This window comes from Gadus chalcogrammus, chromosome 13 (assembly GCF_026213295.1).
Source record: "Gadus chalcogrammus isolate NIFS_2021 chromosome 13, NIFS_Gcha_1.0, whole genome shotgun sequence".
Lineage (NCBI taxonomy): Eukaryota > Metazoa > Chordata > Actinopteri > Gadiformes > Gadidae > Gadus > Gadus chalcogrammus.
In genome coordinates this window covers 24753506-24825594 of record NC_079424.1, presented here as the reverse complement: position 1 = coordinate 24825594, position 72089 = coordinate 24753506, and the positions used below count along the sequence as shown (strand labels likewise).

The 72089-nt window shown below is 43.7% G+C and overlaps 4 long non-coding RNA genes across 5 annotated transcripts; 2 read left to right on the top strand and 2 right to left on the bottom strand.

Moving 5' to 3' along the window:
* Nucleotides 1-38783: 38783 nt before the first annotated feature.
* On the bottom strand, nt 38784-41085 carry LOC130401708 (uncharacterized). The gene is made up of 3 exons (XR_008903868.1): nt 40831-41085; nt 40610-40706; nt 38784-40509 (listed from the first exon to the last, which is right to left on the bottom strand). It is a non-coding gene; the product is annotated as an uncharacterized LOC130401708 (long non-coding RNA).
* A 67-nt stretch (nt 41086-41152) lies between these two features.
* On the bottom strand, nt 41153-42720 carry LOC130401706 (uncharacterized). The gene is made up of 4 exons (XR_008903865.1): nt 42104-42720; nt 41705-41768; nt 41438-41595; nt 41153-41270 (listed from the first exon to the last, which is right to left on the bottom strand). It is a non-coding gene; the product is annotated as an uncharacterized LOC130401706 (long non-coding RNA).
* A 1822-nt stretch (nt 42721-44542) lies between these two features.
* LOC130401705 (uncharacterized) lies at nt 44543-48383 on the top strand. 2 transcript variants are annotated; one of them, XR_008903864.1, is made up of 4 exons: nt 44543-46435; nt 46604-46681; nt 46876-47012; nt 47255-48383. It is a non-coding gene; the product is annotated as an uncharacterized LOC130401705 (long non-coding RNA). The 2 variants fall into 2 exon arrangements; XR_008903863.1 differs by having other exon boundaries at nt 46604-47012.
* A 1703-nt stretch (nt 48384-50086) lies between these two features.
* On the top strand, nt 50087-51007 carry LOC130401707 (uncharacterized). The gene is made up of 3 exons (XR_008903866.1): nt 50087-50171; nt 50247-50430; nt 50511-51007. It is a non-coding gene; the product is annotated as an uncharacterized LOC130401707 (long non-coding RNA).
* The last annotated feature ends 21082 nt before the right edge of the window (nt 51008-72089 follow it).

The window sequence follows — 72089 nt, the reverse complement described above, 5'->3', positions numbered from 1 at the left end:
GCCGAAGGTTAAAAAGAAATCGGCTGGACAGAGAGCGTTTGCCTATCGAGCCCCCTTCCTATGGAATAGGCTGCCATCAGTGATCAGGGAAGCTGACTCTGTGGAGCTATTCAAAGGAAAGCTCAAAACGCACCTCTATAATCTTGCATTTGGAGTGTGAAAACGACAGATGCGAAGTGAAGACTACTCTGTTTGCTTGTGCTTTTCTTATTACATTATACATTCCCACTATGTACTTTTCCGTTCTAATTCACTATTCTGTCTGTTCTAGCGTGTTGCGGGTACTGGACTGGATGCCTGGACTCTCCTCATGGATAACCGGCCAGAACCCCATCACCATTTTAATATGATGTGCATGTATTTACCTGTATGTCAATTGTGGCACCCATTGCACTCCTTACCATCCCTGGTAGAAGGAATCCCCTACACTGCATTTTTCTCAAGATTTCTTCCTTGCTGATTCAAGGGAGTTTTTTCTTGCCCGTGTGGGGGGATGGGTAAAGGGGGGTGTCACAAATATTTGGTCTGTTAAGCCCTTTGAGACTGTAATGGTGATTAAGGGCTATACAAATACAATTGAATTGAATTGAATGTGAGTCCAAACGCACCACTTGGAGAGGAGTGGACTCCCGAGTGTGAAAAAGCATTTCGAACTCTTATCAACAAATTGACCTCTGCACCCATCCTTGCCTTTGCAGACCCACAACTACTGTATGTCTTACATAAGTATGCTTGTCGAAAAGGTCTAGGGGCAGCCCTCTATCAAGAGCAGGAAGGGAAGCTCAGAGCTGTGGCTTATGCTAGTCAAGGTTTTTCCAAGAGCGAACAAAACTACCCCACTCACAAACTTGAGTTCTTAGCTCTTAAGTGGGCTGTTTGTGAAAAGTTTAATGATTACCTTTATGGGACAAATTTTACTGTACTTACCGACAATAATCCCCTCACGTACGTGTTAACCTCTGCCAAGCTAGATGCAGCCGGACATCGCTGGTTAGCCGCTCTCTCTACTTACCAGTTCTCCATCAAGTATAGAGCAGGTCATGCCAACGGCGATGCAGATGGGTTATCTCGTCGGCCTCAAAGCCCACCTCTGAGGATGAGGATTTTGTCAAGGAAAGAGAAAGGATTGAGGATATGAAAAGAGGCCTCATGGATCCAAGAGGAAACATGGGTCAGCAAGTGTTCTCTGCCTTATGTCAACGTCACCTGGTGACATTTAGAGGTGAACACCAGCCAGAACAATCTGTTGTTGCTGAGTCTCTAGCCATCAACCCCTCATTGATATCTGACATCTTCAGTGAAGACACCTTGCCTTCTATGACAAACACTGACTGGCGCAACCTTCAAAAAGCAGATCCATGTATCTCACGTGTCATCAACTTTGTGGTGAGAGCGTTAAAGCCCAGCTTCAGGGAGACAAACCTTGAGCATTCAGATGTCAAACTCCTCCTCAGGGAATGGAAAAGGCTTGAACTCAGAGATGGTGTACTACACAGGAAGTGGATGGACAGAGAAAACCCTGTCTATCAATTGGTCTTACCTGAACAGTTAAGAGAAAGAGCACTTCATGGTTTACACAATGATGTTGGTCACCTTGGTTCAGAGCGTGCACTACACCTTGCCTGTGCCAGATCTTACTGGCCAGGAATGGCCAGAGCCATTGAGGAAAAATGCAAAAAGTGTGAACGATGTTTCAGGAGAAAAGCTATGCCTCAAAAAGCTGCACCTTTGCAAAACATCTCAGTTACTTACCCCCTTGAACTCATCTCTATAGACTATCTATCTCTTGAGCCAGACAACAGAGATACGAGAAACATACTAGTTATGACAGATCATTTCACAAAGTTTGCTGTTGCAGTGCCAACGAAAGATCAAAAAGCAAGAATCATTGCGAAAGCCCTGTGGGAAAATTTCATTGTCCATTATGGATTTCCCAGTGGCCTGCTCAGTGACCAGGGCAGAGCTTTTGAACCAAAAACCATCAAAGAACTGCACACCCCATATCACCCCCGTGGGAAGCCAGTGGAGCGATTTAACAGGACACTCTTAGGTATGCTAGGGACCCTTGAAGAGAAAGATAAGTACCATTGGAGGGACTTTGTTAAGCCCTTAGTCCACGCGTATAACGGCACGCGAAACGACACAACAGGCTTCTCGCCTTATGAGTTAATGTTTGGGAGGCAACCCAGACTGCCAATTGATCTAGTCCTTGGAATCCACCCTGATATGGGAGACCACAAGACCCACTCAGAGTGTGTTAAAGGCAGTGGCGGCTGGTGCTAAAAAAATCTGGGGGGGCGCACTGGCGGGCGGGGATTACAACACAACAATAAACTACTTGAACATAAATTTTGCTCTCCTCTCCTTCTGGCCAGCACATTTTTCAATGACTTTCTGATTGAAATCTGTCATTTCACAAACAAGTCTCTTTTCCATGGAGAGCATGGCCAGTGCATTCAGCCTCTCCTGGGTCATGGTGTTTCTGAGGAAGGTTTTCACTCTTTTCAAGGTTGAGAAGCACCTCTCTGCTTCAGCTGTAGTCATGGGTGTGGTGATGAGGATCTTTAAGAGAGTGACAGTTTCTGAAAAGACATCTTCAAGGTTTTCCATGAACAGCTGGAACAGGTCCACTGCACCACAACAGGCTCTGAACTCTACTTTGCTGTAGATGAGACTGAGCTCTGTCTTCAGTTTGCTTCCATTCAGCATTTTGTGGGCCTTCAGCGTGCTTTGTAGTGTCTCTTCAGGAAATGCCCCCTGATGGTCCTCAAACCTGTACCCCTGCAGCAAGGTTGCACAGACAAGATGGTCGGTGAAGGAGAAGCGCTCCCTGGTGTGTCCCAGAATGGTGTTGCAGATCTACAGAGAGAAGAATACAAAAATATAGAGAAAAAATAGATGTCTCTTTAACAATTTTTTTTTTTTGCATTTGCTCCTCAGACAGTACACTGTTGGCTATATTTTGTGTACATATAGTTATGGCTCCCCTGGACCTATTTATTGCATATTTCAGCTTTTTGTATTGCTATTACTTATGTATTGGTGATAGTACTACTTTAAACAAATAGTTTAATTGTGATTAGGTGATAGGCTACATCTCTGCAACATGAGGCTACATCTCTGCAACATGACAATGACATATTTTAAATTGTATTTCAAAACACATTTCTCCTCTAACAAACATTACAACCTCAAATGAAACATGGACTATGACAGATTTCTACAACATAAACTCACCTCTTCTGCAACATTTTGACGATCCTCTGAACTGAGTACCCAACGCCTCTTTGCTGTCAGAGAACCAGCACTCCTTGTTCATTGCCTCGGTACTGAGGGACAGCGCATTTTCAGAACCCTGGGACAGGCAAAAAAGTACAGAGAAGCTACAAAACTCCTTGAAGCACACTTTGCTGCTCCACAGACGGTAATTCTCCGCCGAATAATCTTCCGGCAGCGCAGGCAAAAAGCGGGTGAGTCAGTACAGCATTATATAGCCGACCTCCGCAGCTTAGCGGTTTTCTGTAAATTCGGTGAAATGGAGCAGGAGATGATAAGGGACCAGCTTGCAGAACACGCAGCCCACCCCAAAATTCGGGAAAAGTTGATTATGTCACCAGATGATTTGACTCTTAAAAAAGCACTGGAAATAGCCTTGCAAATAGAAAAAGCTACCGAGCTGACATCACAACTAGCTTCCCGCGCTTCCTCTCAGCCTGCATTGACGCAACATGTCGAAGATTCTGAGCGCTCACCTAGCCCTGCATCGTCAGACACAGACCCAGGGATTAACTACACATCCCACACACGTAGCCAGCCACGTCGCGGTTGTGGCAACTGTGGATCCTCTTCCCACATGAGCAGAGCCCCAACATGCCCGGCCAGGGGAAAAGTCTGCCAGTCCTGCGGGAGAGACAACCACTTCGCCAAAGTCTGTCGCTCTGCGCCGTCCGTGCTCGGCCCACGACAGGCTGTGGCTAGCTCATCAGCCCCAACACCCATACACTCTGTCAGCTCTGCACGTGTGTCCTTCAAGACGTGCACAGTGGAACTAGATGGGGTCTGTGTTCCTTTACTGCTGGATACTGGAGCGGCTCTATCCCTCCTCAACTGGCCCACAGTCAAGCGCTTCCTGCCCCACATCACGCTGCAGACGCCTTCGGCTGTTCTCCATGGATATGGCAATTCTAAGATCGACTTAGTGGCCTCCCTCAGCTGTCCGGTGCGCCATGGCAACACATCCTTGGCTACCTTCACTTTTCAAGTGGCACGCCATGGAGCTAACCTCATGGGGCTGGATCTCATCACCAGCTTGGGCTTCACGTTCATGGACAGCGGTGGAGCAACAATTCACCAGGTCAGCTCACCATGGGAACAGCGATGGCCAGCACTCTTTTCTGGCCTAGGCTGCATCTCAGCTTTCACCCATCAACCTCTGCTTCGCAAAGACATACACCCTGTCATACAGCCTCTCCGCCGCATTCCCCTGGCACTACGCGATGACGTCTCAGCAGAGCTGACAAAGCTGTTGGACTTAGGCATCATTGAGTCAGTCAACGCCTCGCCCTGGATCTCTAACCTGGTCATCGCGAAGAAGAAGTCAGGTGGTTTGCGTGTGTGTGTGGACCTGAGGGCGGTTAACAAAGCCGTGGTGCCCGACAAATACCCGCTGCCCACAGCAGAGGAACTGACCTCTCAATTTTACGGCTCCAAGATTTTTTTAAAGCTTGACCTCCGCCAAGGCTACCTGCAGGTACCCCTGCACCCAGACAGCCGTAACCTCACCTCTTTCGTCACACACGCAGGCGTTTTCCGCTACACCAGGGTGCCGTTTGGTCTTTGCTCCGCCCCTAGCTGCTTCCAGAAAATAATGTCCACCATCTTCGCTGGCATCCCAGGGGTGGTGATATTCCTGGACGACATAGTAGTACACGGATCAACGGCTGCCATCCACGACCAACGACTCACACAGGTACTCGACACGCTGGTTTCCCATGCCCTCACACTGAATGGGGAGAAGTGTATTTTCTCTGCGTCCGAGGTGGAGTTTGTGGGGTTTCGCCTTTCCCCAGAAGGCCTCAGCCCACTGCACTCTAACGTGGAGGCCATTCAACGGCTGCCCATGCCCTCCAGCCCTGCCCAAATTGCCTCCTTCCTGGGCATGACCGCCTATTACTTGCGTTTTCTTCCTCAGTATTCTTCCACCACTGCCCCTCTACGACTGCTCCTTAAAAAAGACGCCCATTGGGCATGGACCCCTGCCTGCGAAGATGCGGTCATGCAGCTGAAGGCCCAGCTCATCGCACCACCAGTACTCGCCCACTTCGACCCACCCAGCCCGACGCTGGTCACCTGTGATGCCTCCAACTACGCAGTGGGGGCTGTGCTGTCTCAGCTTCACAACGGCACAGAGCGGCCGATTGCTTTTGCCTCCCGAGCTCTTAATTCGGCAGAGCAGAAGTACTCCGTGGGGGAGAGAGAGGCCCTAGCCTGCGTCTGGGCCTGTGAGCGGTGGCATATGTACGTGTATGGCCGGTCATTCACATTACGTACGGACCACCAAGCGCTTACAGCCCTGCTGGCCAAATCTGGTTCTGGGCACAGGCCTCTGCGCATCCACCGCTGGTATGAGAGACTTCACCAGTACAATTTCACACTGCAGTTCACACCGGGAAGAGAGAATGTGGTGGCGGACTTACTGTCACGCTCCACCCCACCTCCAGCTGTGGAGCCGACTCCAGACAACAGTGACCTGGACCTAATTCAGCTCCTCTACTCCCCTCTCGAGGCAATAGTGTCACTTCAAGATCTCCAACAGGCCTCTGAACAGGACCCAGTGCTCTCACAGCTCCGCACTTTCATCCACTCCGGGTGGCCTCCAGCCTCTGGCCTACCAGACAGTCTAGCTCCTTTCCGCCGGTTTAAAGATGAACTCTTCTGCTGGAACGACCACTGCGTTGCAAGGGGCCATCGCACAGTCATACCCTCCGCTTTACAGCCACGTGTCTTGTCCATGGCCCATGAAGGCCACCTGGGCATTGTCAAAGTGAAACAGCGCTGCATGGAAGTGGTCTGGTGGCCAGGAATCGATGGCGATGTGGAGGCTATGGTGAGAGACTGCACAGCCTGCCTGGTGAGTGGAAAGACCGGCCCCCCACCAGCTCCTCCCCTTCAGCCACTGCAGTGGCCAGCTGGGCCTTGGGAGCACATCCAAATGGACATTTGTGGTGAGCTCCGTGGCGTCCCACATCACCAACGGTTCCTCATCGTGGCCTATGACCTGTACTCTAAGTGGCCTGAGGCAGTCTCTACAGTCTCTACAGGGGCAGTCTCTACAGGGTCAGTCATTGACTTTCTGATTGTTGTGGGCATGCCCACAACAATCACCACAGACAATGGGCCGCAATTCATCTCTGCAGAGTTCACGACTTTTCTGAGTGAGCGGGGGATCAGACACATACGCACAGCCTTCTATAACCCTCAGGCGAATGGGGGTGTGGAGCGCATGAACCAGACGCTGAAAAATGGTATCAGAGCTCACCTAGCAGAGGGGGTTCAATTCTCAGCAGCACTCCTGCGGACCCTACTGCACTACCGAGCTGCTAAACACACTACAACAGACAGCTCACCAGCACTTCTGATGTTGGGGCGGGAGTTATCACTACCCCTGGATCGCCTTCGTGTTCCTGCTCACCTGACATCACAGGGGGCCCAGCGGGAAACAACTGATCAGCTACGTGACCGAGTCTCAGCACGACAGCAGGCAACTAAACAGCGCTTTGACCGGTCCCACAGGGCCAAACACCCAGCTTTCACCATTCTGGACTGGGTCAGGGTCAGGAGGCCCACAAGGGGCCATTAGCTTTTGTCATTCTGGTCAGCGCCTTTCCAGGTGACTGAGCAACTGGGGCCTGCCACCTTTCGTCTCTCAGATGGAACGCGATGGCATGCACGCCGCCTCCGCAAAGTGGCCACACCTACCGCGGCAGACCTGGAGGCCAGCAGAGATCCTGATCTGGACTCTGGAGGCCCAGTCAATCCTGCAGCACGACCAGTCCGTGTCCGTGCCAAACCGGGCTACCTCAGGAATTACTATGTTTGAATTTATTGAATTACTATGCTTAAATGTATTGAAGTTATTGAATTACTATGTTTAAATGTATTGAATTTATTGAATTACTATGTTTAAATGTATTGAATTTATTGAATTACTATCTTTGAATGTATTGAAGGAATTGCATTTTATCTTGCAGGTTTTAACCTCATCAAGACTGTTCGAGTTACTTTAGTCTGGTGTTCTAAAGCACTTTACCTTTTAAATAGCCTTGTCATAATATGTTCGGGCCGGAATGAAGTCATTAACAATGTATTCTGATTATCTACTATAATTACTCTATTATTGTTATTATATACTATAATATTCGTGTTATATCTCATTCAGGGATGTGGGTTGGATCTCCCCTGGAGAGGGGGGAAAATGTTATGTATCCATGACAGTGTTTACGGCATGCCTGTATTTTGATAGCATGCCTGTAATTTAATGTAACGGATGACGTGTTTCCGGTGACGTGTGTCCGTTGGGATAAGTTGGAGTAAACAGTTTAACTCATGAGGCTCCCGTGTTTCGCGTAGTGTTTTACACACATAACAGTAATGTTGAAAAATGTGATGATCATATTACTGATAGGAATACTTATTACCTGATGTTTTGTATGTCCTGTTCAAACTGCTGGATGCTCCCTTTGATGTGGACTGCATCTATGTTCTTCTTCTGGAGCTTGGCATAGAGGAGGTCCACATGTGGCATGATGTGGTGAAAAAGTTCCAGAAAGAACTTAAAATCCTGATGTTCCAGCCGCATGGCCATGCCTCCTGCCTCTCTCATGGTTTTGGGGTCAAAGTCACCCGAGTCTCGTATGTTCTCAAAACACTGAATGAGATCCTGTCTGTGCTCAAACACAGTGTTGATGGCTCGGCTGTGAAAGTTCCATCTGACATTGCTGGATGTTGGCAGTCTATGGGCCACCATTTTACGAAGAACAGCTGTACGCTTGGGTGATCTGGAAAAAAAGCTGGCAAATCCACCCAGGTCAGAAAAAAAAATTCTCACCTTGGAAATGTGAGAGGTGGCCTGTTGCATGATCAGGTTGAGTTGGTGTGCATAGCAGTGGATATAGTGGGCATTTGGGTACTCATCTTTGATTTTCCTCTGAACACCTGCAGTGGCACCCCTCATCACACTGGCTCCATCATATGCCTGGCAGATTAGCTTGCTTTTCTGATCCTCAGGAATGATGGCAGCAAGACGCTCTTTTAATGCAGTAGCAATGGACTCAGAAGTAGATGACTGCAGAGGAATGAACTCAAAAAATCTTTCCTGCACACTGTGTTTGTCATCAATGTAGCGTCGTACAAGCACAAGTTGGGTCTGTGTTGAAATATCTGTTGTCTCATCTGCCTGGATTGATACAAAAACACTCTTTTGAGCTTCTTTAATTATTTGCTCCCTTGCAACAGACAACATACAATCCAGGAGCTCATTTTGGACAGTTTTTGAAGTACCCTTAAAAACAGTGGTACTTCAAATTTGGGTACTCATCTTTGATTTTCCTCTGAACACCTGCAGTGGCACCCCTCATCACACTGGCTCCATCATATGCCTGGCAGATTAGCTTGCTTTTCTGATCCTCAGGAATGATGGCAGCAAGACGCTCTTTTAATGCAGTAGCAATGGACTCAGAAGTAGATGACTGCAGAGGAATGAACTCAAAAAATCTTTCCTGCACACTGTGTTTGTCATCAATGTAGCGTCGTACAAGCACAAGTTGGGTCTGTGTTGAAATATCTGTTGTCTCATCTGCCTGGATTGATACAAAAACACTCTTTTGAGCTTCTTTAATTATTTGCTCCCTTGCAACAGACAACATACAATCCAGGAGCTCATTTTGGACAGTTTTTGAAGTACCCTTAAAAACAGTGGTACTTCAAATTTGGGTACTCATCTTTGATTTTCCTCTGAACACCTGCAGTGGCACCCCTCATCACACTGGCTCCATCATATGCCTGGCAGATTAGCTTGCTTTTCTGATCCTCAGGAATGATGGCAGCAAGACGCTCTTTTAATGCAGTAGCAATGGACTCAGAAGTAGATGACTGCAGAGGAATGAACTCAAAAAATCTTTCCTGCACACTGTGTTTGTCATCAATGTAGCGTCGTACAAGCACAAGTTGGGTCTGTGTTGAAATATCTGTTGTCTCATCTGCCTGGATTGATACAAAAACACTCTTTTGAGCTTCTTTAATTATTTGCTCCCTTGCAACAGACAACATACAATCCAGGAGCTCATTTTGGACAGTTTTTGAAGTACCCTTAAAAACAGTGGTACTTCAAATTTGGGTACTCATCTTTGATTTTCCTCTGAACACCTGCAGTGGCACCCCTCATCACACTGGCTCCATCATATGCCTGGCAGATTAGCTTGCTTTTCTGATCCTCAGGAATGATGGCAGCAAGACGCTCTTTTAATGCAGTAGCAATGGACTCAGAAGTAGATGACTGCAGAGGAATGAACTCAAAAAATCTTTCCTGCACACTGTGTTTGTCATCAATGTAGCGTCGTACAAGCACAAGTTGGGTCTGTGTTGAAATATCTGTTGTCTCATCTGCCTGGATTGATACAAAAACACTCTTTTGAGCTTCTTTAATTATTTGCTCCCTTGCAACAGACAACATACAATCCAGGAGCTCATTTTGGACAGTTTTTGAAGTACCCTTAAAAACAGTGGCAGTCTCAAGGTGCTCTTTCAAAGCTCCATCCAGAGAGGCAACAAAATCCACCAGCCCACGAAATATCCCGGGGTTGACAGAGCTCTCACTCTCATCATGGCCACGTAGAGCCAATTCAAAGGCCCCACAAAATTTCACACAGTCTATTATCCTGGACAGTATGTGACGATTTTTTGTCACCTCTTCATTGTGCCTTCTAATGCCAACTCTGTAGCCCTCATCTAATTGTTCAGCAATGCTAACTCGGCCAAAAAACTGTAGCTTCATGCTGTTGTCAAGGTGTCTACGGCTACTTTCATGCCGTTTTGCTGCTGGATTTGTATATCAGGCTGCTCCGGTCCAAGCTCCTTTATTCTTTTTTTTTCCTCCACCGAACGCCTCGAGAAAGGATTACTGCGTAACGAAACAACCGAATTTTCGTTTGCTGTCGCCATGTCTCCTCCTGTCTTCTCGTTGTTGTTTTTTTCTGTCTGCTCCGTGTGCGCGTCGGCGTGTCTGTCGCTCTTTGAGTGACAGGCACGGCTCCGTTGCCAGGGGAGTGACTTTGACTGACAGGTATCATGAATCAATCAGACTGGATGAAAAATGAGCCCAAGCACGCTGATTGGCCAGGGGCGCAGAGAGCTGCGCCCGGAGGAGAATCTTGAAGTGACCAATTAGAGACCAGCATGAAGTCGCATGGAAGCCAAAAGTTTAAGAGGCCACATACACACTCATTTGGCCGGCGCCCCTCGCTATGGAAATGCATGAAACAACCCAGGATAAACCCAATATTGAATGGAAAGGCATAAAAATGTAAAAGTAAAACCCATTGTATGAGTGAACACTGAACAGACGTGGTAATTACTTTTTATTATGTGATTTATGTTTACTGTGTCTATACTTTTTTCCTGAAATTTTGATGGGGGCGGCGCCCTAGCGCCCCCTATTGACCGGCCGCCACTGGTTAAAGGCCTTCGTCAACGCCTGCAAGAAAGCTACTCGCTAGCTACAAAAAACTCCCAGAAAATGGGTGAGAAGAACAAAGCTCGGTTTGACACGAAAGTAAGAGCAGCAGAGCTCTTTGAAGGAGATAGAGTCTTGGTGAAGAATGTGAGCATACGAGGGAAACACAAACTCGCAGACAGGTGGGAACAGAAAATCCATGTCGTTGTCAAAAAGATTGGAGAGAGCCCTGTATATGTGGTTAAACCTAAAACAGGAGAAGGACCACAGCGCACATTGCACCGAGATCTCCTCCTACCATGTGGGTTCCTTCCTGTAAAAGAAAAGAGGATAATCATTCACACAATGATCAACCAAGAAAAATGAAACTGAGAAAACAAGCAACAAAAGACATAGACGGAGATGATTGTCAAGAGGATGAGTTGTACAGTGATGAGGATGAACTCTATCTTGGCACACAAGTGTTATCACAAGAGGCCCTTTCTTGCAAACAGGTGGTGATCTCAGTGAACCTCAACCAGCCTCAGTAGTGTTAAACCCAAACATTCATCCCTTTGAGCCACAAAACTACTCACACTCTGATAACCTAAGACATGAGTTTCAATCAGAATGTCCAGAGAGTGAATAGCTCAGAGAGTGGCAGTGTAGTTACACATTCTACCTCACACTCTAGAGCCCCAGACTATGTTGTTATTGATGCGTTATTTCTTGAAGAAAGTGGTCCAATCCTTGGTCGCTTTTAACTCACTTTATTTGTTAAAGTAGGCATGTTTCGGTATGGTAACTATGAAGCTTAAGGGAGGGAATTGTATCTAACGCGTGGAGAGGAAAATACGTGATCTACTTCAAGCCCCCCGGTCCTAGGTGGCTCTCCGCCGTCTACCTATTGAACTCTGCCCTCTCCAACTGAATCACGCGCTATTGCCCGTCAAGTGGACGTGGTCTATGTGAAGTGGGCGTGGCCTATGTGACGTATTAGCCTCGGCTTCCTCACCTGTCTGAGGTGCTGCCTTCTGTGGATGGAGTAGCTATTACAGCCTTCAGTAAGGTCCTGCTCCCCTTGTGGCTATATACAGTATTTACGGCTTATATGTTCGGTCCTGCTTCCTAATGGCTATGTGGGGGCAGCTTATGTGCTTAAAATACGTAACAATCCCTCCTTGGCCATCTCAGATGGCCATAATATAAGAATTTTAAGTCATAAGCACCATTTACCACACCGAGAACATAGTCAAAGTACACTGGAAAAAGGGTTTTAAGCCGTACTTCATCTGATTATTATTTTGTAATTCAATTCAAATAAACATTTTTTGTTTTATTTTTAAAATAACTTTTTTTTATTTCAAAATACTGTGAAATATAGATATTTTTAATTAGGAGCTCAATTAAGAAATATCCATTTTGACAAATGTAAAATATGTAAAGTATTCAACTGATTAATACTTTTGTCATTCAATCCAAATATTTTTTTTTTGTTTTCTTCCTAAAACACTGTAATATTTGATTAGGAGCTCAATTTCGAAAAATATTTGTTCAGACAAATGTACAATTTCAAGGTTACGTACAAGCCTGCGCATGCGCATTAAATACAAAGACGCTTACGACTACTGGACCAAACCGCAGTGTTGCCAACTTAGCGATTTTGTCGCTATATTTAGCTACTTTTCAGACCCCTTTGGCAACTTTTTTTCAAAACAGCGACAAGCGATAAATCTAGCTTCTTTTTCAGCTGCTATTGGTGACTTTTGGCGACTTTTTGAGGTGAAAGCACTAGCCTTGACCAGAGTGACGATGACTCACTGGTTCTGTGAGCTAGGACAGTCTGTCTGTGTCTGGAGGGAGGTCTGGAGTAGGTCTAACTCTGCCATTTAGATTGATAATATATATTGTATATTGTGTGGCGGCAGTAGCTCAGGTGGTAGAGCCACCTGAGCTGTTGGTTCGATCCCCGGCTTCACCAAGCAGAGTATCGAGGTGTCTTTGACAAAGCACCTAACCCTGACTGATGTCGCGATGTGATGTCGTATCCAGACAGAAGCGCCCCAAGGCCATGAAGCGGCGAGAGCCGAGCGGGAAAAAATGATGATGATGATGTATACAAAAAAATGTTACGTTTAAAAATGTTCATGTTTAAATGAGAAACAATTGTTTGATTAAATTGTAATCTTTTTGATTGGATAAAACAAATTATTTCTGATAGATATTTCTTAAATGAGAAACAATTGTTGGAGTGAATCAATATTTTTTTGTTTAGGATTTAACATACGATTTAAATGTATTAACTTCATTCAAAGAATAGAATTATACTTGGTGCCAAGTTGTATTATTTTGTTTTTATGAACATAGGAAATATTGTTTGAGGCAAGCTATATATTTGTCATTGGCTCAAGTTATGTAATATAGATGTGAACCATTACCCTTGTTTTTTTTAATTGGTTCAACAGAAGGCTTTTTCCAGTGTAGGAAAATCATCAACACCACCGACCGAAGTGGAAGAACTCCATAGTGGAGATAAACCACAACGCGTCCCCCAAATACTGAGACGGCATTCACCTTGGTGGGTTTCATAGGAAATACAGGTCATTGTCAACAATACAACAATAAGCATATGGATAAAAGCATTCATAAAAATCCAAACTAATACTTCTGGTTATATGTGACAAAGTTATAACATTTTCGGCAAGTAAAAAATACAAAATCATTTGACATAATAAAAATTAAAAAATTCGAGATTATCTGTGGGTCGCATGGATTTGGATGGCTCAGGGGATCTTCATGTATTGGTGCGCTGGTGCATGTGGGTGGTTTTGGACATTGTTGACCTGTAATTCATGAACCCAAGGCTCGTCTCTCCTTGTCAAGGGCTCGGCTCAGAGGGGCCTTCCTTCCCATCATGGGAGCATCCTTCAGGCGTTCAATTGTCGTCGTGTCAGCAACAGGAAACCTGTAAACAACTGTCTCAAAGAAAATCAACAGTCCCATTATCAGTGCAGTGATACAGAAATAACTGGTTGCATTCGCAACCAAGCAACACTACACAATAACAAACATAACCTGGTATGGTTGTTTAAAAATGTGTTATTCAAGTAAATCCAGGATATTGATTATCTTAGATGAAGGCGCTACTACTAGAATAGTATAGGTGTTGACTATTCTACATATTACAGCTGGATAGGGTCGGGCCCCTCAGGTGATGTCTCGTCCACTTTCACCGGATCATATCTGATCCCCATGTAAGCCTGAATGGCACTTGGCGCTTCTGTAGCGCCCACTGCTGTGGTGATCAGCCGATGCAGTAGCCCTCGTGCACAGGGAATACAACGGCAGCCGGCTACAATTAACACGGTTACTGCCATTATTCCCGCGACAGGCACTGACTGGATCATGCCTTTCCACCTCCCAAACATATTCTCCATCCATCCAGTGAAAGGGTCATTAATGCCGGAGTTCTCTGCCTATTCGAACCTGAGGGATTGTAATGGTGCCAGCGCCCTGGCCATCAACCCATCCGGAGCTGTGTTATTGGGGATAAAAGTACAACATGTTGTGCCTATCATCCCATACACCCCTCCTTGCTCGGCCAATTATCCATATAAATATATTCTTTTGACCTTATTTGTAAAAAAAACTGTACAAACTGTTGCTGATTATGATACATCTAATTTATCCAAACAATATTTTTGCTAATGGTGGACAACCAAAACAACCGATTCAAATCCTGCCGTTATTTGATTTCCTCATGTGACTGTTACTCCTTGCTCGGCGGATGTAGTTTGTAGGCTCCGGGTGTGTCTGCATCTGGCTCTGGAACTTTGCGTTTCTATTGTAGAAATACAAACTCATGTACAGCAGTTAGTTGTTCAAAAACATATTTCCTTTAATTATATTTTTAATTGTTCGAATGGAAGTCCCTTATGGGACCCTTGAAATGTAAGTGTAAGCATGAATCTAACCGTAAGCATTACATGCAAAGTTAGCTGTGTCATTCTATTAGCTTGCATGTGGTAAGTCAGTATTGCTATAGATATTCATTGATATCTAATTGATATCTCTCAAGGTACTCATCTTGCTTCTGGAAACATTGGACCCGAAAATTTTATGCGTTTTAAAAATGATTGTATTATAATTGATAATGCCTCATTTGCATTCCTTCTTAAATGTTTTATGTGTGTGTATAGATGTGTGTGTGTGTGTATAGATGTGTGTGTGTTGTGGTAACCCGGTACTCGTTGGTGCGGGTTCCAGGTATGAATGAGTCGAATAGTCGGGGTTCAAGCCGTACTCGGCATTTATTAACAGGAAACCGGGGTATACAGGGTCCATATACAAGATAGACTTAGGGTCTCCGTGAGCCTCTAATGTGTCGTCGTCTCTTGGGCTTCCTAGCTCTCCATGGTTCCCGGTACCTTCTGTCTGTCCTCGTGGCCCTTTTAAGATGGCTCCTGCTCCATCCAACAGGTGTCCCCCAATCACGCTGATTGGGGAGAGAGCAGTGGTACTCTCTGCCGCCAGTCGGTAGGTGGCGGCGGTATATGCCTTCTACCACCTCACCTCAGACCATACTTGCCAACCTTGAGACTTCGAAAATAGGGAGAATTCCCAAACTAAAGCGCGGGGTCTGGGGGTCCTCCCCCAGGAAATTTCCAGCTTTAAAGACATTGTTTCCCGCATTCTGGTGACTTTAAAATAATAAAACCAACAAAAAAATAAGTAAATTGAAACCTCAATTTTATGTTGAATACTTTCATTTAATTTACATTTCATGTCATTACATTTCATTTCATATTATTATTACATATTATTACATTTCATATTATTACATATCAATAGATTTAATTTCCCTAACCCTAACCCTAAACAAAACTACAAAGTACTACATCATGTAAGTGCTACATTTAGGTTAACCATGCTTATTGTAGTTGAAAGTGCAATGCTTTGCAGCCTGTAACACCTTCCTTGAGGGAACGTAGGTGTGGGCCTGTCCTGGAAAATTTAGTTTGCAGGACAGGAGTGAGCAGAGGGTGGAGTTGTCCATCCTCATTCTGTTTTCTGTGACTATTTTTCTGACCATGCTGAACACCCTTTCTGGAGAGGCATTGCTGAACCTAGCATCTTTGCCCATGATGGCCCAAAACCTGTCAATTCTTGCTTCCTCAGGAAGTTCTGCCCTGTCAACCACCTGGTACTCTACAACTTCTTCCCTGAGGCTAGCCATGTCCAAGCTGAGCTGTGGCAGTCCTTTCCCTAACTCACTGCAATCACTGCAAATACAAACATTTTTACACAACTGAACTGGATATTTATTTTTCTGTAAAAAACCTCTGCAAGCAATTATGAATTTATTTGTTATTATTTATATGATTACCATGCCTGATTTTTGGGCAAACTGATGCCTTGACGCTGGGTCCAGCGCTGTCAGGTTCTGGAGCATGATGTTGTCCAGGGGAAATGCTGACATCATCTTGGTGGCAACAGCTACAAAGAAGTCTCTCACTGCCCTATGACACGAACAGATGCAATTACAACCAATTTATGATGGGATTTCAGCTTTTTCTTCATGGGGTTTACTTATTTGAATTACACATTGCTTACTTAAGAAGCTCTGGGACTGAAGAGGAAAGGTCATCAATGTTGTCCTCCAAGAACATTTGTGCTTCCTCTCAAAGACAGAGGTCATCGTTTTCCAACTGGAGGCTTGTGTCCTTGAAACTGATGTCCTTCAGTGGGACATCGGCGATAAGGTGAGCGGGGAGAAATCTTCCAAGCCACCTTCTTACCAGGTTGGTCATCTCCTTGTGAAGCTTGTGTATCATCACCCCTTCAGCCTACAAATACGTAATCAATTCCTCAGTTATTAACATGATTCTGAATATCACATCCTTTAAGTTATCTACAATTCTTACTAGCAATATGTAGATTAACTGGTGATAAGAGTCAACACGTATCTCATGATTAGAGCTGCCTACAATTAGTTATTTCCATGAAGAATACGTTTGTTAATTGTCTATACAATGTCAAAACATGCATCAGTGTTTCCCAAAGCCCCAAATGACTTGCACTGCTCACAAACCAAATATATTCAGTTAACACTCAGGAGTATAGAAACCATTTCCATTTCCATTACTTATACCAATACATTGGTTATCAGTAGCTCAGGAGGTAGAGCGGGTTGGCTGGTAACCTGAAGGTTGTTGGTTCAATCCTCGGCTCCTCCTAGCTGAGTGTCGAGGTGTCCTTGAGCAAGGCACCTAACCCTGACTGTTAGCTCCCGACGAGCTGGCTGTCGCCTTACATGGTTGACTCCGCCGTCGGTGCGTGAATGTGTGCGTGAATGGTGAATGTGAGGCAATATTGTAAAGCGCTTTGAGTGGCCAATGGTTAGAAAAGCGCTATATAAATGCAGTCCATCAAAATAGTTGGTGATTAACTGAATAATCAATTCTTATGATAGACTCACCTGAAATGCAACATTGAAATCAGCCAGTGGTTTCAACGCTTGGGAGAGGAAAAGGAAGAAGAACTTGGTCTTCTTGCTGGCTAAATGCCCTGCCAGCATCTTAACCTTGCCAGGCTTTTCCACTTCCTCATGACTCTCAAAATACGCTTGCAGCGCATTCCACTGATTCAGGACTCGCTTGATGCAGGTCAGCAGGCTGAGCCACCTTGTTGCACAGTACCTTAGCAGCTACACATTTTCTGAGTCCATGAACTCCACAAACTCTTTATATATTTTACATTGTTTGGCACTAAAGTTGAGGTCAAATAAAGGAAAAAAATAGGAGAATGGTCAAAAAGTCTTATCTAAGGAGACCAAAATGACATCCAATATCGGTCTAACTGTACCACAGAGACAACACAACACCCTCATTTGCAAGTGCAATGTGCTGATATGGATTTTCTTACCTGATGTCAAAATGAGCATATATGCTGCTCAGGACCTCTTCAATTGGCTGGCGGAGAGCTTTAACTCCACACCCTGTTGCCAGCTGCACCAGATGACAAATACAGCCAACGTCGATAAGGCCTGGTTGAACTGCCTTAATCCTGCTGGCCACAGAGTTGTGCCTCCCCTTCATGACACTGGCGTTGTCACTATTGAAAGCCACCACTTTTTGCCATTCAATGTTTCTCTCGCTAAAAATCAAAACACAACCTTACAAGTCAGTGGTCAACCTTTAAAGAGTATTGTCATTTATATGGACAGTAGTGATTTTTTATTTATTTACCTTAGCACTGTTTCCAGGGACCTGAACAGGTTCTCTGCAGTGCCTATATTACACACTGGCATGTGCAGGAACCTAGTAACTACCTCTCCAGTCTGTTCGTCGAAAACTCTGGCCAACATAACAAATTCCTTCTCAGCGCTCCTGGTTGTGCCCTCATCACACAGTAGACCAAAGGGGTTTTGGCACAGACGTGAGACTTCATTGTCTAGTTCTGGGGCAATGGCACCTATTAAGTAAAAATACGGTTTTTAAGTCAAACTCTTACCATCACTGCACATGGGCTGTGAAATTAGCCTATCCCATGTACGCATAGTAAATACAAAGCTTGGAACATTATCCTTACATGGATTGTTTTTATCATTTTCATTACGAAAAAATAAATGTTTATAATGTTTCTAAGGGTATGTTAATGGCTTACCTTTCACTATCTGTGTGGCTTTGGTCCTCCCACAGGCATACTTCTTTCTACATCCGAGTCAGGAAACATGTCCCTTACTGACTTATTTATTTTGTCAGTAAAGCTCAGAGGAATATTATTCTTCTTTGCCACCAACATTGCCATTTTTGTTTCGGCATATATGACTGCATCTGGTCTCCCTTTCCCCAGCAAACCAACGATGCTTGGCTGAGACTCTGAAGCAGCTACTGCCTTCTTATGTTTGTCTGTATTGGCATGGTGTTTTATATCCGTCCAACAGCCATGCTCCACGGAAAAATCTACCCGGCAAACTTTACAAAGGGCATAGCCAGTACCTTTAAAACTTGTAGTAAAAAAAGCAAACGCAGATTTCCATTCTTGATTGAATTTACAAGTGTATTTTTTTCTTTTCGGCTCAATTTTCTCGTCTTCTTTGTTGTCTTTTTAAATACTCAGTTTATACTACTATACCATACTATACTTTAAATACTCAGTTTACTACTACTAATACTCTGAGGTTTATTCACGAGTGCGGGTAGAATAACAGAAGAAATAATACCAGGAGTACTACGAGTAGTGTCAGAGCGACGTCTTTGATTGGTCGAGCCATCTGTTACCGCGGAGCGGTGGCAAACGTCTCCATGGTAACAGCGGGCTCGCTCAACCAATATCCTTTTCCGAACATTTTGTTGTTGTGATGATAACGAAAGTGGGGAGAAAGGGAGACATGAAATCTTGTCATAAATCAGGATAATTGCGGGAGATTTTTAACCGCGGGAGGAAAACGGGAGAGGATAGTGAATATCGGGAGTCTCACGGGAAAATCGGGAGGGTTGGCAAGTATAATAATAATAACACATAGGTTTTATATAGCGCTTTTCTCGGTACTCAAAGATGCTTTACAAAAACACAAAACAACAATACAGAGAAAGATAGGACAATAAGAAAGAGAGAGGGTGAAAAAAAGATTTGTCAGGTGTTGTAAGTGATGTTGAAGAGATGTGTTTTGAGATGACTTTTGAAAGACTGCAGTGAATCAGAGTTACGGATGGCCAGGGGGATGGAGTTCCAGAGGGTAGGGGCGGCAATGGCAAAGGCTCTGTCCCCTATGGTACGGTATTTGGTCCTGGTGATGGGGATGAGGGTGTTGGCAACAGTGGAGCGTGTTCGGTGTGGGTCAATGGGGCGTTGGAGGAGATCTGACAGGTATGAGGGGGCAAGGTAGGGCTTTGTAGGTGGTGAGGAGGATCTTGAAATGTATGCGTTGTTTTACTGGAAGCCAATGAAGTTGACGGAGGACGGGCGTGATGTGTTCTCTGGAGGGAGTGTGGGTGAGCAGTCTAGCAGCGGAGTTTTGAACATATTGCAGTTTTTGAAGAACAGTGGAGGGGAGACCATACAGGATGCTATTGCAGTAGTCGAGTCTGGAGGTGAGGAAGGCATGAATTAGTGTTTCAGCAGCTGAGAAGGAGAGAGTGGGTCGAAGGCGTGCTATGTTCCGGAGGTGGAAGAAGGATATTTTAGTGACGTGGTTTATGTGTGACTTGAAGGAGAGTGCAGGGTCCATGTAGATGCCAAGGTTTCTGACCAGGGCGGAGGGAGTGACAGAGTGACCATCAATGCAGAGTGAGTAGTTCTGGGAGGTGGGGAGTGTGGATTTTGGGCCAAAGATTATAATTTCAGTTTTATTGCTGTTGAGTTTGAGGAAGTTGTGGTTCATCCAGGTTTTTATGTCGGTGAGGAAGTCGGTGAGGGTGGAGAGAATAGCTGGAGTGATGGTTTTGGTGGTGATGAAGAGTTGAGTGTCGTCGGCATAGCAGTGAAAGTGAAGTCCATGGCGGCGGATGATGTGGCCAAGTGGGAGCATATAGAGGATGAAGAGGATGGGGCCAAGCACTGAGCCTTGGGGGACTCCGTGTGAGACAGGGGTTGTGTGGGATTTGTGGTTGTTTATGGCGATATAGTGAAATCTTTCTGACAGGTATGAGTTGAACCAGGAGAGGGCGGAGTCGGTGATGCCTAAGGATTTCAGGCGGCTGAGGAGGATGGAGTGGTTGACGGTGTCGAAGGCAGCACTGAGGTCCAGGAGGAGAAGAATGGTGAGGGAGCCGGAATCAGAGGAGAGTAGGAGATCGTTTGTGACTTTGATTAGTGCTGTTTCAGTGCTGTGGTGGGTTCTAAAGCCGGATTGGAATGTTTCATATAGGTTATTGGAGAGGAGGTAAGTCTTGAGTTGAGTTGCGATGGCTCTTTCCAGTAATTTTGAGATGAATGTGAGGTTGGAGATGGGTCTGAAATTGTTGGGGTCGTCAGAGTCAAGACCAGGTTTTTTAAGGAGAGGGGTGATGGCAGCAAGTTTAAGAGGTGGGGGGACAGTGCCAGAGGTAAGGGAGGAGTTGATGGTGTCAGTGATCAGTGGGGCGAGAGAGGTAAAACAGGCTTTGACGAGTTCAGAGGGCATGGGGTCCAGGGGGGAGGTGGATGATTTCATGGTGGAGAGTATTTTGGAGAGGTCAGCAGTGGTTATCGGTGAGAAGGTAGAGAGCCGGTGGTCTGAGGATGAAGGAGGTGTGGGTTCGGGGACCAGAGGAGGCAGAGGAGGTTGCAAGTTGGTTGTGGATGTTTTCTATTTTGGAGTTGAAAAATGAAATGAGGTTGTTGCATTTCTCCGGGGTGAATGAGGATGAAATGTTGTCGGGGGGCTTGAGGAGTTTATTTATGAAGGGAAAACAGGGTGCGTGGGTTGGAGGATCCAGAGTGATTGATGCCAGAGTAGTATACTGAACGGGCTTTGTTTAGTGCTGATTTGTAGAGGTTTGTGTGCTCTTTGTATGAGAGGGCGTGTACTGTGAGACCGGTTTTCTTGTGGAGTCGTTGTCGCAGTTGCAGTTGTTTTTTGAATTTGTGAAGTTCCGGGGTGAACCAGGAGGCCGGGTGAGTGAAGGTGACAGTTTTGGTTTTCAGGGGGGCCAGTTTGTTGAGGGATGAAGACAGTGTGCTGTTGTAGATGTTGACGAGGTCCATGGGGGTTGGACTTGCAGGAAAGGTGAGGCTGGAAAGAGTGTTTGATATGCAGGTGGAGAGAGAGACTGGGCAGATGGATTTAATGTTGCGGAAAGTGATTGTGCGGACCTGTTTGAGTTGGGGGGGCGAGAGATATTGTGGATGTGGAGGCCAATGGAGCAAACCAGGTCTAAGATGTGTCCACGGTTGTGGGTGGGAAAGTTGATGTGTTGTGTGAAGCCAAGGCAGTTTATAAGGTCCAGAAAGTGTGGTTGAAATCACCGAGAAGTAAAACAGATGGTGAGATTGAGGAGAGTGCGGTAATGAATTCAGAGAGTTCTGGTAGAAATTATGGATTGGGTTTGGGGGGGCGGTAGATGATTGCAATGATGAGAGGTTTTGGGCCGGGTAATTTAAAAGCCAGGTGTTCAAAAGATGGAGCAGCAGGGATGGTGAGAGGGCGAGGTTGGAGGTCTTGTTGGTAGATGGCAGCAATGCCACCTCCTCTGCCCTCAGAGCGTGGGTTGTCCAGGTAGGAATATCCAGCAGAGGTGGTTTGGTTTAGTGAAAAATAATCCAGGGTTTTTTGCCATGTTTCATTAAGGCACAGGAGGTCAAGTTGTTGGTCGATAATGATTTAATTGAGAATGAGACTTTTATTGTTGAGGGATCTTGTGTTGAAGAGGGCGATTTTTAGGTGCATTTGTTTTGAAATTGATGGGGCGGAAGTAGGAATTGGACGGAGGTTGAAGGTGTTCACTCTGGTTGCGTTCTGATGACGTGTGTTGTTGTGATGACGCGGAGAGGAAGCGCAGGAGCCGGTGGGTGAGCTGCGGTCAGACCACAGCGCTGGGATGAAGTTTTTAGCGGTGGAACTGTACATAAGAGTGGTGATGAGTTCGGTGGAAGGAGGAATTTGGGGAATGAGCTGGCGGAGCTGCAAGGATGAGTAGCGAAGTGCAATGGCTGAGGCTGAGGACAGGTGGACACCTGCCCCGGATCTCTACCCTCAGCTGAGCTGCGATGGAAGATGTCCACTGGATGGGAGCAGGATTTGTGTGATGGGAAGGCAGCGGTCTTGGCCACGGCAGAGGGCCGAAGCATCCGCACCGGTACAGGTGGAGATTCTTACGGGTTTACCTTCGACCAGGTTACGGGGATGGATCCTGTCGCGGAGAGTCCTTCGACACTGGCCGGTAGGTGTCCAAGCTAACGCACTGCACAGAACACTGAGAGGGGCTCTGGAGCAGTAGCCTAGCACCACCGTGGTTGTTAGTTCGAGGAAGATCTAGGTAGACAGGTAAATTAGCCGAGAAAGTAAAGAACGTGAACAAAGTTTTTCAGAGCGAGAAGCGGCAGCCAAGCCCACCAGCGTCCTCTCGTCCGAATCTCCGGTATTCTGATGAGACAGTAGTTACCCAGAGTCTTCGACCAGGTTACGACCAGGTTACGACCAGGTTACGGAGAATTCACTGGAGAATGGCAGCCGGTGTCAGTCTGGTAAAGTCACAACCTGGTGCAAGGAGGGATGCTGCTGGCCAGACAAGCGATAACTCCAGGTACTGGAAGGTGGTGGAAGGGAGGAAAGTTGTCCGGCAAGGCGATGTAGATGGTTGGAACCAGAGGGCTCTTTCCCGGTGGGGCAAAGATTGACAGTTGGCAGCAGCTAGGTGCCTAGCTACCCCGCTAACAACGCCGGTGAGTCTTAGGATCAATGTCCCGTAAAATGGGTAGGGCTCGTAACAATAGCTTGTTAAAAAATGTAAATACTAAAAGTGCAAAATCACAGGAAAAAATATTTTAACAGTCACAAAATTTAAAAAAGATCGTGGGCAGAGAAGCGGCGAACAAAACAACGCCAGCGTCCTCTCTGGTATGTATGTATGGTAAGTATGCCTCGGACCTGCCCGGGCCGAGGTTTATGGGGCGGGATGCCACAGTGTGTATAGATTTGTGTGTGTGTATTCCTGTGTCTTGAAAAAAGTTATAATAATAACTTCATCTAACCAATTCTATTTAGTGCTTGCACAGATTTTCAATTTTTGTTTTGAGTGTCCCATTCCATATTCTGAGCTGAGTTCAACCTTGGCATGACAGTTCTATTTTAAAATGTTTGATTTACAGTATCACCTTGACTTAATTTCACACTACATCCGTCCTTGTGCATTGCTTCAGCCATGTGCAGGGATGACAACAAAACCTAACAATGCTGTAGTGCAACCAAGTTGAAGTTCCTTTCCTTAATAATCTGTATATAAACCTATAAATCTACTATAATGCCTATAACCTATAATGTCTACAAAACCAAAGGTCGATATTGGTGGGCCTATGCAGCCGTCCTGAGACCACGCTGTTCTCAAATGCAGTAAACCGTAAACGATACATGAGTCAGTATACCTATGTGCCGCAACTTATCAGAGTTAAAAAATATCATACTATGAAACGCTGACGTTGTATCCAAGCGTTACAGCAGTAGCAGTGGCATTTGAAAGGGGAACCCACTACTTCTGAATCTAAATTGAGAACCTAGCATATAGGTTCCCTTCCCAGCAGATGTAGCGCTAATCCATCTCTTATCCTTAACCAAAAAGATGTAAAAGGGAAATCACAATGTTCAAATTTGCATGTTCAATATCACTTCTGTGTTAACCATATCTTATAATAACGGTTACCTTCATTAATCTACCCGATTGTCCTACACTAACTATTTAAATTGGATGACCTTATCTTCATTCATTCTATCCATTGCTCGCATTTGATGTTGTCCACACTTTGATTCACTCCTATGTACATTGCATACCACATCAACCGTGCATACGACTTATTCTCTGCACAACATCCTATTGCGCTACCTTTTGCATACCAAATCAAACGTGCATATGTCTTAGCAAAGTGAAGTAAAGTAAAACCCAGTTTTATCTTTACTTATTTATAGCTATGCATGTCCCGGACACGTCCATTACTATTTCCAAATCAGTTTTTTTAGCTACGCAGGTCCCAGACCTAACTATACCATTACATGAACAGTATTTATTATTATAATTATCTAGTTTTTTTGTTGGTCAACATCAAATCGATACATTAGTTTAACCTTGTAATCCTGACCTACTTGAGTTCTCCCCATATGAGCCCGTGATTGCCAACTCTCCCCGAGCCTCCCCATGAGCTCCACCGGCACCACTCCAGAACCCGCAGGAACGATTAGTCAGTCGACGTGTGGCTCGGAGGCTCCCAAGGAGTGCCACAATCCTACGTCTGACACCAAGTCTATGGGGGGAATTTTGAGCCAGGTCAATCAAAACTGTCTAAACTAGGTAGAATAAAGAGTCATCCAAACTCACAACAATTATGCACATCTGGGTATTAAGGTATAGTGATAAACAAACAAAGAAAAAACTGAACCTAAAGGAAAAATTCACAAGTTAGTTATTGGTTGACACAATATTATTGTAAGTCAATTATAATAAACTATTTCCTAATTATCTTATAGGTTTATATGTGGTATGCTTTCAATATCTCCTCGTGTATGTAACAGTCGAACACTTTTACTTATTTTTATTTTCATTTGATTTTTTATCTTTATATACACATTCGTTAGAAAAGTACGAACGAAGATGCATCATAACATGCATCAACAGACCATAAAACAGGCATATTATTCAATAATCGGAGGTCTCAGATGGGATTTCTCCCTGCGGGTCCCTTCATTCTGTAAAAGGTCTGCAGAGAAGTCCGCTGAGCGGCCAGGAGTTCTTAAACACTTAGAATGAGTTGTTGAGGGCAGCTGTCTCCCAACAAACCAAAAGCCTTTGTTAACCAGATGGTAATCTAAGTTCCTTAAGATGTCATAAATAAGGGATTGCGGCCGTTCCTTATCACATGCGTCACTGCGCTTCCCTGGGGATCAAGGATAACAGGCCCAAACCAACACAAGATAACAAAGGAACAGAGTGAGAACAGATTGCACCACTAACCTTAAAGATTTACATTTTAAACAACCCTGCAGAATAACAGGGTGACAAGACCATATGGGAAGATACAAACATACAAAACCTAAATTCGTAACATTAACAAAATATCATAATATAAAAATCTGCATTTTCAATATTAGGCAACCCACTTCTGTTGTCACCAGCACGTTGTCAGTTGGGGTCCAGTCGGGGTCAGTCGGGGTCATGTCATGGCTGTGTGTTATGGTTGTCCATTTAACTGGTTGTGATATATTGTAATAATCGAGTATCCACTGTCTACATAGCCCGTCGTGTAATGAAAAACGTAACAAGTACATTGACAATCACACTCAGGATGAATTATGGATAACATTTGATCCTACTTATTTAGTTTAATTGTAAGTATTGCCAATTATTAACCATAGATTACGTGATGACTTTTAATGAAATGTCTGTTTTTATCATAATCTGTAAGGAAATATATATACTTTTTTTTTTTTTTTTCATTTTGGTACTCGGACCTCGTCAGGTCTGTTGAACTATGCATTTCTACCGCTTGTCCTCAGGGTCCTCTATTGGGGGGGATTCTTCCACTCTCCTACGAGGCAGGTTATCCCAGAACTCTTCTAATAAGAATCCCCAGCGCCGGATATTCCCCGGACTTCTGTGGACGAGCGGTATGCATGCTATGGACAACTTTAAAGGCTAATCGTTCATGTTGTGGAGTCTAGATTATTATCCCTATATCCCAAGATCACCGTGTAACTCTTGTACAGGGATTTGCTTTGATGTAAGACCCCTGGGTCGGTCTCTTTTGGTAGGACCTCGATATTAATCGATATTTGCCGATATTAACTAGAGACTGGCTCCCCGTATTTCAGCACCCAGACACACACAGACCCTCAAATATACAAACAAATATACTGGTCCCAACACATGAATAGGTGTTTAAGGTGGAAGGGAGCAGGGGGAAGAGAGAACAATAAGAAAAAGCCTTAAATTTAACTAACAATAGAAAGGGGTATGGCCTCCTTCTTTTATCAATATGAATAAGGAAGTGAGGGGAAGAGAGTGTTTGAAGGTACAGCCTAGGTGTGTAGGGGTCGTGCTCTTTAAGTTGCAGGCCTGTGTGATCTGCAGGGAAACCAACAGGTCTCTGCCTAACAAGTTGATGGGGCATAGGGGGTGTATAGGAATATATGAGATCCCTCTGTTCCAGTATGAATGTTAAAGTCAAGAGGGGTTTTGAACGGCTGTTCAATGGGTTACCCTATTGTTGTAAGGCAAACTTGGGCTCGCCTGGTGGGGGCAGTCACTTAAGGGGATTCTTGAGCTGGATGGGGGGAAAACAGTAGTAGTTCGCTTCTTGGAAAGCAGGGGGTCACCCAGTTGGGGCTTATAATAGTTATATTCTTGTGGTACAGGGGGAGATGTTGAGATGGAATTGGGAATACTCTCGTGTGAACGAGTAGGGGGAAGCGTCGAGATAGAACTGGGAATAGTTCTGTTCTCAACCAGTGGTGGGAGGTGTTGAGATAGGACCTGGAATGTGTCTCTTCTCAACGAGTGGTGGGAGGCATTGAGATAGAACTGGGAATAGTTCTCTTCTCAACGCGCAGGGAGGTGTTATGTTTGGGGGGGGGGGGGTTGGCTACATAGACTACTAAGAACTACAAATATGGCGGCGGGGCAAACTACAAACGTATCAATCGATAACAGAAACTTCTCTGAGTTCTATCTGTCCGGCTGAAATCTGTGGTACCTTATGGCATAAGGCTACCACTTAACCGCTATTTGCGCTCTCAGTACACTGTCTCTGCGCTGTGTGTATATTTATATATACACAGATAGCCTTCTGAGATCCCTGGATGAAAAGGGGAACTAAAAACAGAAGTTATCATTGGTAAAAATAGCCACAGAGAGAGAGAGGTGTCGTGGGAGAGGTGGGGGTGCGGAGGGAGGTGTTGGATTCACGAGGAGGGTTTGGCGGGAGGAAGGGTGGTGGTGGGGGGGGTTTCACTGAGACAGTGGGAGAAGGGGGGGGAGGAGATTACGAGGGGGGTGCGGAGGGAGTGGGGAGAGGTGGGGTGGGCGGGGTTCTCGGGTGAAGGGGGCCTGGAGGGGGTTGGTGGGGACTTTACGAGCGTAGGGGGTCAGGGGGGACTTGTACCTTAATAATTCATCGTCTTTAATAACAAAATACTACTTGAATGTAAAATGTAAGCATAAAGTCCAGGGTGGTATCAGCGGATCGGCAGAAAAAGAAAGTATCCACTCCGAACGTCCGCTATGGAGCTACTTCTTAGGAACACAGACCGTGCCGGCCTCAGGAAAGGTCAGAAGAATGGGAGAAGTGAAAGATAGTAAGGATTGGAACTCTCGATAATATACTATAATATACTTTTGGCCCGATCTATACAGAGACCGATAGTGGAGGACTTCACCTCGCAACCAGTACCAAGAACAATTGTTAACGACGAGTACTCAAAACAACTCAAGAGTGGGGCATGAAAGACAAAACCACTCTGTGGGGGGGGGGACAAAGTGGAGGCTTTGAAACGCAGAGGGGAAGGTGTATTTATGAGGAAGGGGGGAGGGAGGGCCGGCCGGCCTATCTCCAGACAGACAGACAGACAGACAGACAGACAGAGAGACAGAGAGACAGAGAGAAAGAGAGAGTGCTTTTGTGAGTGAGTGAGAGTGTGTGTGAGTGTGTATGTGAGTATGTGAGAGTGATTGAATGAGAGGGTGGAGAGGGTGAGGAGAGAGGGTGAGAGAGTTACAAGATAATATAGCGTTAATTTTTCCAATATCCCATATTGAAACTGCGGCACAACATTCTCGTATGTTGCCCAAAAGATGTACGCATGTACATACACAAAGAGTATTCACAGATATCTCCATGTTTACATAAATATTATTCTCCCAAAGATGTCGAATGCTATACGTTACAACATTATAGCCAAAATATTATGTGCTCGGAAACTAGTGACATTACTGATGGTTTCCAACTTATTGCTATGGATTTAATGAGATTTAGAGGTTGAGGGCACTCAATGCGCGTGCGAAAACTGTAGTTATGATAATAATCAAAATATTGATATATAAAGCAAACTCAAACTAAATACTTCAAATATTGGAATGAAATATACAATATAATACCTCCAGCTATTGACTAGTGAAATGGGACAATTATACTTGCACCATTGGCTGAATAAGTAGCTGCCAACACATCACTATCATTTGAAACAGATGGATCTTTAAGGGAACATATCTATGGAGAGAGAGAGAGAACATATCTATAGAGAGAGAGAGAGAACATATCTATAGAGAGAGAGAGAGAGAGAGAGAGAACATATCTATAGAGAGAGAGAGAACATATCTATATATATATAGAGAGAGAGAGAGAGAGAGAGAGAGAGAGAACATATCTAGAGAGAGAGAGAGAGAAAGAGAACATATCTATAGAGAGAGAGAGAACATATCTATAGAGAGAGAGAGAACATATCTATATATATAGAGAGAGAGAGAGAGAGAGAGAGAACATATCTAGAGAGAGAGAGAGAGAGAGAGAGAGAGAGAACATATCTAGAGAGAGAGAGAACATATCTATAGAGAGAGAGAGAGAGAGAGAGAGAGAGAGAGAGAGAGAGAACCATTGGCGTCAGTTTGGTTTGAAATGTGGTGGGGACAGAGACGCAATCTGGAATGCATTTTCAGAAGTGCTGGGGATGCACCTTATTTTTCTTTAGCGCAGGTCATGAAAGGTTCTGAAAGACGGGACACCTGTGTAGCTTACTAACTAATAAGATTTATACAAAATAATGATGTCTGACACGTTTTATGAAGAAAGCGATTTCAAAAAGCATTGGACATGATGACCCACTATGTTCTGCTCCATGATGCACTCAATGTTGACGTGACATGACATGTCACGTCAACGTGACATGTCATGTCCAAATGGGAACCCCCCCCCCCCACACACACAATTATTCCATAATTCAAGCAAAGCGAATGACCAAAAGTCACTTTGAGTCAACAAGAGACTGACCCCACCAACTCCACTATCGTAATCTCCACTAGTCTATACCCAACACCGTAAGAACACAAACACTGGATAATTTAAGTTAGGCTACTTGGAGGCTATGGCTAGTAGTACTATTTCAAGTTAAAACAGCTGACCACATGAGGGCAAAAAACACAAAAGATCTCGCCACAGTACCAGCAAATCTTCAGCAATAAATATCGCATCTTACCTTCATTAATGTGCCAGTGGTCTGCAGATGTATCCCGCGGTGTAGCCTGCGTGCCTGCTGCCTAACCACATCCATTTAGTTCAACAGGTTTTTGCTCTGACACTGTCCATCCATGGTACTGGCGGTCTGGTGCTTTTTACCTATGTATTCAGGCTAAAATTAATTGACTGTCTGAGTATTGGTATTAATATCTCATTCATTGTCCAAGTCAGGCTGGAACCTCATACAAAAACAATCCACAACTACGGTGCCGCAGAGGGGACATCTAGTCACGACTGAAAAAAGACGAGATAGCGATACAACCAGAGCCCGACATTCTCTGATCCTACCTAGTTAATTATACAGCAAAATGTCAAAAAGGAGTGGACAGGACATCAGAGCTTTTTTTTAAAGCCAAGCAATTGAAGCTGACATGCACAGCAAGTGTGCTAGTGTCTTATGAGCTCAACTAAATTAATATTTATTCTAGAAATATATTGTAATTCTTGAGGTTTTTTTAGCTAGCTAGCCTCTAGCAGCGCGACACACTGTTGGCTAGCATGCCTAGTGCTACTGGAGTGTTTTGCCCTATGTGTTTTAACGTTTAGCTTTCCTATTTAAATTAATTTTGAATTTACAACAGTACAGATGATTTATTTTATTTTCACTTCGATGACGTTTCGTTAGCAGTTTTCAGACTCCACTAGATGGTCGTAAATCATCCATATTATTTGTACCAAGTAACAACCATGGTACCAGGCAACCGCACACTCCAAACCAATATTTTGTCAAAAACCAATTACAATATTGATAACATATACCACAACCAACATACCGTCATAGGCAAGGCAACTTTATTTATATAGCACTTTTCATACACAAGGCAGACTCAAAGTGCGTCACATATAAACAGTGTCATACAATAAAATAAAATAATAGTTAAGTAAAAGAAAAACAAATGCAAAAAATAGAAAGTTAAAAAGGCATTTTAGTATTAAAATAGAAAATAAAGGCAAAGTTATTTAGCAGAAAGCTATAGCAAACATAAAAGTCTTCAGTCTTGTTTTAAAAGGTGCTCAGAGTTGGGGCAAGTCTTAAATCCTCTGGGAGTTTATTCCAGCTATTTGTTGCGTAGTAACTAAATCCTGCTTTCCCATGTTTTGTGTTTACTCTGGGGATAATTAACAGATTGGTCTCGGAGCTTCTTAGTGGTCTAAAAGGCTGATGTAGGAAGCATATCAGTTAAATATTTTGGGCCTAAACCATGTAGGGATTTATAGGTAAGCAACATGATTTTAAAATCAATTCTCTTACAGGAAGCCAATGTAACGATTTCAGAATTGGTGTAATATGATCAAATCTTTTGGTCTTTTTTAGAACTCTAGCAGCAGCATTCTGAACAAGCTGAAGCTTCCTCAGAGTTTGTTTTGGGAGACCTGTAAGGAGACCATTGCAGTAATCAAGCTTACTAGTGATAAAGGCATGTACAAGTTTTTGTAAGTCTTCGGTGGACATGAGCCCTCTAAGTCTTGCTACATTTTTAAGGTGATAATATGCCGATTTTGTAACTGATTTGATGCGACTGTCAAAATGTAAATCTGAATCCATGATAACCCCTAGATTTCTGGCTTTGATTGAGGTTTTCAGGGACAGAGAGTGAAGGTGTTGGGTTACTTTAAGCCTTTCCGTTTTAGAACCAAATACAATTATCTCTGTTTTGTCCTAATTTAGTTGAAGGAAATTTCGGCACATCCATTCCTTCACTTGCTCAATGCACTGGCACAGCAGATCTATGGGCCGATAGTCATTTGGTGAAAGCGATACATAGATTTGCGTGTCATCAGCAGTGTTGGGGGTAACGCGTTAGAACTAACGCGTTAGAGTACTCTTATTCGTTTTTTTCCGTAACGAGTAACCTAACGCGTTAGTTTTGCGAATTCAGTAATCAGTAACTCGCTAATTTCCAAAATAACCACTCGTTACTCCGTTACTTTAAGATTTTCCCTCGATAAGGAAAGTAAAGTCCCGGGTTTTCTGCATTTAGTCAGATGCTGCTGCCCTGCTCCTTGCATCTCTCTCTCGCTCTGTGTGTGTGTGTGTGTGTGTGTGTGCGTGCGCACCTGTGTGTGTAAGCTACGTGTGTTACGGCGGCAAGATGGACGAGAAGATAGCCTTAGGCTGCATCCGAATACCTAGTACATACTATTTCTGTCTAGTGTCTACTAATTGACCATACTACACTTGACTGTGTAGTACGGTCTATAGACATGCGTAGAACGCCTCCGAACGCCACCGAAACTCCACCGGATGTTTGGAGATGACGTATCTCCCCCCAGATGGCGGCAAAATGTACCTGTTTTCCGTCTTGTTATCGTTGCTATTAAATAAAAAAATGTCTCTTTCTACGCGAATGTCTCTTGAAATGGATATCTCTGCTAGAAGGCGTCGTCGTCGGTCATCTCGTAGAGCGACTTACCGGCAGGTTATGTTGTATATATGTGGAAATTTGGTAAGTCATTTTTTTGGAATAATAATAATACATTTACAGTTATTTTTTACTCCGTGAAAAAGACGATTGAAGTTAATTTTTCCTTTTTTATTGAACACACACACACACACGAATAAAAAGCCGCTGTTGGTGGTGTCGGGTCAGCTCTTCTTCGTTTGTTACCAGACTCCGGTTGCATTGTGGGATAGCGTAGTGTGGTCCGTGGTTCACTTTGGCGGTAGTATGCATTCGGAAATGACTTCCGTACTACAGAATGCATACTACAGTATTCGGACGCGCTAGATTTTTCGCATACTACAAAATGCATACTATATAGTATGCAAGTACGAGTATTCGGATGCAGCCTTAGATTCCTGGAGGTACGCTCATTATTTTGAGTTACAGAGCGAAAAGGACAAGAAGAACATAGTGGTCGTTTTGAGCACCTTCTTCTCCTACGTTTCAACCATTACTTTGGTGATAAATAGGCTAAAGGTAGCATACGTGATTGTTATGAATGTAGGGCTATAGGGTCACATGAACATTTTCAGTTCTTCAATGTTTTTTTAGTGCCATGCACTGTTCTTTTGTGCAACGCATACGGTTAAATTGAGTTAAATTTCCAATTCTAAAAGGTTGCGTGCCTACCTGTTAAGCACTTTGTTAGGCGCCTGCACTTGTAAAGTGGATAAGCTATGTGTGACGCACTGTTCTTTTGTGCGCAGCCAATACGGTAAGCTACATTCTGTTAAAATAACTGCCTGTTACCGGAGTATGTTATTCATGGAAGCTGTTCAAATGATCAAAGGATGAATGCCTGTTAAATAAAACGTGCAATATGATGACTGTCTTTCCTGTCATTATGCTATAGGTTCATGATTGATTCATAAACACTCAGCACTGTTGGTGCATCTAAAGGAGGATGTGTGTTGTTGTTGCGCTAGGCGGACACGCACGCACCCCAAACGCATTTTAATTGTTGGTAACGCACGAGTACTCTAACGCGTTTCTTTTATTTATAGGTAACGTAGTAACGTAACGGATTACTTTTAATTGATAGTAACAAAGTAACCTAACGGATTACTTTCAAAAGTAACGATACCCAACACTGGTCATCAGCATAGCAATGATGGTCAATATTGTTATTTTGCATGATTTGCCCTAGTGGGAGCATGTAGATGTTGAATAAAGAGGGTCCTAAGATCAAACCTTGTGGGACTCCACATGTCACGTTGGTTGATTCTGATACAAAGTCGCCAATGGAAACAAAGTAGTTCCTATTTTGTAGGTAGGACCTGAACCAATTTAAGACAGTGCCTGAAAGCCCCACCCAGTTTTCTAACCTTTCCAGAAGTAATGTATGGTCTACAGCAGTCATACTCAAGTAGCGGCCCGCGGGCCTTTTGTGGCCCGCGGGGTGTCTATTAATGGCCCTCGAGCTGTTTTGAAAAGTTTTTTTAATTATTAAAAAAAATAATAAAAAAAAAAAAAAATCGTGCTGGGCGCTCTTATTTTGAAACCGCGCGCCGCGATCTCAATACGAGGCTGGGGGTTGCAACGATAAACAGATAGCACTCCAGCCCACAGACCGCTCCAGCCCTCCCAAACTCAAGGCAGACAGTCCATCTCAGCAGCAGTCAAGGCCGATTTAGGGTCGTTTTAGACGCAGAGACGTAAGCACGTAATTTACACAAGGGACTTGTTTTAGACAAGTTTTGATTCACGGTTCCTTTAAGGTTCTTTAAGGATTGCGCGTGTTGCAAGGGGATTCTCCGCCAGAACAGTAGGGGGAGCAACAAACGAATCTGTGGGCGTGGAAGTGGAAATCGCTGGCTTGTTTATATTTATAATTATCATAATTCGTTCTTGTGTTTTCTTCTTCTCCTTCTTCAAAATTCTTCATTCGCTTCTGTCACAGCCTTTTAAAAATGGCGCTATTATGCTGTAAAACCGGAAATGTGAGACTCCTGAAAGGATGTGGTTAGCTGGCCAATCACAGTCTTTGCGAGCTGCGTAGGGCCGTAGTGTTTTAGTCGCATAGTCAGGAATTTTGGCCGACGCACTTAAGCACGTAAGGGGGGATATTTTACCGCGCAAGGGGGGGTTATGTATCTTACGTGCTTACGCGTTACGTCTAAAACAGAGCATATATCGGCCTCAGTCACACGTATACCGACCGGCCCCTTGAGTCACTGAAAATTTTTTTTGTGGCCCCTCATCATTTCTACTTGAGTACCCCTGGTCTACAGTGTCGAATGCAGCACTGAGGTCAAGTAGCATTAGTATTGAGGTTTTGCCAGAGTCTGTGTTAAGACGGATGTCGTTTACAACTTTAATAAGGGCGGTCTCAGTGCTGTGTAGGGGTCGAAATCCTGATTGGAAGGTGTCATAGCAACCAGTTGATGCCAGGAAGTGATTTAGTTGCTGGAGGACAACTTTCTCAATGATTTTACTTATGAAGGGTAGATTCGATATTGGTAGTTGTTAATAATAGAGGCATCTAGGCTCCGCTTTTTTAAAAGGGGTTTAATAACTGCAGTTTTCAAAGCTTTTGGGAAATTGCCTGACTGGAGAGAGTTGTTAACTATCTGCAATATGTCTACTGCTAGGCAGTCGAAAACATTCTTAAAGAGGTTGGTAGGTATAGTATCAAGGCAACAGGTGGATGGCTTTGGTTGTGTCACAGTTTCCACAAGATTTTGAGAGTCTATAACATTAAAGTATGCCATCCTTGCCACGTAATTTTTGCCTGAACAGGGTGGTAGTCCAACATTTTTGTTTGAAGTGGAGACATTGATGGCGCGTCTGATACCTTAAATTTTATCAATATAAAAAGCTGCAAACTCATTGCATTTCTGCGTGGAATGGAGATCAGGTGGAATTTGTGTTGGGGGGTTGGTCAGTCTGTCAACAGTTGCAAATAGGGTTTTTGCATTATTAGTGTTGGTTTTAATGATATTGGAGAAAAATGTTTCTCTAGCATTTTTTAAGTCTAAATTGTAGGCACGGAGGCTCTCTTTATAGATATCATGGTGAATATGAAGTTTTGTTTTATGCCAGATGCGTTCAACCTTCCTGCATTCCTTTTTCTGTGCTGTTACAGAAGCAGCTTTTCTCCAGGGTGCCTTTTGCTTTCCAGAAATCGTTTTAACCTTATAAGGTGCAATGACATCTATGACTTTCAAAATTTTCAGATTAAAGTTTTCTACAAGATCATCAGGAGAACATGGGTTTAGAGGTGGTAGCAAGGAGATGGCCTTTTTAAAAAGTACATTAGAATCTTCATTGATATACCGTTTTTTGACAGTGTTTGATTTTGTCTGTATATCGGGAATAAAAGATATGTTAAAGAAAACACAAAAGTGGTCAGACAAGGAAGGATCAGTCACAGAGAGATCAGAAACATTGAGGCCCTTTCTGATAACCAGGTCTAGAGTGTGCCCCTTACAATGAGTAGCCTCTTTTTTTGCACACTTGTCATTCAAATCATCAGTATGAAAATTGAAGTCACCAGTTATAACTAGACAGTCAAATTCTGTGGAGATGCTAGACAATAATTCTGTGAAGTCATCGAAAAAATTTGCAGAATATGTGGGTGGCGTGTAAATAATTAATAGGAGAACTCTGGGGGAGCATTTCAATACAGCACTAAGGTATTCGAACGATGGAAAATCACCAAATAACATCTGTTTCCCCTGAAATACATTTTTAAATATAGCAGCAACCCCTCCACCTCTTTTTCCAGATCTACATGCATCAAAAAAGTTATAGTTGGGAGGAGCTGTCTCTATCAGAACGGTTGCACTGTTAATTTGTTCCAGCCATGTTTGAGTTAAAAACATAAAATCCAGTTTAGAAGTGGTAATAAAATCATTAACTAAAAATTATTTCTTATTAAGAGACCTCACATTAAGTAGAGCCATCCTGATGGTGTTGTTGATAGGCTTTAAGGTTGTTTTTGGTTTGGAGGCAATAGATATGAGATTTGTGAGGTTAGCAGTGTGTCTAAGTTTCCCTTTGTTTACTCTCTTAGTGGTTACAGCATGAATGCGAAAGTTGCCCTGCTTTGACGTAGGCAACCTTGGGTTCAGCAGATTATGTGAAACTTCCTTTATACTGTGTCTACGGCTGAACCCTTTTTCGTCTCAGTAATACTCATGACTACTATCAGTATAGTGGGGGGGCTGGGGCGCCATCCTCTTGGGTGTTATCAGCCTGTCGCCATGACATGGCGATGCTATCAATGACCCAGATATAAGTTTGCTGCCAACATATTCCAGTCTCTTATATTCGGCTGGAAAAACACAAAGGGAGGGGACATTGGGGCTGGAGAGATAGCTATGGGAGAGATGAGGTTGGAGGTCATCGTAGTAATGCAGAGGAGGGTGGTCGTTCCTCGCCAAGCCGGCCACCCCCCTCAGCACATTGTTGAGGGCGTCGGGCGCATGGGTGGCAGGCGCGTTCGTGGACTCTTGAAGTGGCAGGAACCGGTTCTTCAGTGGCAGGGTTAATTTCAGTGCCTTGCTAATCCGTCTGATACACGTCTTCTTCTCAACCTGTGCTCTGATTGTGGCCTGTGCGTCAGACCATGGCAAGGTCTGTGGGCTGTCTGCTATATGTGTGTCAGATAGTGGCAGAGTAGGAGGGGGGTGGCCGTTCCTCGCCAAGCCAGCATCAGCGATGGGGGAAGGCACAGTGTTGATGGCGTCGGGCGGGCTGTTGTCTCTCTTCAAGGTCTTCTTCTCAACCTGTGCTCTGATTGTGGCCTGTGCGTCAGACCATGGAAGGGGGTGGCTGTACCTCGCCAAGCCAGCGTCAGCGATGGGGGAAGGCACAGTGTCGATGGCGTCGGGCGGGCTGTTTTCTATCTTCAAGGTCTGTGGGCTGTCCGCTATCTGTGTGTCAGATAGTGGCAGAGTAGATGTGTGGTGGAGGCTGTAGTCTCGCTTCTTCTCAACCTGTGCTCTGACTGTGGCCTGTGCGTCAGACCATGGAGATTTGTGGGTAAGCGAGAAGAGAAGATTGTCCCTCAACAGTTTTGAGCTTAACCTGTTTGGGTGTAGGCCATCTGCTCTGAAAAGATATTTGCGCCCCCAGAATAAGTTGAAATTGTCAATAAAGCCCCTTCCTCTTTCATTGCAGACTCTGGAAAGCCATGTATTCAGTGCAAGTAGACGACTGAATCTGTTTATTCCCCTGTCAACTGCTGGTATGGGTCCACTGATGAATGACTTGATGTGTATTTTGTCCAGTGTATCCAATAGATCAGTGTAATCCCTCTTCAGAAGTTCTGACTGTTCTCTTTGAATGTCATTAAATCCTGCATGCACAATAATCAGTGAGATTTTGGGGTTTTCCAATATGATTTTGGCTAGTTTATGGTTGATATCACTAACCATTCCATATGGGAAGATGCATGTTTTGATCTTCTTACCGGTTATATCCTTGATGATTGAGTCTCCTATGTGTCTGGTTCATCTGCTTTCTCTGAGATGGGCCCTTGTTGGACGGTGGCAGACACATGCACAGCCCGCCTTCGTGGCGTCCATCTCTGTCCGTACCGTCTGTCCGGACACATTTCAGGGGCCAGGGGTGCACTGGTGGCCGAGGCATGCGCAGCTCGCCTCCATGGCGACTGGTTGTTCCGTCTCTGTCCGCACTGTCCGTCCGGACGCATCTCGGGGCTCAGGGGTGCATGGGTGGCAGGCGCGTTCGTGGACTCTTGAAGTGGCAGGAACCGGTTCTTCAGTGGCGTTGAGTAAACTTGTTGATTCACTTTGGTATGTTGTTTTGGCTTAGCGCCGACTCTGTGCCAGTGAGACGCAGCTGGAACTGTCTCTCTCTTGTCCAGTTTCGGGAAGGATACACTGTAGCTTTGATCATCATGCTGTATCTGAGTGAGCTCAGCAAACTCACCCATCGGCACTGTATCCTGGAGGAGTCCTTTGCATTTTTCTAATGCCGCTAGTCTCGTTTCAAATAAAGCCACTGTCTGTTGCAGTTTGGTGCAGTCTGTGCATTTCCCAGTCTCCGTGCCTGAGATATCCGAGTACAGAGGCATGTTGGCGATAGGAAAGTCCAAGGCTTTTTCTGCGGTCTGATCCGGGAGTCATGAAAAGTGCCAAAATGTATAGTGGTCATATCATTACAATAAAGGTTACAAGACTTTTGTTTGCACACCACATAAATCACATAAAATAGAGGGCATAATCAATTGAGTTAACGCATATTTATTTATAAGGAACAGGAACCAAGTGCATCAGAGCTTAATGAAAGGCAGGAACTGGTAGATGGCAATGAAGAGGTGAGTTGGTAGAAACAAGTCCCTAAAAGGAGAAAACACTGCATTTTAAAATAAATAAATAAGACAGAGCTAAATCAATTAAGTTATCAATCTTCTGTCTTTGTTTACATTTGATCAGGGAGAGGAACTAAGTCAATCAGAACTTAGTGAATGGCAGGAAATTGTGGATGAGGACAATGGAGAGGTGAGGTGAACACGTAACTGAAGAAAAAAAAAATATTTTTTGCTTGTAATGACATTTTGAGCATGTTAAGTGGCCAAGAGCATGGCTTAAAATATAGATTAGCATTGTGACTTGCCTGGATGGACTCGTCACAAGGACATTTTCCCATTATTGGCCGCTCACAGTACTCAGTCACCCTAGAAAAACAAACCTGTGTGTTAATTGACAGATTTCCATTAAACCGGATTAAACCGGACCCAGGTCCATCTGAGATAAACCAAGAGATGCAGGAACAGGCAGATGAGCATGACGAGGTGAGGCCCTCAAATGTCTTGAGAAAGACATGCAGCAACAATGATCTTAAAACAAGTCAACATTGAAATCTGCATTCTGTTTGCCAAATATGCAGTCCTCAATCCTACTGGACTACTCCACAAAAATGCAACTATTAACAACTATTTACACACTGAACTATTTACACTTACTCACATCCAATGAACTAACTACATTTCAGGAGCAGCCAGCTACTCAAACTGAGGGGATCTGCCTTGAACACCCATTGGATGGCCCGTACAGCCCAGTGCACGAGAAATTGAGCCACAAACTCTGCTGAATAGGACTCTTACCCGGGGATTCCACCGGACGCGTTACGGCAACGTTACGGCTGCGGCACGGAACGGCTGCGACTCTGCCCTGCTTGCATTTCCACCGGGCGCGTTACGGCAGCGCAGCGTTGCCTTGCGAGCCAGCCATATTCACGCGAGATTGCGAGATCACGCGATAATCCTAAACCTAATGTACTCACCTTCCACTCCCAAAACTACTGCAATTAAATGCCACGCTTTGTCCTTCCGGCCATTGCCCTTATAAAAAGGATGATTTGGTACATAAATGACGTTGTGATAGGCTACATGAGCTGAGTATTGTGTTTTATTTTGAAAATTGACCGGATGCTTTATGGCTTTTACTTTTTCACTGCCCTGCTCGATCTGCTCTGTTGAAATTGACGCGGTTCAGCAACGGCTTGCGGCAAAAATAGAAATGCTACGGAATGATAGCGCTGCGGCACGGCGAGCCGCTCCTGGGACGCTGCTGAGACGTTCCGCAGCCACGCCCGGTGGAAATGGTCTCATTGATTAGAGTGGAACCTATCTGCTGCGGTGACCGCGGCCAAGACGTGCCGCAGCCGTAACGTTGCCGTAACGCGTCCGGTGGAATCAGGCCTTTACGTTCCAAGATATTTGGTATGAAGCATTCCCTTGGCTGCACTACAGCCAGCAAGATAAGGGGGTTTTGTGTTTCCCCTGTATGACTGCTTTTGCAAACCAAAAATCAACATTGGCCAAAAGTGCTGAAAAAACATTAATCTCTGTAGGGTTCCGAAACTTGAAAAAAAAGTAGGGAATCATTCAGCAGACACCAAAACAGCAAGGCACATTTAATTGCCCTCAACACACAGGCGCACACAAAGGATTCCGTAAGAATTAAACTGTGCCGCCCTTCAGCAAGGGCCCAAGAGGCAGCCAGGTTGGCTCTTTTACAAATTGTAGGTGCGGTAAGGTACCTCTCCAAACAGGGCTTGGCTCTTAGAGGCCATGCCAATTTGGATGGAAACTTCCAAAATTATCTTTGAGATAAGGCGGAGGATGACCCCGACCTTGCAAGCTGGCTGAAGAGAGAGCATCCCTACACAAGCCCGGAAATACAAAATGAGTTACTGAGCATAATAGCTCATATTATAATTAGGGGGATAGCCGCAGAGATTTCTGCCTTACCTGTGCTGCAGTATTCCCTCATAATGGACGGAACACAACGTCAGTGGAACAGAGCAGATCTCCAACTGCCTCCGCTATGTGGACCAAGATCTGGAACCAAGGGAGGAGTTTGTAGGGTTGTACGAGGCCTCTTCCACAACTGGCGAGCATCTTTGGAAAATTGCCTCTGATGTGCTGCTCCGTCTCAATCTTCCAATCTCGGGTCTTCGTGGCCAAACCTATGATGGAGCACCAAACATGTCAGGGCACCTATCTGGGATGCAAGCTTTGGTCCGCAGAGAACAGCCGCTTGCCACTTTTGTCCACTGTGGTCCTCACTGTGTGAATCTGGTCACGCAAGCAGCCTGCTCATCCACACCAGTTGTGCGAGATGCCCTCCAATGGATCCATGACCTGGGATGTTTGTTTGGCCAGTCTGGGAAATTCAAAACAATCTTTAAAAAGATAGCCATGACTTAAAATGGCTCATTCACCACAATTAAGCCATTGTGTGCTACCAGATGGACTGTGTGAACACCAGCGATCAAGTCGGTCCTCACCCAATACGAGGTGATCTTGACTGCATTGAAGGAGTTGGCTTCCTCGAAAGGGGTCACAGCTCCTCGAGCAAGTGGCCTTCTTGACCATCTCCAGAAAGGCAACACGGTACTTGGCCTTATCCTTGGGCAGGATATTCTCCTGCAGCTTGAAGGTCTCAATAAAAGCTTGCAAGGGAGGGCAGTAACAATTGGCGGGATGTTAGAGGCTTTACTCAAGAGCTGTAGAACTCACCACATCTCTTGATCTTCAGCCAATAAATCTTCCACAAGTACGGAAACCAGCTAACCGATATGGTGGGCCTGCAAACAGCCACACCCCGTCTTCGGCAGAGGAATTTTTCAGGGTGCAATTTTTCTCTGCCATCGATACAGCAAGCATGCAGCTGGATGAGAGGTTCAACCAAGAGGGCCTTGGCCGTTTGGCCATGTTGGAGCAACACCTAGTGTCGGGAGAAATTAGCGAGGTAGTAGAGCTCTACCCAGAATTGGATGCACAGCTGCTGCAAATGCAACTAGCTATGCTGAAGGCAAATTACTAGTTCAATTCTAGTCAGGAAGTCACTAATGTCTTGAAGACCATGGTACCAGAAGTTAGGCGGCTGTTTACCCAGGTGGAGGCTCTTGTTAGGCTGTTGCTTGTGGTCCCAGTCTCTTCTTGTGAAGCGGAGCTTCAGTGCCCTGCGTCGTTTGAAGAATTGGCTCCGCTCCACGATGGAGCAGTCAAGACTCAACAGTGTGTCTATCTGCTATGTCCACAAGGAGAAGCTGGAGAAAATAACGAGACAGAAAATAGCCACTGCCTTCATTGGCACATCGGAGAGGGGTGAACATTTGTTTGGGGCATTTTAAAACACCGAATATGCAATAGGCTTACGTTTGTTTGTATTTAGTAGTTGTCCAGCGTGGCATAATTTACACACACCCCCCAGTTTTGTGTTCTGCAAGAATTTGCAGAAAGAAAAACTGTTTTTCAGGGTTCTTCTTGCAATAAATTGTGTTTAGTAGTTGCCCAGCAGTTTTTCTGGGTTATTATTGTATATATTGTGTAACACACACACACACACACACACACACACACACACACACACACACACACACACACACACACACACACACACACACACACACACACACACACACACACACACACACACACACACCCTTTGTGTTCTGCTAGAATTTCTGTGCAATCGCAAAGCTTTTCTGTTTTTTTTGCCAATCAATTAAAAAACAAAATGCTGAACGCACATCCATATCTGGTCACAGTTCTTACTTCGGTATTTTCACAACGTAATGCATATGCAACCACCTTTTTTCAGTCCACGCAAAGGCACTTGCAGCAGGTCTGGTCTGGAGAAGGATAATAAAATGGATTGCATCAGTGTCAGAAATATAACCACTAGGCCTACACACTTGGAATTGTGTTACACTAGCCCATCAATAACAAGCTTAGATAAGCTTAACTATGGTAAAATAAAATGTCACCACATGGGAAGACTGGCCGAGGGTAGCATAGCATTAATGTTACCTCATCTAAACTCTAACTGCATCTAAGATGATACAATTATGTAATGCTATCGCTAACAGCGGGCAGATCCAACTTGACTGTGGCAGCTAGGCCTACTTGGCTTCGAGAAGCTATTGTTGGCTATAGCTTCAACGTCAATGATAGAACTTAGAAACTATCAAGATAACTCGTTCGCTGCCCTCGGTCAAACTACGACAAAGGAGTTTGTACAGATTGTCATCATCATGAATAAATATAAATACGTTACCTCCTCCGGACCTCCTCTCCTCAAATGCAGGCTGCAACCGCAGCAGATTGTCCATGGAAGTGCGAAGCAAGCAGTCAGGTTCAGATTGCACAGAGAAGGAGCCGCCCACCGTACCACCCACCCCTCCCTCATTCTAGAACTACTCATCCAAATGTTACAATTGTTGCAAATTGTTGACGGCTGTGTGCCGTATCCAGATAGACTTTTTGTGGATTGGTTCGCATCTGTCTCGCGCTGGGGACAAAATTAGTCTTTACGAAAACTGGTGGGGACGCATCCCCGGCGTAATCGACGCCTATGGAGAGAACATATCGAGAGAGAGAGAGAGAACATATCGAGAGAGAGAGAGAGAACATATCGAGAGAGAGAGAGAGAGAGAGAGAGAGAGAGAGAGAGAGAGAGAGAGAGAGAGAGAGAGAGAGAGAGATGGCGACTATCGACCTACAGAACAGCGCCGCAAGCATGCTGTTTATGAAACGGCACTGTTGCTTTAAACAACGATCATACGCCATCGAAAATGGCGCCGTCCCTTCGAAAACAGAGACCACGGTGTTCCACTCAGTACCTGTAGACTTAAACAAAAGTACTCTGCAAATTGTCTGAGTTAACACTTAGACAAACACATCGTATTGGATTCTTGTAGGAAAGAAAAGCCTGTTAGTGCTTATGTCCATGGTGGTCAGTGAGGTGGTCTTCCACCTCACCTACGGAAACAAGATTACTTGGAAAAAGACGCTGCAATTCACGCACATTGGCGCACAGCTTCCGTGCTGGGAGCACCGATCACATTCGCACCCTTACCGCCGATGCAACCTATCATACGCACCCGTATCGACGATATAGCATGTCTAACCGCCTCCAATCCAACGGGAGAATATGCAACCGATTAACAAAGTAATAGACTATTCCAACCAGCTGCACCGCTCCGTAACGGTGATCAACCCAAATAGTCTGTTATAACAATACACATGTGAGTAATCCGTCTCCTCACTATCTAACCATGATCCAGCATTAATGTCTCCTAATGGTTATAAACAAACAAACAAATAACAAGTAAACCGCTGTAATACGTCTCCATACGGTACAAACATTAGGCCTGGCCAAGGCCTATATGGGATGGATACCGTCTATCAACATTCCCACTAACACAATTCCCGCCCTTAGCCTCCTCAATATTATTATTCCAATTAAATCTCCTTCAGAGTTCTCTGCGACCGTTCATATACACGTCTTGTTATGCTTTTTAATCCAAGGCCCAGGCCTCCGGAGCAGCACGACCGGACAGTGGCTAAAACAAACTTACCTAATACGTGTGTGGCCTGTGGAAGTTGTTTTAGCGTCACGCCCACCGGGAGTCTCCAAGCCACTTACCTCGGGACTTTCTTCCAAACGTCGGGGTCTCCAATTGTTGCGTTATTTCTTGAAGAAAGTGGTCCAATCCTTGGTCGCTTTTAACTCACTTTATTTGTTAAAGTAGGCATGTTTCGGTATGGTAACTATGAAGCTTAAGGGAGGGAATTGTATCTGACGCGTGGAGAGGAAAATGCCGTGATCTACTTCAAGTCCAGTCAAGTGGGCGTGGCCTATGTGCAGTGGGCGTGGCCGGGTGACGTAATGGCTCCGCCATCGTCACATGTCTAAAGGTGCTGCCATCTGTGGCTGGAGTAGTTATTGCAGCTTAAGTGTTCGATCCTGCTTCCTAGTGGCTATGTGAGGGTAATGCAGCTTGTGTGTTAGATCCTGCTTCCTAATGGCTATGTGGGGGCAGCTTATGTGCTTATACGTAACACTTAAAAAGAAGATTAAAAAGATCTCTGAGAGATGGAGGAAAGAAAAGAGAAATGGAGAAATAACAAATATCAAACAAAAGTGAAAACTGAGCCATTATCCCCGAAGGCTCAGTCACCACCATATAACACAGGATTGTATCCACTGATAACAGGCACTGTAGATATTAAAGGGGAGGTCGAACTGAATGCAGAAAATGAGGGAGAGAGTTTCTGTGTGGACCCAGGAACATATAGAAGGGGGGCAAAGTCCAGCAGCAGTAAATCATTACAAAGCCCCCCAGCACTCGAGTTACATGAGAGGCATGCATGGTAGATCATATGAGGAGAGAAGAGCACCCGACGCGTCATCAGGAAATTATCTTATTCTAGTTAAACGACAACAGGCATTCATTCTCTCCTCCAGTACAATGGCCTCAGAGCCAATTGTCACCGACTCCACCTGTCACACATGTATACATTGGGGAGAGCCGGGTCGATTGAAACACTTTTCAGTTAAACGTCTTTTTCAAAGATGACGTTACGTATACAAATAATTTTAACATGTGATCAACAACTCACAGGTGTGTTCTCTTAGTTACAAGTAAAATTGAATACATATGTTGGACGATCGAGCTGTTTTTTGACTTTGAATGTAAGTTGACATTTGTTTCAAACGCCCCGCCTAGTAGGGACGTTTGAAACACACATGCGGGACGATTGAAACAGCATGTTTTAAAAAGAATCTATTGCCCTTACTCTTGTTTTTATGCAACATACTAGACAACATACTAGTTTACTCTTCATTGCTAAAATTTCACATAATTCCGCATCATATAAATAGGTCAAAATATATTTTTGGCCCGTGCGTAATTATCAAGATGCACATTTCGATTAAAACTCACCTTTCTTCTTTTGGACGACTACATTTGCGTTAAATTTACTTATTTCCCTGTCCTAAGTCATGTTTAAGGATACACAGTTGAACATCCTTTTATTTATTTTAAACAAAAACGACCAGGTCAACAGGATATCACGAGACCTGTTACAGCGGAAATGTATCCAAGCGCCGCACAGGGTTAATTTCTTTTCGACACGCACAGCCCGGCGCACAGAAGCATCCGGAGTCTCTGTGGACAGGTAAGTGGCTAAACTTATTTTATCGGATAAATATTGTGTAATAGTCTGCACATTGACATGAACATTATGTTGAAATCATATAACAAGCAGAACTTTGATTAAGATTGCACTCTAGCTGATTGATGGTAATTGCTGGAGAAAAAGATAAATCGGCATGCCATGTGTCATGACCAAGAGCAAGGGTGTAGAAGGCTAGCCTATAGCTTATACCCAGCAGTTTTTAAGTGTGCATGTCCACTAAATTCAATTATTATTGTCATAATTTAATGTAGCCGTTGTTATTTTGGATGCGTTACAATCATGGACGAAAAGTAGGCCTACCCAGCGAAATATTTAATAGCCCAGCTCCCACTCATAGCCTAACCCAGGCCTAATAGTTAGTTAGTTAATCAGTCTAGAATGTTAAGTGAATTGTGCTGTAGGCCTACATTTACAGTATTTCCACTGCAAACTAGTGCAGACACATGGACAGTATAGTAGGCTGAATATTTTTATTCTTTGTCACACAGGTGACACAGGTAGTGTGCACTCCCGTCGGTGCAAGCCTCATGCGACCACTTGTAACAAAAGACACACTGGACCCACTCTTCCCCAGGCATCGAGGCGCTGAAGAGCTCGCAGCACACGAGGCAGCTGACGTCCTCGCTGGATAAGAAGTATCCAGAAGTAGAGGCAGCAATGGTGGTGAACTCTGCTGCCTCCGGAACAGGACAAACTAGGCCTAAAGTGGGGCTGACTCCATCAGCGGGCCAGGTGATGGTGGGAGGAGCAGCTGAGGTGGCAACTCCAGCAACTCCGGAATCAGGAGCGGGCGAGAAGAGCCTCTTCTTGGGAGCCCGAGAGGAGGGAGGCTGCTTGGCGGGACGACGCTGCTTCACAGTTCCCTGCTTTTCCGCCTCTAAAGCAGCCCTCACCGGGGTGTCCGTAAGTATAGCAGTTGAAAATGTTAAATTGGACGTTTTAATGATAATTGAATTACTTTAAATGTGGCAGGGCTACATGACTGTAGACAAAGGAAGTCCAGACAAGATATAAGATGGAAGAGTAACTCCACTTGCCTCTTTCTCCCTCTTCTCTTTGTGATCTTTCTAGGTCCGGCCTTAGGGTAAGGCCGGACGATGTCCGGGCTGAATTCAACGGCCTCTCCCTCAGGCCGGACAGCTTGATCAGGTACATCCATGCCTGCCAAAGGACGCATTAAAAAAATACACACTTTTAAATAAATGTTTATAAACACAGCTTCTCTGCCGTCCACTACCCTATGGACTTTTTTTATGAACTTGGACTCATGGGACTATTTACTTATCTATTATTAACCTTTGTTTAATCCTCTGTTGCTTCTGATGAACTGTTCCTACCTGAAGTGGCACCTGGAGAAGCGCTGACCTCGTCACCCGAAGCCTGGGGAGGAGGACGGTCTGTTGAATAGGCTCCGGCGAAGTCCTTCTCCTCAAATGCAGAGGGGTTAAAAGGCCAGATCCCTGGACTTGAGAACCCGGAGGTAATGTTGTTCACTGTTGCAGCCTTTGGTAAGGCTTCAGCAACGATGGAGGGCACATCATAAATTTAGATGTTTATCCCTGGGTGGCTCCTCATCCACCTGTCCGCTGCACTGTTTACGTACCCCTTAAGGGGGCCGAAGACACTAATGTCCATTGGCTGCAACCTGTGGGTGCAGTGGGGAGGGAATGACAGCAGCACTATGCAATTGGCTCTGCAATAATCAATTGCTGCAATTGACAGGTGGGTCGTGTGATTGTCCAGCAGGAGGAGCAGCTTCGACTCCTTGGACACACGGGTGTGACTGGTGAAGTGGGCCAGGTACAGGAGGAAGTCTGGCTCCTTCATCCAGCCAGTTGGGTTGCCGCTGCCTGCACACTGCACAGCCAACGGGTCCACCCCTCAGGAAGTGGTCTTTGAACCGCTTACGGGGGAAGATGAAGAATGGCGGAACAAGGTCGCCCTGAGCATTGCCTGCCAGGGCAACTGTGACCAGGGTCCCCCTCTCCGCTGAGGTCACTGACCCGACCTGCTTCTTCCCCATCTGGGCGACGACGCGGTCTGGCACCTGGACAGTGGTGACCCCTGTAAATAGTTGTGTGAGTTTAGTTGTATATATATAGTTGTGTGTGTGTATATAGTTGTGTTTTATGTTAATAAAGTTCATATTAAATACCGGTTTCATCAATGTTCCAAATGTCCTTGGCCTGGAACTGGTGCCGGTCCAGCACTGTCTTTAAATTTTGGTGGAACAAGTTTACATTACTTTGGTTGAAACTTGACAACCGTTGTTGGCTAGTGGCCTCTGGACGCCGAAGGGAGAGGCTGCCACTGCGCTCCATGAAGGAGGTGAACCAGTCCTTCCCCGCCATGCTTTTCCTCGACCAGGATGCAGGGAATGGGCAGCTGAAGTGCACTGCCAGCTCAAAGGCAAATTTTCTGACCTGAAGGGGTCATAAAAAGTTGATGTACAGTTGTGTGTTTATGTTTGTTATTTGTTCATATTTATTAATTTAAGCATGTGCATAGCATACATGTGTGCCTGTCCCACAACTTATGTAGCCCTTTTCACAACACTGACCTCATTAGGGGTGAGCCCAAAATAAATGGCTGCTGCCCTCTTCAGGTAGTCCCTGACCTTTCCCTCCTGCGCTGCGTTAAAAACCCTATTGTGCGGGTTATAGCCAGGGGACCTAGCCGCTTCACTGCCCTCCGCTTGAGGTAGCGTGACAACGTCACGTGGTTTATGTTGTTGGCCAACGCTGCCTGCCTCACTGAGCTCCCAGAATTGACCTCGCTGCAGGCCCTGGCATACACCCATGCAGGAACCAGCCCACGGGAGGTGGTTCTCCTTCTCACCCGCGGCATTTTTCACTCAGTAATAATCTGTTGATGCATGTGATAAACATGTTTTGTTCATTCAAAATATGTTATTAATTCAAAGCAATAGTTATTCATTGCAAAACATTTATTAATTCTGTGATTTATACAGGTAATGATCGTGCAATGTTCGCGCAATTACGCATGGTGATGTGCGGGACGTTTGAAACGGGTGTTTCAATCGTCCCGACAGCGACTACTGACACTTAAACCTTTTTTACCTCTAAACTTCAAAACTGTGACATTGCACACTTTATCACAGGTTTAAATACTAATTAATCTGTTGTATAGTGATATTATTTTGGCATGAAACAAAAAATACAACTATTTATTACAAAAAAACTACCGCAGGAAGGATTTTACTTACAGCTCTCGAAAACAGGTTTGCGGGATAACTTTTGAACGGCGTGACGTCATTACACGAAATTTCCCGGGGTTGGTCAGTCTTGCTTGCTGAACGTAGTGACGAATTTTGAAGTGAAAGCCTTGCGTGGTTTTCGAGTAAATCGCTGTGTTTCAATCGTCCCGTGTTTCAATCGACCCGGCTCTCCCCTACATCATTGTGGGAACCCCACAAATGGAAATAGGCAAAAATCAGTATAAGGGACCCCAAGGACAGTATAAAACAATCAAAGACGGGGATCCCAAGTACAACGCGGAGGTCCTTTAATATGCTATGGGTGCAACCAGGAAGGACATACTAAGAGAAATTGGTTAATTAACCCTTTTCCACCACAGCAAGGACAGGGCAACAGCTACCAGGGACGGGCGGGTCCCTTTATGGGACAGTGATGCGTTATTTCTGGAAGAAAGTGGTCCAATCCTTGGTCGCTTTTAACTCACTTTATTTGTTAAAGTAGGCATGTTTCGGTATAGCAACTATGAAGTTTAAGGGAGGGAATTGTATCTAACGCGTGTGAGGGACAATATCGTGGGCTTAAGCCCGGTACTCTCCGCGGCTACCTATAGTCTCTGCCTTCTCCAACTCAAACACACGCTTTTTCCCGTCAAGTGGGCGTGGCCTATGTGAAGTGGGCGTGGCCGGGGTGACGTAATGGCTCCGCCCCTGTCTAAAGGTGCTGCCATCTGTGGCTGGAGTAGTTAATGCAGCTTAAGTGTTCGATCCTGCTTCCTAGTGGCTATGTGAGGGTAATGCAGCTTGTGTGTTCGATCCTGCTTCCTAATGGCTATGTGGGAGCAGCTTATGTACTTAGAATACGTACCAATCCCTCCTTGGCCATCTCAGATGGCCATAAAATAAGATTTGTAAGTCATAAGCACCATTTACCACACCGAGAACATAGTCAAAGTAGGAAAATCATCAACACCACCGACCGAAGTGGAAAAACTCCATAGTGGAGATAAACCACAACGCGTCCCCCTAATACTGAGACGGCATTCACCGTGGTGGGTCTCATAGGAAATACAGGTCATTGTCAAAAATACAACAGTGAGCATATGGATAAAAGCATTCATAAAAATCCAGTTATATGTGACAAAGTTATACAATTTTCGTCAGCATAAAAGTGAAAGGTACAAAAATTAGGCGACATCTATTTGCAGCATGCATTTGTAGCAGGATGGGCCTTTAATTAGTGCTGCAGTACCGGCCTATCACTGTTGGGTGCGCTGCCTATAAAGGTGAGTGGTTGTGCACTGGGAGCCCTCTTGCCTGGGTGCTCCTGGCTGCCCCGCCTCCTGTTATCACTCCTGTTATCACCGCACCTGATCGCCTCACCTGATCGCCTTTTAGCTGGATCGTGCAGCTCGCCGTTGTTTGGTATGTAGTAGTTGTGTGCATCTGTGTACCTTCTAAACTTTGCACAAGTCCTCAACATTGGCTTCCATCCCTCAGGCAGTTCATTGGCCGGGTCTTCCTTCTCCCGTATCGACCCCAGTTCTAGGGCGTGCGAGTGTTTTCCTCCTCTACCTGTTGCAGCGGGGAGCGATCAGCTGATTGATCGAGTTGCACTTGTAATTGTGCTGCTCGGTACAAGTGATCCCCTTCCTCCCCTTTGATGTTCATTCAACTCCTGACGGTATGTGGATAAGATGACGCTAACCCAAGTTACTACAGTTGTTGTTCAGCCTCTAGAACAAATGTATTTTTCTATGGCAGGGTTGACGTGTGTGTGTGGGCGGTTTCTGCCAGCACGTTCCCCCCCCCCTCTTCACGCTGCTGTTGGCCGGCTGCTGTTTTGTCCACTGGTTTATATAGCCAACACATCCATCCTACTCTGCATCTCCTACTGTGCTGTACCTGCCACCGAGTATGGTGATTGCTGCCTCAACCTCAGTCTCATTATCTTAATCTATTAATTTAACCGACTTCTAACTGATCTTATTGATGATATTATTTGTATTTTGTGGGTTGCTTTGCATGTTTGTTTTGGTTTAATTCGTTTTCTTAGTTATTTTGGTTTGGCTTAATTGCTTTACTTATTCATTTGGATTTATCAGTTTGGATAAATCTCCATTGTTTTGATTTAATTTCTTTGTTAGTTTTCTTTTGGTTTGCATTTATTGGGGTTGTTTAAGTTGTGGGTTGACACGATTTAACCCTGATTTAAACCCCATTTAGTTAATTGCCCTCTCCTTTTTGTGTTTGTGTGTGTGTGTGTGCAGGGACGTGCACAGGGGGGTTGCTCAGGTTGCTTGGGCAACTGCCCATATGCCCTCCTCGACTCACGTTGCCCTTCCGAGAAAAAAAAAAAAAAGAAATGATAAAATGTTTTTTTATCATTTAATGGATGCAGAATTTCATGTAGGCCAAGATAAAAAAAATCGCCACTCGAAACATTTCATAAAGTAAGCGTAGCCTCATTCAATTCCGTTCGGGCACTGAGAGTGAAAGGCAGTAGGGGGAGGGCAAACTCTGCCGCGCGGCAACATTCGCTTTGGCCGCCTCCCCTCTGCCGCCCTTCCCTCATTGAAATTAATGGAGGCGGCGAGTTGCCGCGCGGCGTGTGAAACGTAGCTGCAGCGCTGCACGCGACCGGAACACCGGCACCTGTGAGACGACTGCCTTGATGTTGTCGGAAAAGGTGAATTTGAGATGTATAACAAACAAACAATCATCATCACGTTTTATGAAATGAATTACAATCTTCATAAATCCAGGCTCAGTTTGCCACGTAACGTTTAGCCTAAATAATCAGACAGCTAGCTAGCTTGCACACAAGCAGCCCGTTATCACTATAGTCTACACTTTTTTTTTTGGTAGGCAAACTAAGCTACATGTCTGCTGATAGTTAGTTTCTAACATTTCGTTTTAACAAGAAGAATAAATGATGGAAGTAATGCATCACATGAATTCTTTCATTCAAAATGGTTCATGCCTAAATCTTATCACTATTTTGGGTATTGTTTGTTATTGTTTAGTGAAGCCGAAATGCCCAGTGAAAAGAGGAGGATTCAGGAGAGAGAGAGAGACAACTAAAGGAGGCAGCAAAGAGGAGCACATCACTACAGGGTTGGCCACGAAAAAGCCAAACAGCAGGTGGGACAGAGACTTTGCATAGTGATAAAAAATGATACTGTGTAGGCTAATTGATAGATTTAACCAGACTCATATTTTTGCCTACTAATGGCAATTTTTCATAATTACATTACATTTAAGATGAGGAGCAGCGACAAGCCTCCAGACACTCGGAAAATGTGGACCAGGAGGAGGCACATAGGGCAGGTAGGCCTAAGTGCTGATCACCATATATGAGAGGACCATGCTAGAAAGTACAGGGTTAAAGAGCTGCATGGGGGGGGGGGGGTGCCCTTTTTTCAGGTCAGAGCAACTGCCCCTCAAAATCCCTGTGCACGTCCCTGTGTGTGTGTGTGTGTGTGTGTTCACTTTAGTGTGGTTGTGTGAACATATTTTATTGAGAAGTCATGTTTAAAGATTATATATATTAATTAAAACAGTGGTTTTCAAACTGTGGGGTGCGCCCCCCCTGGGGGGCGCCAGAGTTCTTCAGGGGGGGCGCGACGTGAGAAAACAATAAACCCGAAAAAAAACCTGAAAGACGATGATTCAAATCATCAGTCGTACTTCAACTGTAGAAGTAACATAACTAAATCAATTTTCAACCGTTTATCTTCGTGCAAACCATTTAACAAATCTACACACTTGTATCTTCAATAATATCTAAACAGAATTTCGATATCATTTAAAATGTCTTCAGAATCACAGTTTTAGTTTCATACCGCTTCGTTTTCAGCTGTTTTCATTGAAGACGTCAGCCCATTCTGATACACCTACTTCTCGACATCGTATTCGTAACCAGAGGCGGTCCTGGCTGGATTTACGCCCTGGGCGAACCATCCCTTGCAACGCCCCCCCACCTCGTCGCCAAAAAGAAAAAACTTACCCCCAAACCCTGACACCAACACAACAATATATTATATTATTTGTATTATTTTAATATATATCATCTTAAATACAAAAAGGTAACAAGAACAGAGAAAAAACAAGATAAATACAGTATATAAACACCAATGTAAATTGCACAAGGATTCCACAGGATCTAATAACCATGCTTGAAAAATCCCTGAAGAAAGTTAAAACGACAACAAATAAAACTACTCTGTGGAGCATTAAAAAAAGATTTGTGCAGTAAACTATTTTTCACCCTGGGTTTTTCACCCTGTTTACAACTGGCATTAACATTACCAACAGGTGTGAAGTGCAATCTAAAACTTGACTTTTCTAGCCTTCTTTGCTGCAAAATCATCAATTACATCATACGAAATCTGTTGAGCAACTGTATGATTGATGCTGATGATGGCAAGTCCAGAGAGACGCTCCTGGGACATAGTGGACCTCAAGTATGTTTTAATAAGCTTCAGCTTGGGAAAAACTCCTCTCTGCTTCAGCTACTGTCACTGGGAGGGTCAAACCAATTCTAAGTGCAGTCCACAGATTGGGGTAGATTTCTGCGAGCTCTTTCTCGTGGATGAAAGTCATCCATGTCCGAGTGTCCTTTAAAGTGCAGTGTAGTTTGCAGGGTCTCACATTCTTTTTGCAGCTCTTTGTCTGGGAGGTTTCTGAAATTAGAGAGAACTCCAAACTTCTCTCTAATATTCTGCAGTGTGGAAAATCTTTCCTGAACAGCTGAAGCTGCAGCATCAACAACCACATTGAAAAATGTGACCTCCAGCTTCTTCAGAGCATCATTTAAAGGCTCATCAAATGCTTCATAGGAGAAGTGACACTTTGTGGATCTCAGTCTCTTCTGTTGCAGAACAGCCTCAACATTCATTTCTTCACAAATATCCTTGGCTGACATCTGTGCTGTCACAAAGCCTGTTGCCCTGTAGCTTTGAATATCTTTCTCAATCCTATTGAGAAGACTGACTGCTACGTCAACTTGCATGCTGGGAGACTGCATCAGCTTGCTCACATGGTGTGTCTGGCTCAAGATGTCGTACCACACCACTGTACAGATGCTGAAGCGGTAGGATCCCACCTCCTCCGACAAGGACTGGGCCTCAACCTTAATGATGGGATCTTTAGTGTGATCTCTTACCTCAATCAGTGCCTCTCTCACAGCAGCTGCCTGATATCTCAGGGGCTCAACACTCTTCACTTTCCCACCTTGTGTCAGTCCACATCTTCAAAGTGATGCCCACATGTTTTTTCATTATGGCCCATCTCTGAGTGGAGGCTGAAAACAGGGTGAAAAGCTTTTGTATGATGCCAAAATAATTCAGGGCATCAGTGGAAGCCTTAGAAGCATCGGCCACAACCAAATTCAGGGTATGAGCCCCACATGGCACAAAAAGAGCTCTTGGATTTATTTGTAGAAGCCTGGCTTGAACACCCTTGTTTTTCCCCTTCATGTTTGCCCCGTTGTCGTAAGCCTGTCCTCTGCAGTCCTCAAAAGGAACTTTGAGCTCCTCTAGTCTCTTGAGAATCAGGGATGCCAAATGCAGACCTGTTGATTCCTCTGCCTCCAAAAACCCCATGAAATGTTCCTTTATGCAGGGCTTCTCCTCTGTCAGTGACACCACACAAATTACAACTGACAGCTGTTCGGTGTGGCTGATGTCTGGTGTGCAATCGAGAATAATTGAGAAATATTTTGCCTGCTTGATGTCACTCACCATTCCTGAAATGATCTTGCTGCTCATCAAATTAACCAGTTCGTTCTGTATGCTGTGACTGAGGTAGCTGGGGTGACCAGAGGTACTTTTTTGGACCCGGTTAAGGTGCTCTTTCATTACTGGGTCAAATTGTGCCATCAGTTCAACCTCTTTGAGGAAATTGCCATTAGATGGCGTGAACAATGTTTCTGTACTCCCCCTTAGTGCAAGATTTCTCACTGCCAGAGACTGCACAATCGCAGTCAAACGGGTCAACACTGCTCTCCATCTCATCTTCTCAGCCTCTAGAAGTGCCATCTCCTGGTTATCAATTGTTTCCCCCTTTTTCATCCTGACTGCCAGTTCTTTCCATACTTTCATGGAGTTGAGGTGTTCTGGACTGTTGTCGTGAGAGGTGAGCAAATAACTTGCATGTTTCCAGTCTGTCAGGCCTGAGCTTGTTAAGTGAATTATCCTCTTAGGAAAGAGTTTGCAGCAGAAGCAGAAAAGGCTGTTGTTTTTCTCTGAATAGACTAACCAGCTTCTGAGAATCTTTTCACCATTAACCAATGTTTTCTTGAAATACTGGTGGTGGCAACTTCTTCCATCCAACTCATTCCTGGGGAAAACAAAGTCAGCAGGTACCTCACTTGGTCCTCTGCAAACCAGCTGTGTCCGAATTTTGTCGGTCAGAATTGAAGGCCAATTAGCAGGGTCAGTAGACACAGGCTCATCCTCAGGCACAGGATTTGGTGGGGTTTCGGGTTGAGGCATTTCTAATAAAGAGAAAATGGTATTGTCATTAGTATACATGCTATTCACAGCATTCATAGCATTTGCAAAAGTAAAAATGTATGCAAACACACACACACACACACACACACACACACACACACACACACACACACACACACACACCTGAGGAGTCCTGCAAGGAACATGTGGCTGATGAGGAGGTAGATGGCTCCAGGACCATCCCTGAAAAGGCCTGTGTGGCTGCAGAGGTAGATGGCTCCTCATCAGACTCCAGGACCATGTCTGTGGCTGCTGTGGCAGTATCTGACTCCTCATTTTGGCCAGTGGGTGCTTGTGCTCCAGTTCCAAAATATTTCAGAAGTGCCCCTGAATTTACAATTAAGATACAATTTGTAAGTTAAGTCACACAGTTACCCAAATAAAATTACCATAATGCACATTTTATTAACATTTGTTTTAACATCCTACTAACTAAACATAACACACTACAAATTATTTAAAAAGCTATATCACATGTGGCTTACAAAATACCATGTCATAGGGCCTATTAAAAGTTATTTAAACCAACACTAAGGAACTTTTCAACCTTCATAAAATATTTTCATAACTTTTGTGATGATGATACATCGACTTACAACAAGTTGAATGACACCTCTGAGGGGGTCTGTATCTCTTTCTCTTGCACTAAGCAACTTTGAGGAGCATGGTAGGAACCCGGCTCTCACTTAAGTTTCTTTGTGTTGCAAACACAAACTAGACTAGGTTGCCTATGGGTATAATAAGTTGCATGACATGATGCCTCAATTCTAATAGTTAGCAAAACTAAAAACCAAATTCAGCGACACAGTTGTCTTCTGTGGCTAATAGCAACATATTAGCAAGAGGCTAATAAATAGCCTATAGCCTGTCCCTCACGTCACACTAGAAATCTACATACCTTTATCTTTTGCCCGTTTCTCCTCTTCTTCTTTTTCTGAACTGGGAACCTGATGGCTTCTTTGGTCTTTTACCTTTATCCATGATGAAGATGAAGACTCGACATCATAAACATAAACAAATGTTTTTTGCAACCTGCCCGGCAACAGACGATCGCTTCGTCTGACGATCGCTTCGTCTGTTGCCAGGCAGGTTGTCAAGATGTAAACAACTGATGACGTAGGCCGGTACAATTTTCGCCCCCGGTACAATTTTAACGTGACAGTGGCCTAGGATCAGTCTATCCCCCGCCCCCCTCCCTCTTGCCGACCTCCGCAGTCGCAAGTTGATCCCCCGCCGCCCCCCTCCCTCTTGCCTCTTCTGACACACACACATAACCTGTATGACTCTGACTCTCAGCAGCAAGTTGACGTGAGGGCGCCCAAGCGCCCACTCCACCAACTTTGACATGGAAATGAGCGGCGGTAGTATAGAGATATGGCGACAGTTTTATTTTTTTATTTTATTTTATTTATTTTTTATTTATTTTTTTGAGGGCGCTCGCTCGTGTGCGCCCTCACATAGATTGCGCCCTGGGCGGTCGCCCACATTGCCCATAGCAAAAACCGGCCCTGTGCCTAGTACACTACATCATACGAGTTCAGCCTCTGATTTGGAGGGTGCCGACACCCCTGCTAACTCTCCATTGTTAAAACCACATGTCTGGTATTTTTGTAATCGGGAGTCTCGAGTTTGTGCATAGGGCTGATCTGTAACTTCGTTATACACACCACTGGCACAGGTAGACCCTCAGATTACATTGTGACGTCATGTTTAATCCCTTTGAAAGTGTTGACATTAGATCAGGGGCAAGTTCAACCGATGCACCGGTTCTCGCAAATTAATTGCCGATTGACTTACGAGGCAAGGTCTCTATCTGTGATGTCCAAGCCGACCCTACAATCCCTCAATAATCCCTCCCCAATGTCAAACATGCACTTTACATCTTTACAAACTCAATTTCATTGCATTTCTTACACCAGTAACTATGTGCATGTGACAATAAAACTTTGTTGTATCCTTGTGTAATGCATCTGTCACGTTAAAATTGTACCGGCCTACGTCATCAGTTGTTTACATCTTGACAACCTGCCGGGCAGGTTGCAAAAAACATTGGGCTCATGTTTCCAAAAGACGAAATAACATAATACAGATAACGGATCGCTAGATAACACTTGTTTTTAGTTTATATTTGTATTGTATTTAATTGTTTAATCGAATAGCAACAGACGACGCGATCGTCTGTTCCCGGGAAACGGGCGATCGCGTCAAATGACGTGAGACGCGAATGTTCAAGAACCTTCCTACGTCAATTGACGCGATCGCCCGTTTCCCGGCAATTCGATTAAACAATTAAATACAATACAAATATAAAGTAAAAACAAGTGTTATCTAGCGATCCGTTATCTGTATTATGTTATTTCGTCTTTTATTTCGTTATCTGTATTATGTTATTTCGTCTTGTATTGTCTTTTAAATACAATACAAATATAAAGTAAAAACAAGTGTTATCTAGCGATCCGTTATCTGTATTATGTTATTTCGTCATGAGCCGAATGTTTTTTGCAACAGACGATCGCTTCGTCTGTTGCCAGGCAGGTTGTCAAGATGTAAACAACTGATGACGTAGGCCGGTACAATTTTCGCCCCCGGTTCAATTTTAACGTGACACATCCCTTATACACAGAATGTGTTATGCTTTGCTGCGACTTGCTTGCCTTCATGATAATTTTCTCTTTTCTTTTGTTTTAATACAGTATGGGAGAGGCAGAGCGGCTGGGGGGTGGAAAAGAAAAAAGTGGGTTTTTGGCATGTTGGGCGTGAAGAAAAGTGATGGGAAGAGTTAGAGACCAATCCTGCGCCTGGTGGACCGGCGAACCAGACAAGAACTCGTCCCTTTGATAGGCCGACATGTAAAAATGGGCTCTTACATCATTAGTGATGAATGGCGGTCATACCGCGTAGCCTACTTAATGATCTGGGGTTCAGACACTTGACTGTAAACCACAGTATGTGGTATATGGATCCTATTACAGGAAACCATACACAGCACATTGAACGTGCTTGGAGAACTGTTAAGGAGCAGGTCTGGAGACAAAGGGGCAACCGGACAGAAGAACTGTTGTCAGACCACCTAAATGTGATTGAGTGGCATGAATGGATTGCAAAAAAGTACCACGGTGGTCCATTGGGTAGGATTTTGCATGACATAGCAGAGATGTACAAACATCTCTGAAACACAGTCTTTCATTAAAGGCACACCAGGCAACATTTTTAGGTTAATTAAAAAAAAGCTATTGGAGAGTTCTTTGTTAGAGAGTTATAAATAAAGTATTTTCATCCCCCTTCCCAACAGTGTGTGCTGAGATCATTCATTTCCAGTGTGAGTTAAAATATTTGCTATCGTTAATAAATGTTATAATAAATATTTGTAAATAATTTATAATTACTATTCCAACTTTATTATAAGGGTCCCAAATACTAATAGTTATATATTACTAATATATTAATTAAGCTTAACCAACTTTATTATAAGGGTCCCCCATACTGATAGTTATATATTACTAATATATTAATTAAGCTTAACCAACTTTATTATAAGGGTCCCCCATACTGATAGTTATATATTAATTAAGCTTAACCAACTTTATTATAAGGGTCCCCCATACTGATAGTTATATATTACTAATATATTAATTAAGCTTAACCAACTTTATTATAAGGGTCCCCCATACTGATAGTTATATATTACTAATATATTAATTAAGCTTAACTAACTTCATTGTAAGAGTCCTATGAGGAGTGGATCATATTGGGATAGGCAGAAGCACAGTTTAATAACAATTAGTTAAATAATAATATGTCATTAACTTTTATATTAACATATAGTTTGTAAATAAACATTTAACATTTAAATAATGTAAGAAATAACTTAATTAGTGCCAAAAATACATTGAGTTAACTATTAATACAATATTAGTTAATAGATTGTTTTATATTTATTTAAACATTAACATACAGATTGTATGCAAACAACTAATATTTAATTAATGATGGAAAAACTATTAACTTGTGCCAAATACATATTTTAGTAACAATTAACAAATATTAACAAAGGGTTAAGTAATGACTAGTTTGCTATTTATTATGGCACCTTATTATAAAGTGTTACCAAATAATCTATGCCCACCACTAATTATTTTACATTATAAATATTATAAACATGTCACTTAACCTCACTGCTTGTGTAGCAGGGTTAATGCTTCCCACTTGCCATTGCCAGCGAGATCCTTGCGCTGGCTGTGGTAGTAAGTAAGTAAGTAGTCAGAGCAGTTAAACATGAATCCACACTTTGGCGATGTATTACGGGAGTCTAAATGTACATAATACTGTCTTAATACTTGGTTGCTTGTACATATATATTGTGTTGCTTAAGGTACGGCCACACCAGACGCGTATCTCGCGTAATTTTTACGCGCGTAACGCAGCTAAAATGTTGCTTGACCATTTTGTGTCAAAAATGGGCATACGCTCCTAACGCGCCTATGCTCCTAATAGTCCGTAAGGTGAACACGGTTTTCGTTTCAGCCCGTTCCACTCACTGGCATCTACACAATCTTTAGCTTATAAAAAAGAACGAGTCGTGGTTAGTTACCAAAAAAAAGTTTGTCCCTGATTTTCCAGTCGATTGTCTATATGGCTTTGTTTTATGCAGAACTAGAGACTTCAGAGCGTAATAAGATTTTGTCAGGAGCCGTGCCACGGTTCGACACGTGATCATGCTACACCAATGAGAAGGCTGCTTTTTGACAACAGAATGGAAAAATGGCGGCTCCCGTGTGGTTAGAAACAACGTTAATGATAGAGGAAAACACCCGAACATCCTCAAAAGTGGGCTAGATTAATTCTAATTAGTGCTGTATACATAGCCGCGTCCAAGAATAACAATGAGGCAAATATACGATAATGTTATTTTTATGTTAAGTCATTTACATCAAGTTTGACATACATGGGAATACACATTACTGACGATCTTACATGGACTGTGAACACCCAGCACACCGAAGAAATCAAGGCAAAGACTGTACTCTGTACTGATGACACGTACAGAGAGAGCAGCAGAGAGAGGTCATGTTTCCCGAAGCTCCGCTAGGCATTGGAAAAAACTACTTAATTCATCATTTAGATCTACTTTATCTTATTTTATTTCATGATCATAATACCTAACAGTATATAGTTTGTTTTCGTCGTCCTCCATCGCTCGATTCAACAATACATTTTGGCACTTTTTACTCCCGGATCAGACCGCAGAAAAAGCCTTGGACTTTCCTATCGCCAACATGCCTCTGTACTCGGATATCTCAGGCACGGAGACTGGGAAATGCACAGACTGCACCAAAATGCAACAGAGGGTGGCTTTAATTGAAACGAGACTAGCAGCATTAGAAAAATGCAAAGGACCCCTACAGGATACAGTGCCGATGGGTGAGTTTGCTGAGCTCACTCAGATACAGCAAGATGATCAAAGCTACACTGTATCCTTCCCGAAGCTGGACAAGAGAGAGACAGTTCCAGCTGCGTTTCACTGGCACAGAGTCGGCGCTAAGCCAAAACAACATACCAAAGTGAATCAACAAGATCACTCAACGCCAAATGCTAAACTACCCAAAGCTAAAGTTATCAGCCGGATTAGCCCGTCACTGAAATTAACCCTGCCACTGAAGAACCGGTTCCTGCCACTTCAAGAGTCCACGAACGAGCCTGCCACCCATGCACCCCTGAGCCCCGAGATGCGTCCGGACGGACAGTGCGGACAGAGACGGAACATGAACCAGTCGCCATGGAGGCGAGCTGCGCATGCCTCGGCCACCTGTGCACCCCTGACCCCTGAAATGTGTCCGGACAGACGGTACGGACAGACATGGAACAACCAGTCGCCACGGAGGCGGGCTGCGCGTGTGTCTGCCACCGTCCAACAAGGGCCCATCTCAGAGGAAGCACATGAACCGGACACTCTGATTATAGGAGACTCAACCATCAAGGATATAACCGGTAAGAAGATCAAAACATGCTTCTTCCCAAATGGAATTGTTAGTGATATCAACCATAAACTAGCCAAAGTCATATTGGAGAACCCCAAAATCTCACAGATTATTGTGCATGCAGGATTTAATGATGTTCAAAGAGAACAGTCAGAACTTCTGAAGAGGGATTACACTGATCTATTGGATACACTGGACAAAATACACATCAACTCATTCATCAGTGGACCCATACCATCAGTTGACAGGGGAATAAACAGATTCAGTCGTCTACTTGCACTGAATACATGGCTTTCCAGAGTCTGCAATGAAAGAGGAAGGGGCTTTATTGACAATTTCAACTTATTCTGGGGGCGCAAATATCTTTTCAGAGCAGATGGCCTACACCCAAACAGGTTAGGCTCAAAACTGTTGAGGGACAATCTTCTCTTCTCGCTTTACGCACAGGCCACAATCTTGCCATGGTCTGACGCACAGGCCGCAATCAGAGCACAGGTTGAGAAGAAGCGAGACTACAGCCTCCCCCACACATCTACTCTGCCACTATCTGACACACAGATAGCAGACAGCCCACAGACCTTGAAGAGAGACAACAGCCCGCCCGACACCATCAACACTGTGCCTTCCCCAATCGCTGATGCTGGCTTGACGAGGAACGGCCTCCCCCCTCCTCTGCATTACAGACCAAAGACCTTGAAGAGAGACAACAGCCTGCCCGACACCATGGACACCGTGCCCTCCCCCATCGCTGATGCTGGCTTGGCGAGGAACGGCCACCCCCCTCCTCATCTCTCCCATAGCCACAACAACTCCAGCTCCACTGTCTCCTCCCTTTGCGATTTTCCAGCTGAATTTAAGAAACAGGAATATGTAGGCATCAAACTTGCATCTGTGTCAATGATAGCATCGCCAGGTCATTCCCACAGGCTGATAACACCAAAGCGGAGGGCGCCCCAGCCCCCCGCCCCCTGTACTGATAGTAGTCCTGAGTATTACTGAGACAAAAAAGGGTTCAGCCGTAGACAAAGTATAAAGGACGTTTCGCATAATCTGCTGAACCCAAGGTTGCCTATGTCAAAACATGGCAACTTTTGCATTCCTGCTGTAACCACTAAGAGAGTAAACAAAGGGAAACGTAGACACACTGCTAACCTCACAAATCTCATGCATATTTCCTCCAAACCAAAAACAACCTTAAAGCCTATCAACAACACCATCAAGATGGGTCTACTTAATGTTAGGTCTCTTAATAACAAATCATTTTTAGTTAATGATTTTATTACCACCTCTAAACTGGATTTTATGTTTTTAACTGAAACATGGCTGGAACAAAATAACAGTGCAACCGTTCTGATAGAGACAGCTCCTCCCAACTATAACTTTTTTGATGCATGTAGATCTGGAAAAAGAGGTGGAGGGGTTGCTGTTATATTTAAAAATGATTTTCAGGGGAAACAGATGTTATTTGGTGATTTTCCATCATTCGAATTCCTTTGTGCTGTATTGAAATGCTCCCCCAGAGTTCTCCTATTAATTATTTACAGGCCACCCACATACTCTGCAAATTTTTTCGATGAATTCACAGAATTATTGTCTAGCATCTCCACAGACTTTGACTGTCTAGTTATAACTGGTGACTTCAATTTTCATACTGATGATTTGAATGACAAGTGTGCAAAAAAACTTTTTACCATTTTGGACACATTTGAACTGTCCCAACATGTGAAAGAGACTACTCATTGTAAGGGCCACACTCTAGACCTGGTTATCACAAAGGGCCTCAATGTTTCTGATCTCTCTGTGACTGATCCTTCCTTGTCTGACCACTTTTGTGTTTTCTTTAATATATCGTTTATTCCCGACATACAGACAAAATCAAATACTGTCAAAAAACGGTATATCAATGAAGAATCGTATGTACTTTTTAGAAAGGCCATCTCCTTACTACCACCTCTCAACCCATGTTCTGCTGATGATCTTGTAGAAAACTTTAATTTGAAAATTTTGAAAATCATGGATGTCATTGCACCTTATAAGGTTAAAACGATTTCTGGAAAGCAAAAGGCACCCTGGAGAAAAGCTGCCTCTGTAACAGCACAGAAAAAAGAATGCAGGAAGGTTGAACGCATCTGGCGTAAAACAAAACTTCAAATTCACCATGATATCTACAAAGAGAGCCTCCGTGCCTACAATTCAGACTTAAAAAGTGCTAGAGAAACATTTTTCTCCAATATCATTAAATCCAATAATAATAATGCAAAAACCCTATTTGCAACTGTTGACAGACTGACCAACCCCCCAACACAAATTCCACCTGATCTCCATTCCACGCAGAAATGCAATGAGTTTGCAGCTTTTTATACTGATAAAATTGAAGGCATCAGACGCGCCATCAATATCTCCACTTCAAACAAAAATGTTGGACTACCACCCTGTTCAGGCAAAAGTAACGTGGCAGGGATGGCATGCTTTAATGTTATTGACTCTAAAACTCTTGTGGAAACTGTTACACAACTAAAGCCATCCACCTGTTGCCTTGATTCTTTACCTACCAACCTCTTTAAGAATGTTTTTGACTGCCTAGCAATAGACATATTGCAGATAGTTAACAACTCTCTCCAGTCAGGCAACTTCCCAAAAGCCCTGAAAACTGCAGTTATTAAACCCCTTTTAAAAAAGCGGAGCCTAGATACCTCTATTATTAACAACTACAGACCAATATCAAATCTGCCCTTCATAAGTAAAATCATTGAGAAAGTTGTCCTCCAGCAACTTAATCACTTCCTGGCATCAACTGGTTGTTATGACACCTTCCAATCAGGATTTCGACCCCTGCACAGCACTGAGACCGCCCTCATTAAAGTTGTAAACGACATCCGTCTTAACACAGACTCTGGAAAAACCTCAATACTAATGCTACTAGACCTCAGTGCTGCATTCGACACTGTAGACCATACAATACTTTTGGACAGGTTAGAAAACTGGGTGGGGCTTTCAGGCACAGTCTTAAATTGGTTCAGATCCTACCTACAAAATAGGAACTACTTTGTTTCCATCGGCGACTTTGTATCAGAATCAACCAACGTGATGTGTGGAGTCCCACAAGGTTCGATCTTAGGACCCTCTTTATTCAACATCTACATGCTCCCACTAGGGCAAATCATGCATAATAACAATATTGACCATCATTGCTATGCTGATGACACGCAAATCTATGTATCGCTATCACCAAATGACTATCGGCCCATAGATCTGCTGTGCCAGTGCATTGAGCAAGTGAAAGACTGGATGTGCCGAAATTTCCTTCAGCTAAATGAGGATAAAACAGAGATAATTGTATTTGGTGCTAAAACGGAAAGGCTTAAAGTAACCCAACACCTTCACTCTCTGTCCCTGAAAACCTCAATCAAAGCCAGAAACCTAGGGGTTATCATGGATTCTGATTTACATTTCGAAAGTCACATCAAATCAGTTACAAAATCTGCATATTATCACCTTAAAAATGTAGCAAGACTTAGAGGGCTCATGTCCACAGAAGACTTACAAAAACTTGTACATGCCTTTATCACTAGTAAGCTTGATTACTGCAATGGTCTCCTTACAGGTCTCCCAAAACAAACTCTAAGGAAGCTTCAGCTTGTTCAGAATGCTGCTGCTAGAGTATTAACAAAGACCAAAAAATTTGAACATATTACACCAATTCTTAAATCGTTACATTGGCTTCCTGTAGGTCCGAGAATTGATTTTAAAATCATGTTGCTAACCTATAAATCCCTACATGGTTTAGGCCCAAAATATTTAACTGATATGCTTCCACTACATAAGCCTTCTAGAACACTAAGATCTTCTGAGACCAATCTGTTAATTATCCCCCGAGTAAACACGAAACATGGGAAAGCAGGATTTAGTTACTATGCAACAAATAGCTGGAATAAACTCCCTGAGGATTTAAGACTTGCCCCAACTCTGAGCACCTTCAAAACAAGATTGAAGACTTTTATGTTTGCTTTAGCTTTCTGCTAAATCTTAAATACTTTAGCTTTAATTTACTAAAATGCCTTTTTAACTCACTTTCAATTTTACTTACTAAAAAGCCTTTTTAACTTTCTATTTTACTAATTTCTTTGCATATGTTTTCTTTTCTTTTTTAATGTATAGCAATGTTTATATGTGAAGCACTTTGAGTCTGCCTTGTGTATGAAAAGTGCTATATAAATAAAGTTGCCTTGCCTTGCCTTGCCTTGCCTACTTCCTACATCAGCTGAGGAAGTTCAGAGCATCCGCACCCATCAGCTGTGTGTCACTTGGTATAGGAACTGTACAGCCTGTGACTGCAGCACCGAATCATCAGAGCATCTCTCCATATTCTGCAGGAGACCTACAAGAAAAGACTTATCTACTAACAGCGCCCAAGGTATTGTAAAGGATTCTTAACATCCTGACCATGGACTTTTAAAAAGTCCTTGTAAAAAAGAACGAGTCGTGGTTAGTTACCAAAAAAAAGTTTGTCGCTGATTTTCCAGTCGATTGTCTATATGGCTTTGTTTTATGCAGAACTAGAGACTTCAGAGCGTAATAAGATTTTGTCGGGAGCCGTGCCACGGTTCGACACGTGATCATGCTACACCAATGAGAAGGCTGCTTTTTGACAACAGAATGGAAAAATGGCGGCTCCCGTGTGGTTAGAAACAACGGTAATGATAGAGGAAAACACCCGAACGTCCTCAAAAGTGGGCTAGATTAATTCTAATTAGTGCTGTATACATAGCCGTGTCCAAGAATAATAATGAGGCAAATATACGATAATGTTATTTTTATGTTAAGTCATTTACATCAAGTTTGACATACATGGGAATACACATTACTGACGATCTTACATGGACTGTGAACACCCAGCACACCGAAGAAATCAAGGCAAAGACTGTACTTCCTACATCAGCTGAGGAAGTTCAGAGCATCCGCACCCATCAGCTGTGTGTCACTTGGTATAGGAACTGTACAGCCTGTGACTGCAGCACCGAATCATCAGAGCATCTCTCCATATTCTGCAGGAGACCTACAAGAAAAGACTTATCTACTAACAGCGCCCAAGGTATTGTAAAGGATTCTTAACATCCTGACCATGGACTTTTAAAAAGTCCTTGTAAAAAAGAACGAGTCGTGGTTAGTTACCAAAAAAAAGTTTGTCGCTGATTTTCCAGTCGATTGTCTATATGGCTTTGTTTTATGCAGAACTAGAGACTTCAGAGCGTAATAAGATTTTGTCGGGAGCCGTGCCACGGTTCGACACGTGATCATGCTACACCAATGAGAAGGCTGCTTTTTGACAACAGAATGGAAAAATGGCGGCTCCCGTGTGGTTAGAAACAACGGTAATGATAGAGGAAAACACCCGAACGTCCTCAAAAGTGGGCTAGATTAATTCTAATTAGTGCTGTATACATAGCCGCGTCCAAGAATAACAATGAGGCAAATATACGATAATGTTATTTTTATGTTAAGTCATTTACATCAAGTTTGACATACATGGGAATACACATTACTGACGATCTTACATGGACTGTGAACACCCAGCACACCGAAGAAATCAAGGCAAAGACTGTACTTCCTACATCAGCTGAGGAAGTTCAGAGCATCCGCACCCATCAGCTGTGTGTCACTTGGTATAGGAACTGTACAGCCTGTGACTGCAGCACCGAATCATCAGAGCATCTCTCCATATTCTGCAGGAGACCTACAAGAAAAGACTTATCTACTAACAGCGCCCAAGGTATTGTAAAGGATTCTTAACATCCTGATTATGGACTTTTAAAAAGTCCTTATAAAAAAGAACGAGTCGTGGTTAGTTACCAAAAAAAAGTTTGTCGCTGATTTTCCAGTCGATTGTCTATATGGCTTTGTTTTATGCAGAACTAGAGACTTCAGAGCGTAATAAGATTTTGTCGGGAGCCGTGCCACGGTTCGACACGTGATCATGCTACACCAATGAGAAGGCTGCTTTTTGACAACAGAATGGAAAAATGGCGGCTCCCGTGTGGTTAGAAACAACGGTAATGATAGAGGAAAACACCCGAACGTCCTCAAAAGTGGGCTAAATTAATTCTAATTAGTGCTGTATACATAGCCGCGTCCAAGAATAACAATGAGGCAAATATACGATAATGTTATTTTTATGTTAAGTCATTTACATCAAGTTTGACATACATGGGAATACACATTACTGACGATCTTACATGGACTGTGAACACCCAGCACACCGAAGAAATCAAGGCAAAGACTGTACTTCCTACATCAGCTGAGGAAGTTCAGAGCATCCGCACCCATCAGCTGTGTGTCCTGACAGCATCACTTGGTATGGGAACTGTACAGCCTGTGACTGCAGCACCGAATCATCAGAGCATCTCTCCATATTCTGCAGGAGACCTACAAGAAAAGACTTACCTACTACCAGCGCCCAAGGTATTGTAAAGGATTCTTAACATCCTGACCATGGACTTTTCAAAACACTGAGGTCAGGCAAACGTCTCTGCTGCTACAAGACCAGAACAGAGAGACTGAGGAGGAGCTTCTTTCCTCAAGCATTCCTTATCCTGAACACACACAATGACTATAAAACATCAATTACACCTTTTTTCACACACTGCTCTTTAAACTCCCTCTTGCTATTTATGAAAAATATTTCTTGATCTTTCTTTCTTCACACTCGCACAGAAAAAACTGTAGTATTTCTATGTATGTGACAAATAAACCTCCATGTATCAATAAAAGGCAGTAATTGTACTTATACCAATGACCATCTGTTTGTTCATTCATTCATTCATTCATTCATTCATTCATTCTTCCACAAATGAAAACAACACTAATGACCCATAAAAACACTCTTTATGAAACATGAAATATGATATATAAAACTGTACAAAACTGAATAAGAAATAAGAGATTAGGGACACTCAGTCCTCACTGTCACTGTCAGTGTCAGTGTCAGGACAGTTATCTTCCAGTTCCTCAGATTCTTTTGTGTTGGCACAACTACGGCAACGACATAGGTCTGTGCAACACAATCCTGCAGAAAAACAGGAACATCTGTCTGTCTCACAGGCACCTTTGCAGCCACAGTGTATCAAATGCAAAACACTGTCAGGGTCCGGATTTCTAGTCATCCAGGTGACGTGCAAGTTCCCATCCATTTGCCAACCATATCCAGCAGGTGATGGAGCACTTATATGTTGTTTGAGACAGGACCTCATTATTGCAGCCTGGTAGTTTGCCCTTTTGCAGTGCTGATGGAGGGCATCAGTGGTAGGGGGAATGGATAATTCTGGCAAGGCTGATGATGTCATACAGAAAGCCTTGTACCTAGCTTCATTTACATTATCAGCAGCTGGCTGATCATATAAGTGGCATACATACTGGCAAAGAAATGCAAATGTTGACAGCTCCAAGTTAAAGTTAGTACCTAAACTTTTAAAACCCTTTAGGTACTCATCTTTCTCACATGCAACAGAAAATGTCTTTCTTTTTCCTTTGCCATAAAAGGCACTTGTGGTGTCACACCCAGAGAATGTGTGAATTCCGATCAAGGCTGAACACACACTGGTTCCAAGAGCTGATGACACCTTGGTAATGTCAATGATACGTGTCCTGTCGCCAGTCCCTGTGAAAACATATAAGCCGTTTCTCAATTCGCGTACTTGTGCGTGCTCGTGTGCTCGTGGACTCGTGAAACGTCATCAGTCGTTGCCCGAGCACTGTTCCAATTCGAAGCACGCATCAAGCGAGTACTGTCGTAAAACCCGGAAGTGTTCTGGATGCGTGCTCGATATCGCCGTTTCACCGAGCATGCATCGGAGGTGGCTCGTGTGTGCTTGCTCCCGCTATAAATCCCAGGATGCATTTCGCACTCGCAGCAGTAAGAGGGCGGACAATATGGAGAAGACGCACAAGTTACAACTGTTGCTTAAGTTACTCTTAACTTATATATATATTTATATAATATATAATATATGGGCCTAATATAATAATAATAATATATAAATATATATATGTAAGGTCGTGTGTGTGTATAGCTTATACACATGACAGGACACTCATATCTTTTCAATTGTTATTCATTCAGAATATTTACATACTATTTGAAAATGAAAGAGGCTGGGATTTTGTTTTATATCATTTGTTTATATTGTTCAGTAGTATATGCCTAAATGAGGCCGTAGCACAGTTAACGGACGAGCAGAGGTGGTGACGTCATCGAGTCCGCTGCTGTTCCAATTGCAGGTACGTACTCGCGTGCTCGCAAGTATGTGCTTGAAGTACAGACTTGCCAAGTACGTGCTAGCAAGTCATCGAGTCCGTAGTACGCGTGCTACGAATTGAGAAACGGCCATAAAGTGCATGGCAAATCTGTCTGCACACTTACAGCAATGACTGCCACATCAGTGTCAGAGCTATTATTATTATTATTTATTTATTTGATTAGGACAGTGCACATTAATCAATATGTCAGCCAGAGCATCAATATAAATATGCCGGAGTTAGCTTAATTGCTAATTTTCATCCGTTGTCCTAAGGCAAGTCAAGAACATAAAAACAACATACCAGTATACAAAATAGATTAAAAAAACACTTTTACACACAAAATAGGTCCCCACATCAAGAGTCCATGTTAAAAAATTAGAATGACCAAAGGTTACATATGAGAGCAGGTCTGGCTTGCTACTAACCACTGTTTAAGGTTTTTTTTAAAGGTGGTGTAAGTGGCACAGTCTCTAACATGTGTTGGTAATATATTCCAGGACTGTGTTCCTCTGATGGACACCACCATTTGACCAAATTTGGTCTTGCAGCGTTGTATTTCGCAGTCACCTCTAGTTAGTGCTCGTGTATTTATTGTAGAGGATTTCTTCTTTATAAAATTCTGTAATGGTGGAGGGGCTAGACCGTTCAGAACCTTAAAGATTAGACCAACATCCAAAAACAGCTGAAAACTATCGAAGTCCATGATTTTGTGTTTATTTGTAATTTTACAATAATGGTAGTATATAGGTTTTTTGTCTAGTGTTTTAAGCGTTCTCTTGAATAAAGATTTGATTGGTTTTAAGGTGCTCTCAGATGTATGTGACCATGTTGTGTAACAGTACGAGATGTGAGTAAATATCATTGCATGCATATAAGTCTTTGCTGCTGTAATTGTGTTTTTAACTTTCTTAACATGCTGCTTAAAATTAAGGTTAGAATCGAAGATGACCCCAAGGTACTTAAAATATTCAACCACCTCAAGTCTCTCACCACCAACCATGACTGATGGTTGCTGTCCCGCAGTTGGCTGTCGGGAGAACAACATACAGACAGTTTTCTTTGTATTCAGATGTAGACAACAGTTTTGGAGCCAATGGGACACTGGCACCATGGCTCCTGAGAGTACTGCAGCAGCTTCTTTGATTGAGCTGGCATGACAGTATAATACAGTATCGTCAGCATATAGTTGCACTTTAATATTTCTACAGACATCTGGTAAGTTATTGACATACAGGCTGAATAAAACAGGGCCCAATATTGAGCCCTGTGGTACTCCAGCAGAACAAGTTAGATAAGAAGATACTGAATCACCAATTTGAACTGCCTGTTTCCTGTCTGACAGGTATGATTTCATCCAACAGAGGGCGCTGTTTGAGAAGTTAAAATGGGTTAATTTGGCAATAAGCAAGTCATGATTGATGGTGTCGAAAGCACGCTTTAAATCTAGAAATACCGCAGCTACAAAGCCGCCTTTATCCAGCAGGCTTTTTAAGTTTTCCAGGAAATAGCAAGTAGCAGTCTCTGTTGAGTGAAGTTTCCTAAATCCAAACTGCATTGGATGAAGAGTGGCATAGCCATTATTTAAGTGTTCTGTCAGTTTTCTGGTAACCCATTTCTCTGCTACTTTGGAAATTATGGGCAAGATACTTATTGGTCGATAGTTCTCAGATTTTGTTTTGTCCCCAGCCTTAAAGACTGGGGTGACCCTAGCAATCTTCCATGTTGATGGTACCGCTCCTTGTTTTATGGATAGATTTACAAGATGTGCAATTGGGTCAGCAAGAGCCTCTTTATGGGTTTTCAAAAAGTCACTAGTAAGACCAAATGTATCTCTGGCCTTTGAACTTTTTAGGGATGAGATTATTTGTATTACCTCCAGGACAGATATTTCTTCAATGCTAAACATTGGTTTGCTTGCATCGACAGGATTGTGAGGATTCTGCGAGCAGTTAAAGTGCTTTGTCAGTTCCTCAACTGAGCTAATGAAAAATCTGTTGATCATTTACAATGATGTCTAGATTGTTAGTTAGCTTATCATTTACCTGGAGCTGTAGATCACTTAGATAGTTAGACTTGTCCCGTCTCAATAATTGATTTACATTTTTCCATATTAGCTTTCCATTACCATTTGCCCCTTTTATCGTCTCAATGTAGAACTCAGCTTTCAATTTGCGAGTCATCCTCAGAACTTTGTTTCGTAGTGATGTAAAAATGTGTCTGTCACTTGCAGTTCTTGTTCTTAGAGATTGCTTTAAAGCGTTATCTCTACTTTTCATTAATTTAATAATTTCATTGTTCAACCAGGGCAGATCATTTTTACGTTGCTTGGAATTACCTTTTTTTGTAAAGTGCGTTACAATGTCATTTAATTTTTTAATGAAACTATCTGAGCTGGCCTCGATGTCATTATTTTCTAAAATATTAGACCAATCTACATTTTGGATTTCCTCATTCAGGAATTGTTGCTGGCTTTTGGGTATGAAATAGTATTGTTGACCTCTAGTGGATGCCATTAGGTGCGTCCTCTTAATTTTCCTCAAGTACAGGATAAA